This window comes from Mercenaria mercenaria, unplaced genomic scaffold, assembly GCF_021730395.1.
Source record: "Mercenaria mercenaria strain notata unplaced genomic scaffold, MADL_Memer_1 contig_890, whole genome shotgun sequence".
Taxonomy (NCBI): Eukaryota; Metazoa; Mollusca; class Bivalvia; order Venerida; family Veneridae; genus Mercenaria; species Mercenaria mercenaria.
The window spans coordinates 1-68,371 of record NW_026463802.1 but is presented as its reverse complement, the minus strand read 5'-3'; the positions used below and the strand labels follow the sequence as shown (position 1 = coordinate 68,371).

Below are 68,371 nucleotides of genomic sequence, written 5' to 3'. Positions count from 1 at the left end.
ATTCAAAAGGCCATCTTCAAGGAAATTACAGAAAGCCTGGGGTTGAGAGTTCTCTTAGCCATGTGGAAGAACAATCATTATTGCGCTATACGAAGTATATGGCTGATAGAGGAACGCCACTTACTACAAGCGTGTTGAGGAAGTTTGTAGTAGCCATCATACAACGAAATGGAAAACCAACTAGAATAAACCTCGAGAAGGGACCCAGTATGAAATGGATAAGAATTTTTTTTGCACGCAATCCAGAGCTTAAAAAGAGGAAACCAGATCGGGCTGATAATGGTAGGCTTAAAGTTACCCGGGAGGAGGTGGATGAGTATTTTCAGCTTCTTGAAAAAACTATCAATGAACTCAAAGTGACACCTGACCAGATATTTAATGTTGACGAGACAGGTTTTGATGGACATGAACAGTCACGAGAAAAAGTGATAGTTGTTGGTAAACAGCACCCGTACCAGCAGCAGATGACAACTGGTATAGGACACATAACACTGAATCTTGCCATATCTGGCGCAGGACGTTATCTACCACCTATGGTTATATTTTCCAAGAATGTCCCTCGAGATCTTGAAACTCTCCCTGATTCATGGAATGTGACCTCTTCTAAGAAAGGATATATGGATAGTACCCTTTTTGTGGACTGGTTGAGTCAGTCGTTCATACCTAACTGTGGAAGGGATAGGCCAGTGTTGTTAATAATGGACAATCTTGGAGCCCACCTCACTCCTGATGCTATTGATCTGGCAAGAGAGAACCAAGTGGAGATGCTATGCCTTCCACCGCACTCAACACACCTACTCCAGCCATTGGATGTTCGCATTTTTCATTTACTGAAAACAAACCTTTCTAAAGTAGCATCAAGGCTTGGGCACCAGGTAAATCGTATTTCCCGGGGAAAAATGCCCGATTTGATCAAGTATGCTCTGTCTATGTTGTCAGAACATGATATTATAGAAGCATTTAGACTTACAGGCATCATACCATGCAATCCTAGTATTGTAACACTTTTGAAACAGACACTTTCCAAACGGACAGATATAGAAAATGAAGGTAACCCCAACCATCTGGTCAACATGGGCATCGTGCCAGCTGCCCTTGCAGACATTCTAGTGCCCCCGCCCCCTAGGAGGGGTAAGAAGAGATTCGATGGTGCGAGACTTATTACTGCACCTGACACGCTTCAACAGTCCACTTCCAACAATGCAACTGAAGTGCAACCATCTACATCAGCTTCTGTCACACCTGATGAAATCTCTGTACCAGTGGAAGAATACCCTGATGATGGCATCTGCGTGGTTTGCATGACAAATCAGAGACTTGAATGGATAGGTTGTGACAGATGTGACAATTGGTTTCACTATGCCTGCTTGAACAGGGAAAATCAGGTTTTGGTTGACTTGAGTGTGGTTACTGGAGACACGTGGTCCTGTGGTTTTTGTGAGGAAGAATAGACATATCGATATGTAGGACACTGACACTGTGTTTAGAAGTTGGTTTTTTTTTTTGTTCAATTTTTTTTCATTTTGATGAGACTATAAGTATATATAAACTTATAGACAGTTCTGACAAATACAACCATTTACTTCATATAGACTAATTAAATAAATGCATTAAACTTTATTGCTGAAATATTTGTCTGATTTGGTGTCATGACACCTTAAAGACAGTACTGGTCAAAGGTCGAGAATTGGTTCTCTGCAGAATGTAAATATCGATCAAACCTACCTACATATACATACCTGTATTACGTCATGTAGTAGAAGTAAACATCCCAAAATAGAATACACAGCTTTGAAAAAGGTCAGTCTACCAATCAATGTCCATATCGTATATTTGATTAATTTTAAATCTATCTGTTTACCACGAAATAATGTAAAACTGGGTCGAGTGATGGTACAAGGAGGCTAGGGATAATACACGTTTTTTTGTGTATTAACGTCTGCAGGCGTTAATACACAAAACAAATGTGTATTGTCGCTATTCTTGCATAAAAAACATTACACGATGACTAAATGCATTGTTTTCATATGTGATGACTTGACGATTCCGGTACATTTTTTATTTACCATTCTTGTTGTTCTTGGAAACGGTAAACATGTTTTAAATATCCCTAACCGGGGCACACATAACAACAACACTACTAAAAGCGTGATTTGAAGGTTTTTGAGCATCTTATTTTTATTTTTAGTTATTACAAACGTTACATTACACATAATTTTGCATATAACTAAAAAATTTGATAAAAAGGAACAGAATTATTTTAAGAATAACAACTTTACATTCGAATTATTTTGAGTACGAACAAACAGAGTACGGATGAGTACGAAGCTAGTGACTAGCTTTCGAGGTTTATTATATGAATTCTGCGAACAATCAGGTAAAAACAAACCGACTGATACTAACAAAAATCATTAATATAATACCTAAAAACGGGCGATAGCACAAGTTACACGCGATACTTATTTATTCACAGTTATTTACAATAACTGAACAGACGCTTTGTAAAGGGAGTAAACTCTAAGAGAAGCTAGTGCGTACACTGATGGGGGCAGTACGTTTGGGGTTGGAAACTGATACAGCTAAACATACTATGGATTACATTGTATCTATAATGCTACAAGAAGAGATTATTATGGAAGAAACAAGATGCAGATGCCAAATATCAGTCTGCGCAGAAATACATACATACGTCCCTGGCAAAGCATTTCAAAAATAAAAATCATGTATTAACAGCACGTGAATTGCCTTGTTTGCACACGATTTTTCTCCCGTTTATACATGGGCGGATCCAGTGAAAAAAGTAGTTTTTATGCAAGAATGTATTTTGAAAGATCCTGCACAATCAGCAATGGTTACTACACATTGAATTTTACTCTCTTGATAAACTGAAAAAAGCAACACAAGATGAAAGTTTAGACTGTGAAACATACATGACAACATAAAAACACCTTGTATCAAATTTTGTGATGAGCTATTACACTATGTTTGTTTACAAGGAACACGAGAGGATTTCAGGTAGGGGGCAGAAATGTTCAATGAACACATTTAAAATAGAGAAAATACACCTATTGAGACTTATAAGTGATTTGAAAGTAATTGTAGAATAAATGTAAGTGTGTAAATAATTTCTCACCACTGTATATTCCAGCAGCAATAAATTTGAGATTCATATAAACCTTTCAAATATAACCGACATCACTCACCTCCGCCAAAATCACAGACAGAAGTAACCATAACGATTTATCAAGCATGTCTCTGTTCTCAACTTTACGTTTATCTTTTACAAACAGTTTGTCTCCATGATGTGCAAAATACAAAATATCTGCAGGAGAATTTCCAAATCATTATAGTACAGAAGTATAAAAAAAAACAAATCTGATACAAGCTATTGCAAAAAAAGTATCTTCTGAGATTTTTTAAGAATGCAAAACAATCACAAATTATAAAAGCACACCATAAACAAATTAGAGAAAGAAAATACACAGCTATAAAGTGAAGGACGTATGTGATTGCAAAAACAACTTAAATAATCTGTTCACAACATATTCTAAAATATCGTACAGACTAGATCTGAAATTGCTGCATCTAAAATTCTCTGTTTACAATGTATAATTGCAAGATAACGAACTGGAAAATATAAGTAACAACTAAATATGATGTAAATATATGTAAATGCATTTTGTAAATTGCTGGAAAAAAAGTATTGTAAAGGCAAAATTATGAAAAAGAAAAAATCAACAAAAAACACAACCAAATAAACTTTGAAATGGATAGAATTTATGAAAAAATTATAACAAAATATGGATTTCTCATTATAAAGCAAAGAAACAATAACATCAAATACTCTAAATGATTCACACTTATGGAGTATTTGCACTAGAAGTAACTAATGTAGAAATATATTAACGAATATTCATGATATTGTGTGTACAGTTCAATACAGTTAAATGTATCTGCGGGTTACCAGTATTACATTTGACAATATTTATTGCTTTTATGTCTAGCTGAGATGTATACATATAAATGCCATGGCTAAAGAAGGAACAGTAAAATCAATGAAAGGGAGACAACTATAACTGGCAGACTTATGCATGTTTCCTTTGGCATTTAGATAATATATGAGTGAATGAATACATATATGACAGAAAATGCTTCAAGGACAGTTGAAGTGTATAATATTTTTTTTTTTTTTTTTTTTTTTTTTTTTTTTTTTTTGAGGCCCCAAGTGGGTAACCCCGTTTATTTTCCCTGTCATAGGTATAACTAGGGTCGGAGAACCATCCCTAATTAACCTTACACACAACATATACATATTATAATATTGTACTTATTTTAAACATCAATATTTTTATATAACAATACTATCAATACTGTTACGAGTATGGTATAAAAGGTCATAAACGGGTACCCAAGGAACATTCTTTTTAGCAAAACCATATCAAAAAGGTGAAAAAAAGAAAAAGCGGTTATACATGTATGATATATAATGATGCTGAGCGAGCTTGCACAATGTAAGGATTAGTATTATGAAGTATAGTTGTAATAATATCTAATTACAAAGTTAACATTTATCTGATGAATAATCTTACAATTGACCAGTTTTTTTTTTAAATCTGTAATGTTCAAATTCTTATAAATTTCCCATGCTAATGAAAGACTCTTCTTAACTCCAGTAACTGTTAAACAGTTGGTATAATTCCTTTTCTTTTGCACAAATATAGATATCGTTTTATCTCCAGAAACAAAATATCATATTCAACATTTCTTGGTTTACAACTGAAGGATCCAAGTAAAAAACATTCTTGTTTCATACATTCCATATTTATATTAACATTTGCACATATGTTTTTTATTCCGCTAAGTAATTCTTGAACAATATGACAATTCCAAAATAAATGTAATAAAGTTTCTTCTTCCATTCTGCAAAATGTACATAAATTATCGTTTCTCATATTCATTTTATACAACAAAGAGTTTGTACCTAGAGTTCTATGTACTATTCTAGTTTGAAACCACTGAATATATGAATCTCTTGTATATTTGAAAGATAAAATATATATATTAAAAATTATTTTTCATTTAAAATAATTTGATTTATTTTTAGAGAAATCAAATGTCACGTCCGTTGCTATGGAACCGATACGCCCTCGCTCTTATCGTTATAAATTGGTACCCGAGTTTATACAAGCCTGTAGCTAGTTAAATTTGATATCGGTAAACAGTCTGTTAAACTTGCATAAAAAGCTGAGAATTCTCCTGCAGCTCTCTATCTGTTTTTGTACGTTGGCTGAGCGAGTACATGTAAAGTTGACAATTTTGAGTTGACAATTTTATAAAGAATTTAATTCTCTACGCTTGCCGAGAGGCTGTAATAAGAGAAGCGGGCTGGTCTGACAACAACCGACAATGAAGAGAACAGGCGTAATACGAGAGGTCCGTCGTAAATGAAAAGCCGACGAGTGTAAACTTGAAAGCAGGCCTGCTGGCGAACTTGTGGCACCTGAAGGTCGAACAGTCAACACTGGTGACATTGACGATAGAGGAAACAGACTACTACAGGATTATTCTGGTGGGTCAATTGTTATTGACTTTGAACAAATTCTTTCAAATTCTGATGTAGTTCTTTCTAATAACTGTAGAAGTAGCAATATTCCATGTAATAATTCTCAAAGTGGGTGTGGTGGCATAATGGTATAAAAATCCTCTTTTTGCAAGTAAATTCCTTCAAACATCGCGTTCACAAAGATGAGTTTTTCAGTTCGGATAATTAACTCGGCCAAATCACCAGCTAATATAAACACTTTGAAACGATATGCACGTGATAACGGTAAAGTAGATGGGTGGTTTTAACCAAGAGTTTCCTATTCTCGATTGCTTCAAATTCAAAAAATCTTTGCTCGGTTGCACTGAATTCTTGTATAATACAGAAAGAAATAAGGAAGATGAAGCTGGAAGACTTGCGGGCCCATTTGTATCGCCTATTATTATCGTCCCGTAGAGACTGAATCATTACATTGACCTAGTTTTATGGTAAGGTTAGTTCAAAATCTAGGATGAACGGGTTTACTATCGGACGGCAAAAGTACATACTGGTTGGTGCACGGTCCGGGACAACTGGGTATGAAAGAGGTAGTCATCATAGGAAAATTTAGCAGTGAATATTAAAAATGTAGTAGTGAAGATGTATAAGTAAATAAACAGTAAAGAAACTAGTAATTAGTTATTTAAACGGCTCACGCGAAATTTGGGCGTCACGTACATAAAAAACATGCGTGTAAAGTTCATTATGTAATATTATGGCCTCAAACTTACAGCGCCGCTAGAGAATAAATATAGCTGGAATTCTATAGCATTTTTGATAAATTATTGACAGAAAGTTCAACAAAATTACATAAAAACAGCTGATTTTATACAGGATTACATGTGAAATTTTATATGGCACGATCATAAATAACTACTTAGTTTTTATAGTAAATACAGGTAAAACACTTTATGCACATAATTCAAACTTTTGGCCGGAAAACACAAAAAAACAGTATAGAAAAATATTTAATGATGAATAAGTGGCAGCAATTTAAAAACATAGAGTAAACGGTTACATGTCAAGCATTCTACTTTATCGACATGGCATATTCAACGAGGCGTGTAGCTTATATCAAACAGGTGTGTGCGTGACCTATATATCGGCCGTGTACGTACAGAATAAATATGTCGTTTTAAAATAAACATTAGATTTACTGTTATCATCCTAAAAGTAGCGTATTGACAGTTCATTGCCACAATAGTTGCCACTTAGATGTTTTGTAAGTCATGAAGAGAACCGCGGGTCTTTGTGGATAATTTTGCTAATAAACAACTACAACATTAGAAGACAGCATTTGAACAGAAAATAACATCTTATATTATTAGAAAACAAAACAAAAATAATTAAAATAAATATATTAATAAATGAATTAATAAGTAAATAAATGAATAAAAATAAATTAAAGAAAGAAAGATTCTGTCTGCTAAAAGACATCATAAGGTAAATACAATCTTTGCTGCAGGGCTGGGCTATCGCATTTGGCAACTGTGTTTAAAAGATTATATTTCTAAGAACATGGCTTCCAATCGATAAGAATTTTGGGGGATAAATTTCTGAAAATTTATTGTGGCGGGAAAATTCTATCGACTGGAAGGTGACCGGGCGTTAGATTCGTTAATCGGTATCAGTTTAAACGTTTTTTGACTTAACACTATTGTAAGCCCGATTGATCTAGCTCGCGCGTTGTCATAACAGACGCAAACGTGAACCGCAATTGGTATCTAACCTTAGTTTGTTTAAGTTGTTGCATTGCGTTGCAGTTACATATTTTCTGTTAAGGTATGATTTTTGATTATTCGGACTGACTGGCATGTCACGCTTGGTCTCCTTCCCGTCGAGTGAATTTTTCATCAACTTGGTCGGAGCCCTCGCGCTTACCCTATCAAGTTTAATTAGAGCGGCCGTTACAACCCATCTTATTATAATACTATCCCATCTTGTTATAATATTATATAAATGGAATTTAACCTTCAAACCAATTTGACAGGAGCTTCTGTGCCTACCCTGTCTCGTTGAAAATGTTACTGCGTATTTAAGATTGAATTAGGTCTTAATTACTTAACGGATAACTTTATTTTTGTCATTTTTAATTTTTATTGTTGAGTATGTTCATAATTGTTGGCAAGGCAGTTAAGTTCATTAACCTTCATCAGCTGGGCAGGAGCCTCAGGCGTACCCGGTCCCGTTGAGGAGGTTACTTATTTTTGACATAAAAAGTTATTAATTATTTAACTTATGATCACTTTATTTTGTTACATTTGTTGTTATGATAGAATTGTTTGCAAGGTAATTATTAAACATATAGAGGAGGCAATGTGTGTTTATTTTTATTTCGAGTAATTTCAAATAATAAAAATTATTTTTCATTTAAAATAATTTGATTTATTTTTAGAGAAATCAAATGTCACGTCCGTTGCTATGGAACCGATACGCCCTCGCTCTTATCGTTATAAATTGGTACCCGAGTTTATACAAGCCTGTAGCTAGTTAAATTTGATATCGGTAAACAGTCTGTTAAACTTGCATAAAAAGCTGAGAATTCTCGTGCAGCTCTCTATCTGTTTTTGTACGTTGGCTGAGCGAGTACATGTAAAGTTGACAATTTTGCCCACCGCCACACCCATAATGAGATTACAAAGGCGCCGCTTGCAATGTTCTGTTTTATAAAATGCGTTTCCGTCCAGTTTCAATATGACAATGATAATGACGAAGTTTATTTGATGTAGCGGCCACCGGCCCAAAATTAAAATATGCATGTATATACAATCAGCAGTATACATTTATGGAATACGGGACGTAAAGTCAAATCTTATTCATAATATAAACCTATTAACTTGTATACTTTAGTTTCATGTATAAAGTACATATTATTATATTTAAAGCAAACGTTTACGTTCTATGAAATCATAGTATGCGTACATGGCAACATTTTTATTGTAGTTATTGCTACTGCTTATAAGGATAATAAATGAGTAGACATAAATTGATACAATATTTCTGGAATTTGCTTTGCTCTTAATTTCTGTAAACAAGGACATAGCAAAAGGAAGTGCATTTAATTTTCTTTACCAGTTCCACATAATTTACATATATGTTCATTTTGTCAACATTATTATATTATCCTCTCTCTATCTCGAGCTGTTGAGACAGATTTTCTGCTCTAGTCATATATTTCAGATCGTTACTTGACGAGGATGAGTGTACAAATAAATCAAAAGGTTTCCAAAGACGATCTCACACATATTTGCTCGGAGTATTGGACTGCTGAAGACAATGATTAGATGTGGAACACGGATAATATGCCATTCAGCAAGTGTGGAGATAAACAGTAACATAAGATGTGTTGTCAATTTTAATGTGTGTTATCTAATTATGTGCATTTAAATGCCAAGTGTTTTGTATACTCTGGATCCTCAATCAGATAACGTTCATTACAAATATATTGTTTTAAAGCTTGTTATGGAACTTGCTTTTAAAGGGATAAAATTATTTATTTCATGCTTTTATGGTAGCCTACGACACAATAATTTAATTGTCGCTCTACGTTATCATGATATATTACTGGAGAATTCAAGTTGGCTGGGGGGAGACTGCGTGATATCTATATTAAATGCATTTAGTAAGCGTTTATAATTATATCTAATCTAGAGCATCTTTGTTAGACATTCAGCTATCATTTCTCGTCGGTCGTTTCCAATTCGTACCCGAGGGGACATGACAGCTTCAATAATGTAGTTAGCTTGTTGCATCGCAATTGCCACATACGTTCTTGCAAACCGTTGCTTGTACGAGTTTAATCGCTGTTGTGTAGTTTGCTTTGCCTAAGACTACAATACATAATAGCATAATGTTTTAGGTGTTATGACACGAAGTTGCTTTGGGTTACTAAGTCCAGGTCTTATAGTACAGTAGAACCTAGATTGCCTGGCGTTGCATGAAAGGCATTTCAGTATATAGTAAACACTTTGCAGTAAATATTTAGTTATCTACGATTGCAGTAAAATACCACAGTTTTGATACCGTTTTCTAATAAAGTTTTGACTCGAAGTTGCTTTGGATCACTCAGTCCGGTTTTTATAGTACGGTAGGACATTGACTGCTTTGTGTTGTATAAAAGGCATCAGTAAATAGTATAAAGATTTTTTCAGTGAAAATTTATTTATGTAGTATTTATATGATTGCAGTAGAATACCACAGTTTTGATGCCATTCTCTAATTAAGTGTTATAACTCGAAGTTGCTTTGGGTCACTAGGTCCGGCACTCGTAGTACAGTAGGATCTAAATTGCTTTGCATTGCAAAAAAGGCATCTGTAAATAGTATAAAGATTTTGCAGTAAGTATTTAGTTAAGATTGCAGTAGAAGACCAAAGGTTTGATGCCATTCTCTGATAATTTGTTTTGACTCGAAGTTGCTTCGGGTCACTAGGTATATCTTTTATTGCTAGGTAGGACCTAGATTACTTTACATTGTATAAATGCATCAGTAATTAGTACATAGTTTTCTGCACTAAATATTTAGTTAAGACAACAGTGACATTTCACAGGCTGATGCCATATTTTAATAAAGTGTTATGACTCGAAGTTGCTTTGGGTCACTAGGTCCGGCTCTTATAGTACGGTAGGACCTAGATTGCGTTGCATTGCGTATAAGGCATCAGTAAATAGTGCAAAGTTTGCTGCAGTAAATATTTAGTTAAGATTGCAGTGGAATATCACAGGTTTGATGCCAATCTATAATAAAGTGTTATGACTCGAAGTTGCTTTGGGTCACTAGGTCCGGCTCTTATAGTACGGTAGGACCTAGATTGCGTTGCATTGCGTATAAGGCATCAGTAAATAGTGCAAAGTTTGCTGCAGTAAATATTTAGTTAAGATCGCAGTGGAATGTCACGAGTTTGATGCCAATCTATAATAAAGTGTTATGTCTCGAAGTTGCTTTGGGTCACTAGGTCCGGCTCTTATAGTACGGTAGGCCCTAGATTGCGTTGCATTGCGTAAAAGGCATCAGTAAATAGTACAAAGTTTTCTATAGGAAGTATTTAGTTAAGAGTGCAGTGGAATATTATAGATTTGATGCCATTCTGTAATGGAATGTTATGACTCGAAGTTGCTTTGGGTCACTAGGTCCGGCTCTTATAGTACGGTAGGACCTAGATTGCATTGCATTGCGTAAAAGGCATCAGTAAACAGTACAAAGTTTTCTGTATGAAGTATTTAGTTAAGTGTGCAGTGGAATATTATAGATTTGACGCCAATCTTTAATAAAATGTTATGACTCGAAGTTGCTTTGGGTCACTAGGTCCGGGTCTTATAGTACGGTAGACCCAGATTGCGTTGCATTGCGTAAAAGGCATCAGTATGTAGTACAAAGTTTTCTGTAGGAAGTATTTAGTTTAGATTGCAGTGGAATATTACAGGTCTGATACCATTCTTTAATAAACTGTTGTGACTCGAAGTTGCCTTGGGTCAACAGGTCCAGTTTTTTATTGTACGGCAAGACCCAAATTGCGTTGAGTTGCATAAAGGGCATCAGTAAATAGTACAAAGTTTTCGGCAGTAAATAATTAGTTTAGATTGCAATAGAATACTACAGGTTTGATGCCATTCTTTAATAAAGTCGTATGACTCGAAGTTGCTTTGGATCACTTTGTCCGGCTCTTATAGTACCGTAGGACCTAGATTGCTTTGCGTTGCGTAAAAAGGCATCGTTAAATAAAATAAAGATTTTTACAGTAAATATTTAGTAATGTAGTGTAAGATTGCAGTAGAAGACCACAGTTTTGATGCCGTTCCCTAGTTGATTATTATGACCGATTCTTATAGTGTGGTAGGACCTATATTGCTCGGGGTTGTGTAACAGGCATTAATAAACAGTAAACCACTGTAGTAAATAACTGGATTTAGGTAATGTAAGGTTGCTTATCTTTCTTTTTGATGATTTGTTTTTCGACGTCAACAACGTGAGTAAAAAGACTATGAGCTTGAATGGAGCCTCGCTTGTTTATAGTCCCAAACTTCTCTCAAGTAACGTGAACCGCAATTGGTATTTAACCTTAGTTTGTTTAAGTTGTTGCATTGCGTTGCAGTTACATATTTTCTGTTAAGGTATGATTTTTGATTATTCGGACTGACTGGCATGTCACGCTTGGTCTCCTTCCCGTCGAGTGAATTTTTCATCAACTTGGTCGGAGCCCTCGCGCTTACCCTATCAAGTTTAATTAGAGCGGCCGTTACAACCCATCTTATTATAATACTATCCCATCTTGTTATAATATTATATAAATGGAATTTAACCTTCAAACCAATTTGACAGGAGCTTCTGTGCCTACCCTGTCTCGTTGAAAATGTTACTGCGTATTTAAGATTGAATTAGGTCTTAATTACTTAACGGATAACTTTATTTTTGTCATTTTTAATTTTTATTGTTGAGTATGTTCATAATTGTTGGCAAGGCAGTTAAGTTCATTAACCTTCATCAGCTGGGCAGGAGCCTCAGGCGTACCCGGTCCCGTTGAGGAGGTTACTTATTTTTGACATAAAAAGTTATTAATTATTTAACTTATGATCACTTTATTTTGTTACATTTGTTGTTATGATAGAATTGTTTGCAAGGTAATTATTAAACATATAGAGGAGGCAATGTGTGTTTATTTTTATTTCGAGTAATTTCAAATAATCCCAATCTAAAAGACTAATATTAAACAAAGAGTTCCATTTTAGTTGACTTGTTGGTTTTTCATTATTTTTTATAAATATACTATAAATAGTTTTATTGTTTTTCAGAATTACAGGCATTAAATAGCTACTGATACAAGGATGTACCACATTGTAATCAATAACAAAGTTGTTATTTTTACTTAATATAAAACTTTTTACACTTCTTTTTAATACCTCATAATGTAAAAAGTTTATTTTACTTCCTGCAATTGTTTCCAAATACTGCAAACTAAGAAAAGACACAGAATCTGACATAATATCACTAACAAATCAAATCCCTCTATCATAGAGTGGTTTTATAAATACAGTCGAATACCGTTACCTCGATATTCAAGGGACTGTAAAAATTGCATTGACGTATCAGAAGTTTGACGTAACGATATCGACTATCTGGGACTACTTTGTACTTGTGTCGGAAATCTATATTGTCATAATATTCAATGCATTTTCAAAGGGTTTGAAAGGGGAAAGAAATAATATAAAACGTAAATACGATTTTAATTTTATTGACAAATAAAACACCCTTTTTAAATAGTACATACATACATACAACTTTTTATTTTTCAAAAAATACGGGTAGATATTCGCATTTTTATTCCTTCCCTAAACAAGTCTGAATGTAGCGGTAATGTTCCTAGATGAGTAGTCATTTTGACTGTGCTTCGATAACAAAAATTTGCCAGATAAATACGCATATTATTACTCAACCCTAAATGGCAGATTTTTACACCGTCAGACAGAAAAAATATTTCATCCAAATTAGTTGTTATATTGGAAAACAGCTTGCCTGCTGTTTTATAAGACTAATTATTGGGAATTAAATGCAAACTTCCTGACATTTAAATTGGATTTAAAGATAAAATAACACAAAATAACTTGATTATGATTAATACATCGCCGGACAACAATAGGTGGATTTTCGCACCTTACACATAACATGGATATTTTTTGACAAGCTGCGATATCGACGAAACCAGGTGTAAAAACAGTACAGGTAAGTTGACGGGACTGAAAAATCTCATCGAGCTGAACAAAATATCGAGCTAATCATATCGATGTAATGATAATTAATTACATTGAAATATATAGGGGAAAATCGGGACCGACTAAAACACATCGTGCTAACCGGAGTATCGAGCTAACCGATATCGAGGTAACGATATTCAACTGTATACCATTTCCACCAGAGAGAATTTCATGATTATAGAATAGTGGCATATTTAACAATTGTTCAGCTGTATCAATTGGTGTACACTCTATTAATTTAATAAAACATTTTAAAACATCAATCCAAAATTTATTTGTGAGTTTTCTTATAGTATATTCTGCATACAGTTTACCAGTATTAAATAATTTATCTATATCAAACAAGGTTCTAACTAATCGAAAGCAATTACTCTCACTTCCATTAACACATTTCTTGAACCATGATACTTTCAAGCTGTATGTATATAAAAATTATTTTTAAATATGTCTATCATTTTCAGGCCTCCTTCTTTATATTCTTTAATGATAACTGTTTTCTTGATTTTTACTCTACCTTCCCATACAAAATCATAAAAAATATTATTAATTTCCTGTAAGACTTGATCACTTGGGTTTGGTAACGATATCAGACAATGTGTCAACAAGGGAAGTAACAATGATTTAACAACTATAATTTTACCAATTGGAGTTAGTTTTCTTCTCTTCCAATATGATATACTTTCTACAGTTTTACTGATTTTATCTTGAAAATTAAGATCAACTATTTTGTTTAAATCAACATCAAATATAATACCCAGTAGTTTAAACCTAGTTGTACCCCACAAAAGTTTCCATTTTGTTTTTATTGACCTTGTGCTATATTTAAGAGAGCCTATCCAAATAACATTAGTCTTATCAAAATTAACTTTTAATCCTGAGTGAAGAGAAAAATCATGCAATAAGTCAAGTGCTGAGTTCAAAGATTTATCCGAACCATCTAATAATAATGAGGTGTCATCTGCAAATTGAGAAATCTTATATTCTGTTCCGTCAATAACTATATATATCTTTAATATTTGAACAATTTCTAATTTTTATAGCCAGTATTTCAGCACAGAGAATAAAAATATAAGATGAGATTGGGTCACCCTGTCGGCAACCACGGCCGCAAAAATCCATTTAACTGTACTGATAATTGTGTATTATTTAAGAACATTGTGATCCATTTTCTAATCATTGGACCAAAATTAAAAAAGGAAAAAGTCTTCTGTATGAAATTGAATGACAAAGTATCGAAGGCTTTTTCGAAGTCGATTAACATAACTAGACCTGGGATATTATTATCTTCAGTGTACTTCATTACATCATACAAAAGTCTGGTATTTTCCCCAATATAACGTCCTATAACAAAGCCAGTTTGATTTCTAGCAACTAGATTATCTAACGCAGATTTTATTCTGTTAGCAATACTACCTGAAGCCAGTTTATAAACAATGTTTAACAATGTAATCGGTCTCCAATTTTTCAGGAACTGTTTCGGTTTATTTTCTTTCGGAATACATGTTATTATACCTTGCTTTTGCGTAACTGAAAAACTGCTGGTGTGAAAAGCATAATTTAAAGCTCTCACTACAAATACACCTAACTTCTTCCAAAAAACTTTAAAGAAATTTGTTGTAAAACCATCGGAGCCTGGACTTTTATCATTTTTCATGTTTTTCAAAGTGTTAGAGACTTCTTCATATGACAATAAACCTTCTAATGCTGAGGACTGTTTTGGTGATAGCTTAGGAACATTAAATTTATCTAAATCTTCATCCATATTATAGTTGTCTAACGTATTAACTTGAGAATACAGTGTTTTATAAAAGTTACTAGTTTCTTTCAAAATTTTCTCCTGGTTATATATATATGAACCATCTTCTGTTTCAATAAAGGGAATTACTTTACTTGTATAGTTATACTTTTCTAAATTACAAAAAAAGTTAGAAGCTTTTTCACCATCTTCAATCCAAACAGAACGTGATCTAATCATGTATCCTCTTATTTTTTCATTTCTTAGTGTATTTAATCTATCTTGTAAATTTAAATATGTTTCTTTGTTTTCAGTTGTTAAATTGTTTTCCAATTTCTTTATTTCCTCTAACAATATTAATTTTGTTCTTGTTTATTTTTATTTTTAGTTCTAAAACTGGCATATGATATTGTTTTACCACGTATTTCCATTAAAAGTGTCTCTAGAAATAATTGGTCATTAATGGTAAAATGTAAGTTCTTATCATCTATGTCTGACAATTTTTCAAAATTATATATCGGTACACAGTATTGTTTCTTTATTTCTTCTATTTTATTATTTATACACTCTAAGTATTCTATATCATGCAACAATGAATTGTTGAACTTCCACAGACCTTTACCATGTTTGACATCCTCAAAGCATAAAGAAGTATTTACAATAGAATGATCTGATCTGTAACTAATATAAATATCTGAACTTCTAACAAAATTCAACATATTTTCAGTAATTAGAAAAAAATCTAATCTGGCTTGTTGTAAAGGATTAATACACCTCCATGTAAATCTTCTACTCTCTCCATGTAATATTCTAAAAGGATCTACCAAATTTCTGTTTTCAATATGTGTTAACAATAATTTTCTAGCCTTTACATTATGATTTCTAGATTTGTAATTGCAATAGTCTAGCTCATGATTTAAAACTAAATTATAGTCTCCACATACTACATAAGAATCATTTCCAATTTTATCTATAACATGAAAAACATAGTTATAAAAGTCTGGACTATCTATATTTGGCCCATATAGTGTAACTAAAGTAAATCTATTATTTTCAAATGAAATATCTAAAGCCAACAAATTACCATTGCTATCTTTTTCTATACTGTTTACTTTGATATTTAAATTTTTTCTAACTAATATACAAACACCCCTAGCGTTTGATTTGCCATGACTATAAAAACATTCCCCTTCCCAAACTGCATATATATTTTTCTCCATTTCTTTAGTAAAATGCGTGTCTTGTAAACAACAGATATCTGCATTCTGACCCTTTAATAAGTTTAAAATATCACATCTTTTTTTAATGTCATTTAATCCACGGCAATTGTAAGATAGAACATTTAAATTATTCATTATTACCCATTAAATACTCAACAATCTCTAAGCAGCAAGTAATGAAGTAATAGACATACATGTACAAGTTCAACTCTGAATTTTTGTGAAATAGTTTATCTAAGTTATAAACAATATACCTGTATAACCTCAAAAGAAACAAGATAAAGCACATCATGTAACTAACTAAACAAACAAATAAAATTTAACATTGAAATACAATCAAAAGACAAGACTTTACTACAGAATACATCATTTTAAACCCTTAATTTAATATGCTCTTAAGTTGGACAAATACATTGTTTAAATTTAATGAAACTTCACACAAGTGATCAGTACCAACCCTAGTTGTGCATGCTGCATGTTACATTCTTTTAGATAAATATTCTGCATAGTTATGGGACTTTGTTTTTTGTTACTATACTGTATACATACAGTCTATATACATACAGTCCACATAATTATGCAATCTTGTGTGTGTCAAATTGCAATGTACTGTGTCTGTGCATGCTGGGGGTACATTCATCACATTTAGTGATAGCTCTAGTTTCATTAAGCTTGCCAACAGTCAATAGATGTGGAATCTTGTTGCATTATTTCTTTCTTCAACCTTCAGTGACGACATACATTATCTCATTAAGCTTGCCAACAGTCTTTAGATGTGGAATCTTGTTGCATTATTTCTTTCTTTCAAGGTGAGCTATTGTGACTGGTCATTGTCCGGCGTCCGCCGACATGCATCGTGCGTCGTCAGTTGTCCATCGTCCGTCAACATTTGCCTTGTGAACACTCTAGAGACCACATTTTTGACCCAATCTTTATGAAACTTGGTAAGAATGTTTGTCTTGATGATCTCTAGATCAATTTCAAAACTGGGTCATGTGGGATCAACAACTAGGTCAGTAGGTCAAATCATAGGAAAAGCTTGTGAACACTCTAGAGGCCACATTTGTGACCCAATCTTTATGAAACTTAGTCAGAATGTTAGTCTTGATGATTTCTAGGTCAAGTTTGAAACTAGGTCATGTGGGGTCAAAAACTAGGTCAGTATGTCAGATCAATGGAAAAGCTTGTGAACACTCTAGAGATCACATTTTTGACCCAATCTTTATGAAACTTGGTCAGAACTTTAGTCTTGATGATCTCTACATCAGTTTCAAAACTTGGTCATGTGGGGTCAAAAACTAGGTCAGTAGGTCAGATCAAATGTGAACACTCTAGAGACCACATTTTTGACCTAATCTTTATGAAACTGGGTCAGAATGTTAGTCTTGATGATTTCTAGGTCAAGTTCAAAACTGGGTCATGTGGGGCAAAAACTAGGTCAGTAGGTCAGATCAAAGGAAAAGCTTGTGAACACTCTTTAAGACAACATTTTTGACCCAATCTTTATGAAATTTGGTCAGAATGTTTGTCTTGATGATCTCTAGGTCAGGTTCGAAATTTGGTCATGTTGGGTATAAAACTAGGTCAGTAGGTCAGGTCAATGGAAAAGCTTGTGAACACTCTTAGGGACCATATTTTTGACCCAATCTTTATAAAACTTGGTCAGAACGTTAGTCTTGATGATCTCTAGCTCAAATTTGAAACTGGGTCATATGGGGTCAAAAACTAGGTCACCTGGTCAAATCAAAGGAAAAGCTTGTGAACACTTCAGAGGCCACATTTGTGACTCATTCTTTATGAAACTGGGTCAGAATATTTGTCTTCATCATTTCTAGGTCAAGTATGAATCTGGGTCATGTGGGGTCAAAAACTAGGTCACTAGGCCAGATCAAAGGAAATACTTTTCAACACTCTAGAGACCATAATTTAAGTTTGAAACTAATGGGAATTAGTCAGAATGTTTGTTTTGATAATCTATAGGTCAAGTTCGAATCGGGGTCATATGTGGTCAAAAACTAGGTCACCGGTCAAATCAAAGGAAAAGCTTGTGAACACTCTAGTTGTAACCAAATCTTTATGAAATTTAGTCAGAATGTTTGCCTTGATGATCTTTAGGTCAAGTTCAACTCTTGGTCATGCAGGGTCAAAAACTAGGTCAGTAGGCCAGATCAACTCTGGTGAGCGATGTATAGGGCCATCATTGCCCTATTGTTTTCTATAACCTTCAGTGACAACATATATTATTTCAGTAACCTTGCTATAAGTCTCCAGATATGGAATCGTGCTGCTTTTTTTTAGCTCACCTGAGCACGAAGTGCTCAAGGGGAGCTTTAGTGTCCGTCGGCATCAACAATTTGACTGTTAACACTCTAGAGATCACAATTTTAGCCCAATGTTAATGAAACTTGGTCAGAATGTTACCCTCAATAAAATCTCGGAGGAGTTTGCTTTTGGATCATCTGGGGTCAAAAACTAGGTCACCAGGTCAAATCAAAGGAAAAGCTTGTTAACACTCTGGAGGTCACAATTTTGGCCCAATCTTAATGAAACTTGATCAGAATGTTACCCTCAATAAAATCTAGGGCAGATTCTATATTGGGTCATCTGGGGTCAAAAACTAGGTCACCAGGTCAAATCAAAGGAAAAGCTTGCTAACACTCTAGAGGTCACATATTTGGCCCAATCTTAATGAAACTTGGTCAGAATGTTACCCTCAACAAAATCTTGGACGAGTTCGATATTGGGTCATCTGGGGTCAAAAACTAGGCCGCCAGATCAAATCAAAGGAAAGGCTTGTTAACACTCTAGAGGTCACAATTTGGGCCCAATCTTAATAAAACTTGGTCAGAATGTTACCTTCAATAAAGTCTTGGATGAGTTTGATATTGGGTCACCTGGGGTCAAAAACTAGGTCACCCGGTCAAATCAAAAGAAAAACTTGTTAACACTGTAGAAGCCACATTTATGACCCTGTCTTCATGAAATTTGGTTAGAATGTTAATCTTGATGATCTATAGGTCAAGTTCAAATCTTGGTCATATGGGGTCAAAAACTAGGTCACTAGGTGATTTCAAAGGAAAAGCTTGTTAACACTGTAGAGGCCACATTTATGACTATATCTTCATGAAACTTAGTCATAATTTAATCTTGATGATCTTTAGGTCAAGTTCGAATCTGGGTCATGTGGGGTCAAAAACTAGGTCACAGGGTCAAATCAAAGGAATAGCTATTTAACACTTTAGAGGCCACATTTATGACCATATCTTAATGAAACTTGGTCAGAATGTTAATCTTGATGATCTTTAGGTCAGTAGGTCAGGTGAGCGATACAGGGCCTTCATGGCCCTCTTGTCTTTCTATAACCTTCAGTGACAACATAGATTATCTCATTAAGCTTGCTAAAAGTCTGCAAATGTGGAATCTTGCTGCGTTATTTCTTTCTCTAACCTTCAGTGACATCATATAGCAGTGTAAAGCTTTGTTAGGTTGGTTCTCCTGTTCCATACACTGGCCTATTAGATTCAGGGCTGTTTCCCTGTGACCAAGGTTTTCCTCTGTTTCAGTTGTTCTTGCAAGATTAGCAAGTGCTTCATGCTGATCATCAAATCTCTGAAGCTGTCTGTAGGTCTTGTATTGTAGGAAATACAGGAAAGGTAGAGAGTCTACAACTGCCCAGTCCATCCAGTAGTCCTTAACTTCATCTCTGTGCAGCAAGTCATCTTGAGTTGATCGGTACATTTCATACTGCAGTTCCCGAGGAACACAATGAATCTCATCCTGAGTGAATCTGACACAAAATGCGAAGACACTTCTTAAAGCTTCTTCATTCTGATGATATGCCACTTCTAGAAACATTCTTGGTGCTGTGTTCCTGCTAAACTCATAGCACTGACAAAGAGGCAGTCCTATATTGAAGCCATAATGTCCCTCTGTATCTCTTAAAATGAATTCAGTTTCTACCATATTCCCCACACTGTATAAAACAGATGCAAGTTTCAGTTTGCCAGAAGCAACGTCAGAATTTAAACCTGCAGATAACCAGTCTAGTGCTTCTGGAGGTATAGTGTTGTTTTCTTGAATATTTATGGAGGCTATTGTGGTTCCCAATGTTGAGCAGATCAATGGTGTTAGGAGACTGCTGGCTCTCTGTTCTAACTTACTTCCTTCTCTATAACATCTCTTATATTGTGCTAATACATTGAGCATGCTCTGTACAGATGTTACAGGACTATTTTCACTTGTTTCTGATAACATTATTCTACTACACTCGGTGATTGACTTAGCTGTGCCACAAAATAATGTTTCTGAAATCCTGAGACAATTTTCCTTTTTAGACGGAATATTTTCTGCTATCTGATATAACATGCTCAGTTTGATCTGTAGTCTTTGACCAAGGTCATCAATCTGAACCCCAAGCAATGCTTGTCCATCACTTTGTATTAAACGAAACAGTCTTTCTAGCAACAGAGATTTGACTTCAGCTGAAAACTGTCCTGCCATCAGGTTGTTTTCAGGTGTCATGAAATGTGGGCAGTTTTCTTGTTCTAGACAGTTGTATAGTACATATAAACAATATGAAAAACATGTAAATAAATTATTTTCCTGCCATGCATTTGAATGTGTGTTTTCAATACAATGTAACAGAACTGTTTTACACATAAAGCTTGTAATGTGACCTTCACCAGCATGATGAAGATATGTTTTAAGAATCATTTTTATCAACACATAACAGCGTATTTGTGTAATGTTTAAACTAAACATTAAACATCTCTCTCCTTGTGAAGTAGAAATTCTCCATTCAAACTCTGGATTCTGGCTGACTTTACTTCCAACAGGAACCACATAACATCCACTATATACTGCAAATCTCTTCATGTCTGCAGTTGGCCATCTTCCTATCCCTTGTCTTTCTAACCAGGCACTTGCTTCATAGGGCCATGAATTACAGTGGAAGGCATGAACATTGTCAGTGTCTGATTGTCCAGGTCCTCCCTGTTTAGTCCATGATGGACCATTTTGTATACAATCTTCAGGTATTCTGTCTCTAAATAAAGTATTCTTTAACAACACCCTCCCGCTTGCATCTCTAACATAATCCTCATGTAGAACATGTGTAGCAGGAAGAGGTACATCATCTCTGATCCGTTGTAGAAGACAGTAACCTGGTGATGTAGTATTATCCTGGATCATCAGTAGGTTAATGAAGTCAGGTTCCCATTCTGTATAGTCTTGTATCACATTATAGTCATGATCACAGATTAGACAGTCAGTATCTGACTTAAGTCCTGCTGTTGTTGTGCCCTCAGAAGTGCTGCCAAACATGTGACTGGACATATTGTATATAGGCCTGTGTGAAATTGTCCTCATAGTTTCCTGCAGTAGGATTGACCATCTCTTCTTGAGTATCATTTCCTCATTAACTCCATTATCATCAAGGACCTCAGACATTCTCAGGGACAGGTTCTCTTGGTAGGCAGAAATATGACACATTCTGTAATTTTTAAACACACTTATACAGTATTCCAGCCTAAGTCTTGTGCAGTGTATAGAAATAACTCCTTTCTTTTATATCTTTATTTACAAAATTTCGTTATACAAGTTGAAATGTTCTACAGAAATTGAATTTTGTTATTTACATGGAAGAGGCACTGTAAAATCAAAATTAATGGTAAAAAACCTGATTAGTGTCTAATGTATGATTTAATTAGAACTGAAATTTGTTTAACAACATACTTTTACTTACATGAATTGGTCAAATTATTACAGTCAGCTCAAGGTAAATATTTTAACCTTTACTTTCTTTTTCAATAAATATGGAAATTTTGTAGGTACTTCCCCCTGTGGTTTTTAAGGTCATCAGGGGAAGTAATCTAATATGTATATAGGTTTAGTTTATGCTAACATTCTGTCCCTTTACATTTATTTTCACCCTCTTGCACTGGCACCAGACTAGAGAGAAAATGCCTCTGTACATGTTACACACTACCCCTAGGTATTCTATAAGAACCATGGTTGTGAACGGGAAAATATACTAACCCATTTCAATCGCGCATTTCATACTTAAAACACGCAGTTCGGTAAATGTGTACTGTGGATATTGAACAAGTGGAATTTTGTCTTCCATTGTGTACCAGACACTTTTTATGCCCCCGAAGGGAGGCATATTAGTTTTCAACTGTCCGTCCGTTCGTTAGTTCGTTCGTTCGTCACAACGTTAACTTTTTGCATGAAGGCACTTTACTCGCAAACCACTGCACCCAGGACCTTCAAACTTCACATGCTGATAGTACTTATTGAGTACACAACCCCTACTGACTTCAGGGTCACCAGGTCAAAGGTCAAGGTCACCAGGTCAAAGGTCAAGGCACTGCGGGGGCATTTGTCACCATTAGTGACAGCTCTTGTTTTTTAAATCTTCAAAACCACTGGGCAGATTTACACCAAACTTCACAGGAATGATCCTTTGGTGGCCTCCTTTCAAAATTGCCAAAAGAATTGAAATCCATGCAGAACCAAAAAAAAAATCTTTAAAAATCTTCTTGTCAGAAATTGTTAGCTGGATTTCAAAAATATTTTGTAGAAATGGTCTTTAGGTGACCCTCTACCAAAATTGCCTAAGCCGTTCTGTTTCGGTAAAAAAACATAGCCGCCAGGGGGAGGGGCTTATTTTCCCTTTATGACTATATTGTTACTTTCAAAAATCTTCTTCTTCAAAACCATTGGGCAGATTTACACTAAACATCTTAGAACTGATCCTTGGCGTCTATCAAAATTGCCCCAAAATTTGCATCAAGAAATTTTCACTCATTCATTAGTGATATAGTTTTGTGCTCCCAAAGACGCAAAATGTTTCCGCTACATACATTTCTTGATAAGAATCAGATAACCTTTAAATTTGAACTATATTCATGGAAATGCCATGTTTCAGATGGAAAAACTTGATGAGACAGATATTCCCCAACTGAAGTCTATCCTGAAGGAAACACAAGATGAAATACATAGACAAAAAGAGGATCTCAGTAATGTAAGACATTACATATTCTCATTTGTCCTTATTCAAACTGTCTTTCATTGTCATTGCCAATAAATTAGTAATTGTTAAATGATGAAATATGTAAAATGTAAAAATGTCATCTCCACTATACATGATGTACTTGCACCAGAGTGAGGTCTTATATTTAATTGATGTTCTAAATAAGGGCAGCATCTTTACACCATATAAAAAATTAAATGATCATTTTATATAATCATTTACTAGGTGAATGTTGTAGGGCAGATGCAATGATTGTGTCAAACTTATCTTGAGTTTGGACTGATGAATTGAAAATTTGACTGGATGAAACTTGGTCTATAGGTAGCTTATAGAAAGACCAGGGTTTGGTTTGCATAACAGGTCAGTGTGGTCAGGGTTGCTGGCACTTAAAAAACAAAAATAAAAACTGCTTGCTCAGTAACTTGAGTGAATCAAATGAAACATATACTATAAAAATATTAAACAGTTTCCACCTAATAACTCAACTTTGGATTAAGAGAATCAAGAGAAACTTAGGCTATATGATGCTTATATTAGCATCAGGGACATTGGGGTAAAGGTCAGGTAATTTACTTAAAATAGAAAGTGTAGGCTCAAGGACTTTAGTTGGTACTACACAAATCAGTAGAAACTTAGACTGTTTGAAGCTTACATCAGGAAAAAAGCTGAAATGACTGTCAAGATTAATTTTACTTGCTCTTCAACTTGAATTTTACAATAATCTAATTTATATAATTCAGATAGAGAAAGAATTGAAGGTGAAGGAAAATGACGAGAACCTGGCCAAACAGATACTCTCAGATATTGTCATGATGGACCTATACTCTGGTGATGTCGACAAACTTGACCAGAAAATTGCCATGCAAGCTGCTGAACTCTCTGGAGGAGGTATGTGGTTTCTTTCTTAAACTGACTTATAAATTAATGGAACACTTTTGCAAAAGAAGTGCATTCTGATACTATCATGTTTAGGGTTGTAACAATAGATACTATAGCTGGATTGTGGTTGTCAAGTGTCCTCATAATAAGCATTGTTGTTTTTGATAGTTTGATAAGAAACATATTTTTAGCTTGACTATTCGAAGAATAAGTAGAGTTATCCTACTTACCACGGCGTCGGTGTCGGCGTCACACCCTGGTTAAGTTTTTCGTACCAGTCCACATTTTGACAAAGTCTTTTGAGATAAAGCTTTGAAACTTTCAACACTTGTTTACCATCACCATGACAGTTATAGGCAAGAGTACATAACTCTGTCAAGCATTTTGACTGAATTATGGCCCCTTTTGACTTATAAATCTTGGTTAAATTTTTCGTACCAGTTCATATTTTGACGAAGTCTTTTGAGATAAAGCTTTGAAACTTTCAACACTTGTTTACCATCACCATGTCCAGTTGAAGGCAAGAGTACATAACTCCATCAAGCATTTTGGTTGAATCATTGCACCTTTTTGACTTAGAAATCTTGGTTAAGTTTTTCATACCAGTTTACATTTTGACAAAGTCTTTTGAGATAAAGCTTTGAAACTTTCAACACTTGTTTACCATCACCATGTCCAGTTGAGGCAAGAGTACATAACTCCATCAAGCATTTTGGCTGAATTATGGCCCCTTCTGACTTAGAAATCTTGGTTACGTTTTTCGTACCAGTTTATATTTTGTGTAAAGTGTTTGACATATGGCTTTGAAACTTTTATATCTTGTTCAGTATTATAGTCTCTATCAAGAGGCAAGAGTACATAACTCTGTCATCTATTTTGGCTGAATTATGGCCATTTTGAACTTGGAAATTGGTTCTGTTTTAGTATATGTCCATGTTTTGTCAAGACTATTTGACATATCGCTTTTAAACTTTAAACACCTGTTTATCATTATGATTTCCATCTGTAGGCAGGAGTACATAACTCTGACAACTATTTTGGCTGAATTATGGCCCTTTTTGGACTTTAAATTTTTGTCAAAACTATTTGAACTGTGTCTTTGAAACTTTTAACACTAGTATATCAACATGATTTCCATCTGTGGGCAAGTGTACATAACTCTGTCAACTATTTTGACTGAATTATGACAATTTTTGGACTTGGAAATTAGTTAAATTTTTCATACAAGTCCATATTTTGCCTAACATATAACTTAACATATTTGCCATCATGGTCACACATTGCCATTTAGTGCGAGACTAATCGAAATCCACAAATACAGGAACATTTTTTGTTTAATCCATTTTTTTCTTTTGTCTGAAAATATATGGAAATATTTTGACCCCATTCTTCAATCAATTCTTCGAATAGTCTAGCGCGCTGTCATCCGACAGCTCTTGTTATCTTTATAGAACCCAGTTTCAACCAATATCCTCTTGTCTTTTTAGCTCACCTGAGTACAAAGTGCTCATGGTGAGCTTTTAGGATCATTGGATGTCCATCCATCATCCATCTGTACATCGTCCATCTTCCTGTCATCAACAATTTCTTTAAACTTAAGAACATCTCCTAAACTACCATGCCAGTTTTAACCAAACTTCACTGGAATGTTCCTTTCAGATTCCTTCAAATCTAGGTCATCCATGCAGAATTCTGGTTGCCACAGAAACCAAAAGTAAAACGTTAAACATTTTCTCCTCAGAAACCACTGGCCCGATTTTGAAATGCTATATATATAATAGTATTGTTTACAGCAGTGACAGAAGTATTACAATAGTCATTTTGGCAATATCAGTAATGAAAGTATGCCTCAAAAGTCACATTTACCCCGTACCATGCTCAATTTCTATAATGAACTGATCCATCTTACAATTTGGACAGTACCATTATCTGTCAAAAGGGGTGCTTACCAAAAGGATACTGACTAAATGGTGAACAGTGTAGATCATGATCAGACTGCACAGACACTGGTCACAAAGGCAGAATCAATCGTGACCAGCATGGTAAGGGTTAATTATGATGGACTGAACTTTAAAAATCTCCATAGGGGATGAGTGTGTTTTTTTATTCTTTGATGTGGGAACAATTGTTCAAAGGAGAAAATAATATTACGAATTTTCAATGTACATAATGTACATCACATTAGTAAAATAATGATTTTTTTCTTAAGTTTTCTTTTGGCCTTGAGTGAAATTGGTATTAGTGACCTGTAATGTCTGTTTCCAGATTCTCAAAGAACACTACAGATGGTCATTGATGAGAAAGAAGATCTGCAGGTCAAAGTGTAGGTGTCATTATTGCTGTCTTAGAATTTATAAATTATGGTACCCCACTAGCTCTTTCCCATTGACAGCCCGCCCGCTTAGCTTAATAGGGAGAGCGCAGATCTACGGATCGCGGGGCATATGTTCTCCGTGACGATTTAATAAAAGACATTGTGTCTCAAATCATTCGTCCTCCACCGCAGTTACTTGCGGAGAACAGGTTTGTACTGGTACAGAATCCAGGAACACTGGTTAGGTTATTATTATTATTATACCAGATTTATATAGGTTAACTGCCTGCCGTTACATAACTGAAATACTATTGAAAAACAGCGTTAAACCCAAAAAAACAAACAAACTTTCCCATTGAAAACCTTTCATTGTTGCACAGATCATTAAATAGTCAGATAATGAAGTTTAGAAGTAGGTAATGATAAACTAAACTTTTCATGATTTTTTTTGAAAGGTCAGGTCATGAATGCAATCTCGTGGAAGGGCCATCCTTGATATCATAGCCCCAGTGTTTTTTTTTGTTTTTATGCCCCCACTTTGGGGGGGGGGCATATAGATTTGCTCTTGTCCGTCCGTCCGTCCGTCCGTCCGTCCTTCCGAAAATGTTGTGTCGCGCGTAGCTCTGAAAGTATTTGACGTAGAGTCACAAAACTTTACAGGAATGTTGGTCAGCATGTGTAGTTGTGCACCTGGGGTTTCGCGTCCGGATTCATTCAGTCATGTAGAAGTTATGGCCCCTGACTTTGTAAAAATTGGTCATTTTAATGTTGTGTCGTGCCTAGCTCCAAAAGTATATGACCTAGAGTCACAAAACTTTACAGGCATGTTGGTCAGCATGTGTAGTTGTGCACCTGGGGTTTCGCGTCCGGATTCATCCAGACATGTAGGAGTTATGGCCCCTGACTTAGTAAAAAATTGGTTATTTTAATGTTGTGTCGCGCATAGCTCCAAAAGTATTTGACCTAGAATCACCAAAGTTTACAGGAATGTTGGTCAGCATGTGTAGTTGTGCACCTGGGGTTTCACGTCCGGATTCATGCAGTCATGTAGAAGTTATGGCCCCTGACTTTGTAAAAATTGGTCATTTTAATGTTATGTCGTGCCTAGCTCCAAAAGTATATGACCTAGAGTCACAAAACTTTACAGGCATGTTGGTCAGCATGTGTAGTTGTGCACCTGGGGTTTCGCGTCCGGATTCATCCAGACATGTAGGAGTTATGGCTCCTGACTTAGTAAAAAATTGGTTATTTTAATGTTGTGTCGCGCATAGCCCCAAAAGTATTTGACCTAGAATCACCAAAGTTTACAGGAATGTTGGTCAGCATGTGTAGTTGTGCACCTGGGGTTTCGCATCTGGATTCATTCAGTATTGTAGGAGTTCTGGCCCCTGACTAATGTCATGTAGTGGGGGCATCTGTGTCCCATGGACACATTTCTAGTTTTAAACCTTTTTTCTTTCTATACAAAATATATAGTGGATGTAAATATTTGCATTTGTCCAACATTCCAAAAAGTGTGTTTGACTGTGTTTGCTTGGCATTATTTTTTAGCTCACCTGTCACATAGTGACAAGGTGAGCTTTTGTGATCACGCAGCGTCCGTCGTCCGTGCGTAAACTTTGCCTTGTGACATCTCTAGAGGTCACATTTTTTGTGGGATCTTTATGAAAGTTGGTCAGAATGTTCATCTTGATGATATCTAGGTCAAGATCGAAACTGGGTCATGTGCCTTCTAAAAATAGAAAAACCTTGTTACCTCTCTAGAGGCCATATATTTCACAAGATCTTCATGAAAATTGGTCAGAATGTTCACCTTGATGATATCTAGGTCAAGTTCGAAACTGGGTGACGTGCCATCAAAAACTAGGTCAGAAGGTCTAAAAGTAGAAAAACTTTGTGACCTCTCTAGAGGCCATATATTTCAAAAGATCTTCATGAAAATTGGTCAGAACATTCACCTTGATGATATCTAGGTCAGGTTCGAAACTGGGTCAACTGCGGTCAAAAACTAGGTCAGTAGGTCAAATAATAGAAAAACCTTGTGACCTCTCTAAAGGCCATATTTTTTATGGGATCTGTATGAAAGTTGGTCTGAATGTTCATCTTGATGATATCTAGGTCAAGTTCGAAACTGGGTCACGTGCTTTCAAAAACTAGGTCAGTAGGTCTAAAAATAGAAAAACCTTGTGACCTCTCTAGAGGCCATATATTTCATGAGATCTTCATGAAAATTGGTCAGAATGTTCACCTTGATGATATCTAGGTCAAGTTCGAAAGTGGGTCACGTGCCTTCAAAAACTAGGTCAGTAGGTCAAATAATAGAAAAACCTTGGGACCTCTCTAGAAGCTATATTGTTCATGGGATCTGTATGAAAGTTGGTCTGAATGTTCATCTTGATGATATCTAGGTCAAGTTCGAAAGTGGGTCAAGTGCCGTCAAAAACTAGGTCAGTAGGTCAAATAATAGAAAAACCTTGTGACCTCTCCAAAGGCCGTATTTTTTATGGGATCTGTATGAAAGTTGGTCTGAATGTTCATCTTGATGATATCTAGGTCAAGTTCGAAACAAGGTCATGTGCGGTCAAAAACTAGGTCAGTAGGTCTAAAAATAGAAAAACCTTGTGACATCTCTAGAGACCATATTTATGAATGGATCTTCATGAAAATTGGTCAGAATGTTCATCTTGATGATATCTAAGTCAAGTTCGAAAGTGGGTCATGTGCCTTCAAAAAGTAGGTCAGTAGGTCAAATAATGAAAAAACGTTGTGACCTCTCTAGAGGCCATATTTTTCATGGGATCTGTATGAAAGTTGGTCTGAATGTTTATCAACTGGGTCATGTGGGAAGAGGTGAGCGATTCAGGACCATCATGGTCCTCTTGTTTTTTTACTTGATCTGAAAAGAAAGAAAAGTTAAGTATATGGGAAAGGGTCCTATTGATCTTTACCATACATCAGTAGAACAACTGACTATTGCCAGTATGTTCCTACATGGAGGAAGCCAACATTGAAAAAAACACTGCAGCAGAACCTTCAAGTTGACACAAGGCCAAGATTTTCTGGATTGTCATGTTTGGCTTTATTATTGATTACGAGAAAAACGCCAAGGCTTGGTAGATATGCCACAGATGTCTCTAGCTAAATGACTAATAAACTTTTCAGTAGAATTGCTTTTTTACAATTATATTTATGAATCACAATTTGCCTTGACAGAGGTGCAGCTACCAGCAGTCTGGATCACAAGCTCCAGACATTTGTAGACCACTTGGAGCAGGTACATGTTCTAAGGACCGTTGTCAACAGCTTGAAGGAGGAGAAGTTGGGCATCAAGAGTGACCTTCAACAGAGGAGCAAACTTGAAGAGGACAAGGCAAACTTGGAATCTGAAAATAAGGTGCATGAAAAAGATATAAAGGTAGGCTTAAGTATTTAATGACAAAATGTGGTTTAAGTACAGTTTAAAGATTTTTTTGTCAGGCAATACAAAATTGTACATACGGCACATTCACAGTATTTTTTGCTAAAATTCCATAAAATATATGCTAGAAAGGTGAACTTCAATATCATTACATACTGCAACATGATACAAGAAGTGTAACACAGGTGAGCAATCTAGGGCCATCATGGCCCTCTTGTTTGGGAGTATAACCCCAAATCTATTAGAGGTGACTTTCGTTAAAACTCAACACAACAATAGAAGCAATTGAGTGGAAGTGCATTGTACAAGAACCAGAATTCAGCCTTACTTTCTTTTTAATCACCAGAACCAAATGTTCAGGGGTGTTGTATAGCATTAGCTTTTTACCTTTAAACAACTTCTTGTGTACCACTTGATGGATCATCACCAAACTTGAAAGGTTCTCTCTCAGTTTTGTTCAAAGTGTTCTGCTTGACTTGTTTTGGGAACCAATGGAGCCTAAAATAGAAAAACTTTTAAACAACTTCTTCTCATGAACCTCTTGATGTATCATCACAAAACTTGGTCTAAAGCATCCTTGTGAGGTCCCCTGAGTCTCTCAAATTTCTTCAAATGGTTTAGTTTGACTGGGTTAAAGGGGTGCCAGAGATAAAAATAGAAAAAAAATTTAAATAATTTCTTCACATAAACCGCTTGATGGATCATTGCAAAACTTGGACTGTCTCATCTTTGTAAGGTCCTGTCTCAAATTCATTTAGTGGTTCTGCTTGACTGATCACAGTAAAAAATAGAAAACCCTTTGAATAACTTCTAATGAACTGCTTAATATGTGTTCTTCAAAGTTGATTAGAAGTAAGATCTAAACGTCGTGATCATCCTCGGGGGTCAGTGAATTAGGCCCATTTGGTCCTCTTGTTTAATTATCTCCCATTTTTGATTGTTCATTCTTTTTTCTTTTCTTTCTTTTTTTTTGGGGGGAGGGGGGAGAGTGGGGGATTGGGGTTATTTACTACTTACGTAATGATTAACATTTCTTTTTCAGGATACAGCAAAAAAGTTGAAGCCCCTGCAGGTAACCTATTAAATGTCAAATTTCACAAATCCAAAATAGCAACACCTTACCTCGAACTTTTTTGTACCCCCTAAACAGCGAAGTTGTAAGGGGGGTGGGGGGTACTCTGGTTACAGGTTGTCTGTTCGTCTGTCTGTAGACACAGTCTTGTACGCACCAACTCTCCTCATCCCCTTGACACAGTTTAATGAAACTTCACACAAGTGATCAGTAACAGTAGACAGTAGTTGTGCATGTTAGGTTCTTCCAGAAAAATTTTTGGCAGAGTTACGGGACTTTGTTTTTTGTTATTATACTATATACATAGAGTCTGCATATGCAGTCTTGTGCGTGCTAACTCTCCTGAACCCATGCACACAATTTAATGAAACTTCACACAAGTGATCGGTAGTAACCCTAGTTGTGCATGGTGCATGTTAGGTTCTTTCAGAAAAAAAATCTGCACAGTTATGGGACTTTGTTTTTTGTTTATATACTGTATACATAGAGTCTGCATATGCAATCTTGTGTGCGCCTAATCTCCCGAACCATTTTACACAATTCAATGAAACTTCACACAAGTGATCAGTGCCAACCTTACTTGTGTATGGTGCATTTTAGGTACTTTCAGAAAAATATACTGCAGAGTTATGGGACTTTGTTTTTTGTTACTATACTATATACATAGAGTCTATGTACATTCAGTCCACATAGTTATGTAATATTGTGTGCATCAAATTGCAATGTACTGTGTCAGTACATGTAGTGGGGTGGGGAGGGGAGTACATTAGCTCTAGTTTATTTCTGTGATTATTATTTAACTGCAGGTAAACTGTGCAGAGCAACTTCAGATGAAAGTAGTTTAAACATGGCCACAGATAGAAACTTTGGTTGTTACTTTTTCTTTTTCTGTAAAATGTTTACTGATTCTTTGATAGGATTGAAGTTTTCCAATAGTGTCTCTGGAACGTTTGGCAGAATACAGTCAAACAAGCTTATTAAGACCAAAAGTGAGAGCCAGACTATCTGTCTTTCCTTGTGGTCTTATTCAATACAAAATTGAGCTAACAATTTCTCTAATTGCAATAGGGTTTGAAAGCGAACAGTATGGATCCTGACCAGACTGCGCGGATGAGCAGGCTGGTCTGGATCCATGCTGGTCGCAAACGCACTATGTTGGTTTTCTCATGGTGCGGCTCAAATGTTAAAATCTGAAATAAACAAGTAGTCTTTAAAGTCAGGTGGTCTCTAACACAGGTTTGACTGTATTAACTTGACCAAGAAGGTAACTAATGAAGAAAGTCCTCTGTGTTCAGACTGAAAAACGCACCATAAAGATAGTTAAAAAAAACAACACATGATGTCTTTATTTTAGAGCAAGATGGACAAATTAAGATCAAATAAGGAAAAGTTATTAAAGGAGAAAGAGAAAATGTTGGAAACTGCTAAAGCTAAGGCAAGTATTCTTTCATTTAATTAGTATGTTCTTGCTTGACACATTTTAAAAATTAGGACTTTGGTTGCGTTAAAATAAGATAACACAGTGAGATTCATGCGCAGCAATAAAAGACATTTGACTTGAAGTTATCAGATTTAGGTTCTGGTGCTGAACTTGATGCTTACTCAGAAGTATACTAATAATATCTGTAAAAGAATCCTTTGGAAGCATAGAATGCAACCAAGAAGAATAATAGCAGACTCAGTTTGATTAAGTCTGTTCAAAATTTGTAACATGTTTTATAATTGACATAGAATGCTGTGTACTAAAATGATTAAGAATTAGCAAAATCAAATGTTTCTGTTGATAATCTTTTTTCAAGTGGATATAGGGTTTTTGTTTGTTTGGGGTTTTTTTGTGAATATGGAATATATCTCACTCAGAAGTGAAATAATTTATATATTTTCACAAACATGTAGCAAAAATGAAAATGTGAAAATTGTGTCACTTCATATTTATGAAAAAGAAACAAAATTTATTTTTGATTTTTTTTTTTATTCTTTTTTTACATCAAAGTATACATCTTACAACAAATTTTAATCTCAATTTAGGAAGCAGACCCGTAAATGAAAATGACATCATATGTCATTTTGACATTACAAAGACAAACATGACATAATGTTACGATTCATTATTTGCAGCATAACATGAAATTGTAGTTAAGTAACATTTTTTGAATTGAGAAACATACCATAAAGAACAAAGTGTGACTACAGTTTTTATCCTGATTGTGCAAAAAATTTGAAGTTGATACACAATGTACATGTAGATTGTCAAAGCTATATCACTCACAGTGTGACTGTTATGGATAATATATATCAGATATGTATTTTTTATGCCCCCCCCCCCCCACCCTCTTGTGGGTGGCATATAGTAATTTCAGCATGCAGCATCAATCCATTTGTTTATTAGTTTGTTCAACTGTTTGACCCAGTTTCGTGTCCAGACTGTAACTTTGCCATTCATCAAGGGATTTTAATATTACCGGTACTTTGCAAAAATGTTCCCCATAATGAGATGATGTGTCTTGCGCAAGACCTGGATCCCTAGTTTAAAGATCAAGGTCACACTTGGAGGTCAAAGATTAACAGGACTTTTTTTTTCCTGTCTGGTCTGTTACTCAACCATCACTCAAGGGATTTGCACAAATGTTCCCCATAATCAGATGATGTGTTGTGCGCAACACCCAGTTCAAAGGTCAAGGTCACACTTTGAGGTCAAAGGTCAGAAGTATTCTGGTCCATAGCACTGGATCCCATGATTAATGTATGTGTTATGCATAACACCTAGACCCCTAGCCCAAACTGCAAGGTCACACTCTGAGGTAATTGTTTTTCCTGTCAGGTCCATAACTATGTCATTGTTGAAGAGATCCTAATGTACTGGCCACATGTAACCAATAAAGAGACAATGTGTGATGCACAAGACCCAGACCCCTAGCTCAAGTGTCAAGGTCACAGTTGGAGGTCAAACATCAGTAGGTTTTTTTCCCGTGTCTGGTCCATAACGTTGTCATCCTTGGTATCCAATCCATAATATATAGATTATAAAAAATGTGACCAAATTTTTACCAAGATATTACATTTCAGTTACCACTTCCATTCAAATGAAACAGTATGGCGAGGCATGCACATTTTCAAAAGTAGTCTCTTGTTTGTTTTTGCTACGATTGATGACAGGGAATAATTTTTTTGGACACAAAGTTTTCCCATATTGAGACAACTTGTCATGCACACCACCTAGACCCCTAGCTCAAATATCAAGGTCACACTCAGAGGTCAAAGGTCAATAGAATTCCTAAGACTAATATGTTTTTGCCTGAATGCAATTCATGTGTTCATTTAAGGAGGTAGGTTACCTTCATATTTGTATGTGCGCATGTCCAACCGGAAGCTAACGTGACGATTTACGACGACGTTTACGACAAACTAAATGTGTTTGTATATTCATTCTTCTGAAAACAAATCATGAACCTGTCTTCGATCTGATGCTTTATGGTTTAATAATTTAGAAATAATGAATAAATTGCCGCAGAAACGCTTCAAAACAATGTTGCCTTAAAATGACGTCACTGACGTCATGACGTTACGTGTCAGTTACCGCGGAAAATTAATAGTTTTCATCTTGAAAGTACGTAATTCTGTGCATTTTTTTTTATTTTAACTATTTTCAAATAACCATTATTTGCTGAAATATTTTTATGAGTCTTTTGCTCTGAATAAAAATCAGTATTTTGCTTCTTTTATGTAGTTATGTTGAAATGTTATGCGGAATGTAAGAAAATGGATGATGGTAACCAATGTTATTTGGAATATAGTTGGGTGAAAGGTTACTTGTTACGACCATTTTCAAATAAAAAATCTAGCAGTTTGATTTGTAATACCTATTTTTCAGGTTCCGTTGATAATTTGTTATGTATATACTAAAACTAAGATCTAAAATTGTTCAAATTTCGGTAGAAAAATGTGGTTTCTTGAATTGAATTGATGTTACCATGGAAACGAAGCCCGTGACCTATGTATCTAAATGTAAAATTCAAAAGCGTTTACACTGGTCTATTTAAGAAACACAGCTTCGGCTTTTTATTTTCATTTCAACAATATCCATCAGAATAATAGCAGCATGCTGAACGATTTTTCCATGAAAAATGCCAGACGAGGGGTACTGCTGTAAGTATTCTAAGCTGTGAAATTTGTTTGAATAAATGCAAATAACACGAAAATAAAACTTCCGTTACAAATAATATGTTTTATAGCCACATTAACTAGAAAGATAATCTTATTCAATATTTTTTTTATAAGAAACTACGACAAAAAGCAAGATATGAGCTATTTTAAACATCTCTGTTGCCATGGTTACTTTAAACTTTAAGAAAAATAGGGTACCATGTAAAGTGCTTGGTATTTTGCTAATAATATTACCCAAATATTCCATGTTGGTCATTAACAGAATGGCACTGAAGCCGTCGAAAACCCCTATTTTTATACATAGTTGTTTAAAAATGAGAGAAAATGCGTTACCATGGAAACACGAGCCCCGCGACATATACATTTTAAGCTTTTATTAGAAAGATAACGTACATACTAGTAAAATTATCAATTATGCAGACTTCTACGGATATCAATGAAACTAAAATACACTGAAAAATGTTAAATATCCGTATTTTCCTTCTTCTTTCAATATGAAAAACCTTTGGAGGGTCTTGTTCTTCAAACCTGGATAAAAATTGAACTTGAAGGGACAGAGACAAACGAAATTGAGATTGTAGCAGTTAAAACTTCATATTACACGAAATACAAAAATGTGCTGCGGTTCAACTAATTTGAATTTACCCTTGTAACAAGGTAACCTACCTCCTTAAGATTGTTTAATATCTTTTCAGGAAGAAATAGTGAGAGGCAATGAAATTCGGGTGAAAAATTTTAATCATGATATTAAAAGGTTTGTTAAAATTTTGTTATACTTCCAGAAATGTAAGTGTCATCATTTCCAGTCTTAACATATCTTATAGTAGCAGTATGAGCTGTTTATCTCTATATCAAGCAACTTAGGTTAGTTTGGGGCATCCGTGGCCAAGTGGTCGAGTTTGCTGATTTTGAATCCTTTTCCAATTACTTCTTTTGGGTAAAGAGTTCTTTCATGTGGCAAAGTCATCCAGTGGGCTGATGGAATATCGATGATTCTACCTGGGTGCCTTAGATAACATCTGGGGATACCATCAAAAGCTGGAATGTTGCCATACAACCTAAAACTTCAGTGTGACTTAAAGCCCTACAAAAACAAAACTTTGGTAAGTTGATATCTGCTGAAGAACTGTAATTCTGTTGAAAAAGAACTAGCTCATGTTATGTTGAAAGAAAAACATAAGAAAAAAATATGAAATCAACATAATTAATTGAGTTTTTAGCTCACCTGTGGCTGCTCAATGTCCGTCATCTGTCGTGTGTCTTGCATCGTGTGTCCGTCAACATTTTCTAAAAAAATCTTCTTCTTGAAAACCACTTGGCAGAATTACCCCAAACTTCACAAGAATGATCCTTGGGTGGCTCTTTCAAAATTATTCAAAGAATTGAATTCCATGCAGAACTCCAACCAACAGGAAAAACTTTAAAAATCTTGTCCAAAACTGCAAGGCGTAGAGCCTTGATATTTGGCATGTGACATCATCTAATGGTCCTCTATGAAGATTGTTCAAATTGTGCCCCTGGGGTGAAAAGAGGCCCCATCTTCTTGTCTGAAACCACAAGACCTAGGCCTTTGATATTTGGTATGAAGCATTGCCTTATGGTCAGCTAACAAGATTGTTCAAATTATTACCATTGGGTGAAAAGAGGTCCTGCCCTGGGGAGTCTCAAGTTTTACATAGACTTATATAGGAAAAAACTTAAAAGATCTTCTTGCCTGAACCTGCAAGGCATTGGCTTTTGATATTTGGTATGAAGCATTGCCTTATGGTCCGCTACCAAGATTGTTCAAATTATTACCCTTTGGTGAAAAGAGGTTCTGCCCTGGGGAGTCTCAAGTTTTACAAAGACTTATATAGGAAAAAACTTCTTGTCTGAAAGTTCAAGGCCTAGGCCTTCGATATTTGGTATGTAGCATTACCTAGTGGATCTCTAACAAGAGTATTCAGATTATGCCCCTTGGGTGAAAAGAGGCCCCGCCCTGGGGGTCACTTGTTATATGAGTTATGTAGGAAAAAATACTTAAAAAAATTATCAGATCATAGTCCTAGACTGTTTAATTATAATTACCTGATGACCCCAAGTGATTAGGGGTCACCTGACTGTGACCTTGACTTACTGACCTACTTTCTTGTTTTTTAAGATACAGCCTTGAAATTTGGAAGACATGTACAGTTTTGCACACCGATCTTAAAACTGACTGAATGTGACCTACTGACCTACTTTCTTAATATTTTAGCATCAGTTTGACATTTGAAACATGTAGCTCATATTACTCTGGTGAGTGATCAAGGGCCATCGTGACCCTCCTGTTGATAAGAACCATTTATCTTTCACATTAAAACTGTTAAAATCTGTATTGCAGTTACAATCAGTCTGATATATATCTGTTATAATCAAATTTGTATATCTCTGTTACAGTTACCATCAGTTTTGTATATACCTCTGTTACAGTAATAGTCAGTCTGGTATAGCTCTGTTACATTTACCATCAGTTTTGTATATATCTCTGTTACAGTAACAGTCAGTCTGGTATATCTCTGTTACAGTTACAAGCAGTCTTGTATATCTCTGTTACAGTTGCAATCAGTCTGGTATATCTCTGTTACAGTTACAATCAGTCTTGTTTATCTCTGTTGCAGTTACAGTCAGGTATATCTCTGTTACAGTTACAATCAGTATTGTTTATCTCTGTTACAGTTACAGTCAGTCTTGTATATCTCTGTTACAGTTACAATCAGTCTTGTATATCTCTGTTACAGTTACAATCAGTCTTGTATATCTCTGTTACAGTTACAATCAGTCTTGTATATCTCTGTTACAGTTACAATCAGTCTGGTATATCTCTGTTACAGTTACAATCAGTCTTGTATATCTCTGTTACAGTTACAATCAGTCTGGTATATCTCTGTTACAGTTACAATCAGTCTGGTATATCACTGTTACAGTCAGTCTTGTATATCTCTGTTACAGTTACAATCAGTCTTGTATATCTCTGTTACAGTTACAATCAGTCTTGTATATATCTCTGTTACAGTTACAATCAGTCTTGTATATATCTGTTACAGTTACAATCAGTCTTGTATATCTCTGTTACAGTTACAGTCAGTCTTGTATATATCTCTGTTACAGTTACAATCAGTCTGGTAAATCTGATGTATTTTGAATCTCTGTTACATTTACAATCAGCTTTTAATGCTATGTTGTGGTTACAATCAGTCTGGTATATTTCTGTTACAGTTACAATCAGTCTGATTTATATATATGACAGTTGCACTCATTCTGGTATATCTCTTTTACATTTACAATCATTCAAGTATTCTGTTTCATTTACAATCTCTGTTGCAGTTACAAAGAGGCTGATATATCTCTGTCAATCAATCTGCTTTATTTCAGTTACAATTACAGTAAGTCTGATATATCACTGTTACATTAACAATCAGTCTGGTGTATTTCTGTTACATTGACAGTAATGCTTTAATATCTGTGTTACAGTTATACTTGGTCTGGTATATCTCTGTTACATTTATGATCACTCTGTTACAGTTACAATTAGTCTGATTTATATCTTATACAGTTACACTCATTCTGATATATCTCTGTTACATTTACAGTGAGTCTGGTATATCTATGTTACAGTTGCAGTCAGTCTGCTATACCTTTTTGTTACACTCACTCGATATATCTCTGTGTTACACTCAGGCCGGTATATCTTTGTTACATTTAAAGTGAGTCTGCTATATCTTTTTGTTACAGATATATCTCTGTGTTACAGTCAGTCCGGAATATTTCTGTTACAGTTACAACTGGTCTGGTATATCTGTGTTACAGTTGCAGTCAGTTTGCTATATCTTTTTGTTACAGATATATCTCTGTGTTACAGTCAGTCTGGAATATTTCTGTTACAGATACGATCAGTCTGGTAAAGCAGGCCAACTGAAGAGAAGTCGTGATAACAAAGATCAGATTGAAAGGGAAATGATCTCCATAGACAAAGAATTAAAGGAGGCCATGACTAACATAGATAAATTAAGGAAAGATATCTCTACACAAAAGGTATTCTTTTAGCAATGCAGTTGCTTGTTTAGTTATCAAACATTTTATTACATTTTTAGCTTTACTATTCGAAGAATAGTCTAGCTATTCTACTCACCCTGGCGTCGGCGTCACACCTTGGTTAAAGTTTTGCATGCAAGTACATATGGCTATCATTTAAAGGCATATAGCTTTGAAACTTATTTTTTTCCTTTTTTAGGTCAATTACCAACCTCACTTGGTCAAGTCCCATAACTCTGACATGTCTTTTGGGCAAATTATGCCCCCTTTTGGACTTAGAAAATCCTGGTTAAAGTTTTGTGTGCAAGTACATACAGCTATTACTAAAAGGCATATAGATTTGAAACTTATTTTTTAGCTCACCTGTCACATAGTGACAGGGTGAGCTTTTGTGATCTTTCGTGATTTGTCTGTCGTCCGTCCACAATTTCCTTGTGAACATGATAGAGACCACATTTTAAAACACTGGCCAGATGCCATCACAGGTTCCAGAGTTATGGCCCCTTAAAAGGCCAAAATTTGCCATTTTTGGCTTGTTAACACGATAGAGACCACATTTTGTATTTGATTTTTATCAAACTTGCACACGACTTGTATGTGCATTATATCTCTGTTCCTTTCAAAAACTGGCCAGATCCAATCATGGGTTGCAGAGTTATGGCCCCTTAAAGGGTCTAAATTTGCTATTTTTGGCTTATGTGTTTATCTTCGGTACATGAATGTCTGCGCTATTGTGGTTTACGTTGCAGTGTAACTGCGATTTAGGAACGTAGCATTCCCTTTGTATATTCATCCTTGTTCTACTTTCCCCTTCAACATCCTCCCCCATCCCCCACCCCACTTTTTTACCCCTTACCACTTTCTCCCCCTCTATATTTGGCATAAATTATATGTACTTCTTAGGTTTTTGAAGCAACCCGTCTGTAATATTTTTTCATTACGGCTTCTTTTTGTTGTGGGACTAAATTGCAAACACGTGGCTCTGAGGCTGTGTTTTTGGTACTCTGTGCTTCTGGGAAATCAACCCTTACCTATTATCTTTTGTGAACACGATAGAGACAACATTTTGCAATCGACTATAATCAAACCTGCACACAACTTTTATTGGTATAATATCTCGGTTCCTTTCGAAAACTGGCCAGATCCCATCATGGGTTCCAGAGTTATGGCCCCTTAAAGGGCCAAAATTTGCCATTTTGGCTTTAACAGCCATATAGAGACTTCATTTACCATTTGATTTGATACAAACTTCCAAAATATCTTCAACAACAATAAATCTTGGATTCCATGATGAATCTTTCAGATCCAGTCATAGGTTCTGGAGTTTCGGCCCCTGATTGATCCCTGAAAGAGCCAAAATTTGGTAACTTTTACCTTGTGAACACGATAGAAGTGACATTTTATATTTGATTTTAACCACACTTATACACAACTTAAGTCACTTTCGAAAACTGGCTAGATTCCTTTATGGGTTCTAGAGTTACTGCCCTTGAAAGCGGCAAAATTTTATATTTTGGCCCTTTCAGCCATATAGAGGTTTCATTTATGCTTTGATTTGATATGAACTTGCAAAGAATGATTATCTTAATGATCTCTAAGCCCAGATTGAAACTGGGTCATGTCGGGTCAAAAACTAGGTCATCAGGTCAAATCTAAGATAAAGCTTGTTAACAACCTAGAGGCCACATTTATGACCCTATCTTCATGAAACTTGGTCAGAATGTTTATCTTGATGATTTCTAGGCCAGATTTGAAACTGTGTCATATGGGGTAAGAAACTACGTCATAAGGTCAAATCAAAGGAAAAGGTTGTAAACACTCTTCAGGCCACGTTTATGACCTTATCTTCATGAAACTTGGTCAGAATGTTTATCTTGATGATTCCTAGGCCAAGTTTGAAACTGGGTCATATTGGGTAAAAAACTAGGTCACCCAGTCAAATCAAAGGAAAAGCTTGTTAACACTCTTGTTCATTTAATGTGCATGAAACTTGGTCAGAATGTTTGTCAGCATGAAATATCGTATGAGGTCAAAAACTAGGTCACCAGGTCAAATCAAGAAATAAGCTTGTTTACACCCTAGGGGGCACATCTTTATTCTATCTTCATAAAATTTGGTCAGAATGTTTTTTATCATGATGTCTTGGACGATTTTAAATCTGGGTCACGTGGGGTCAAAAACTAGGTCACTAGGTCAAATAATAGGAAAAGCTTGTATACACTCTAGAGGCCACTTTTTTGCTCCAGTCTTCCCGAAACTTTGCCAGAATGTTTGTTTTCATGAGTTTTTGTTTGAATCTGGGTCATGTAGGGTAAAAAACTAGGTAACTACATAAATCAAAGAAAATGCTTGTTTACACTGAAGGGGCCACGTTTTTTGGTCCAATCTTAATGAAAATTGGTCAGAATATTTGTCTCCATGAAATCACTAGGTAAAACATGTTTACACTGTTATGGTGTGTTACTCAGGTGAGCGACCTAGGGCCATCTTGGCCCTCTTGTTTATTATGCCCCCGAAGGGAGGCATATTAGTTTTCAACTGTCCGTCCGTTAGTTCGTTCGTTCGTTAGTCACAACGTTAACTTTTTGCATGAAGGCACTTTACTCACGAACCGCTGCACCCAGGACCTTCAAACTTCACATGCTGATAGTACTTATTGAGTACACCACCCCTACTGACTTTGGGGTCACCAGGTCAAAGGTCAAGGTCACAGGGGCCAACGTTAACTTTTTTGCATGAAGGCACTTTACTCACGAACCACTGCATCCAGGACCTTCAAACTTCACCTGCTGATAGTACTTATTGAGTACACCACCCCTACTGACTTTGGGGTCACCAGGTCAAAGGTCAAGGTCACAGGGGCCAATGTTAACTTTTTGCATGAAGGCACTTTACTTGCGAACCACTGCACCCAGGACCTTCAAACTTCACTTGCTGATAGTACTTATTGAGTACACCACCCCTACTGACTTTGGGGTCACCAGGTCAAAGGTCAAGGTCACAGGGGCCAATGTTAACTTTTTGCATGAAGGCACTTTACTCGTGAACCACTGCACCCAGGACCTTCAAACTTCACATGCTGATAGTACTTATTGAGTACACCCCCCCCCCCCCCCTACTGACTTTGGGGTCACCAGGTCAAAGGTCAAGGTGCTGCGGGGGCATTTGTCACCATTAGTGACAGCTCTTGTTTTTCTAGTTAAATTACTAACCTCACTGGGTCAAGTCCCATAACTCTGACATGTATTTTGGGCAAATTATGCCCCCTTTTGGACTTAGAAAATTCTGGTTAAAGTTTTGCGTGCAAGTTACTATCTGCAGAACAAATGCAGATATTAAATTAAAACTTCACATGTGCCTTTGGGGTTTATATAAAACTAGTTGATTGCATCAAGTCCCATAACTCTGACATGCATTTTGGTCAAATTATGTCCCCTTTTGAACTTAAAACTTCTGTTAAAGTTTTGCGTGCAAGTTACTATCTCCAAAACTAATGCAGATACTGGATTGAAACTCTGTAGATATTTTAACATTTAGGGTAATATTTTCCTGCTTCTGGGACAATAATTCGAATAGTCGAGCATTGGCTGTCCTACGAACAGCTCTTGTTTAGAGTAAAATTTAAGGCAAGAATTTTGAAAACTGAATCCCAAGATACAGGGTTGTAAATCTACTAGGATCATGTCTTTGCCACATATGGCATACCATTGACTTTTCTGAGGAAGTTTAAATAGAACAGAGAAACGCCACCCATTTAGAGCATCTGAACTCACTTGAACAATCCATGTGGTGCAGGGTCGTCTATGTTTAGAATGCTCAAAAATCTGGATAACTCGAGCATTTTGCTCATCCTCTTGTGTCCTAGAGTGATAGGTGTTTAACTGCCGATAACTTTGATGAGAAAGTACAAGATTCATTGTCCCTAACTAAATGTACACTACAGGCATAGGTCTAGAGATATTGGTCACATGAAGTAATGATTTTGGATGAGCCTTGTGTCACGGATTTCAGGATGACTTCCGAGTTATTTGTCATCATCAAAAACAAATTAAAAGTAGGTTGGCATTTCATAGAATTGATATGTCCATTCACTGTTTAACTTATTTTTGATAGTATAGTGTTCATTAATAAATACTTACTCCTTCAGGTTCGAGAACTTAATCTTCAGAATAATCTGAACTTGAGAAATAAACAGAAAGAAATAGAGGAGATCAGTAGAAAGATTGCTGACCTGGAGAGTAAACTCGGGAATGTAGATGTGGCTTACATATGTAGGGAGCAAAGTCGTCTGGAACGAGAGATGGAAAGCTTAAGAAAAGAGGTAACTTATTGACTGTTGAAAACTCCTATTATGAAGGGACCTCTTTGACATGTGGTTATGGACCCTGACTGTAATCACTTGCCCCTCGATCACCTCTTTGAGTTCAGGTCTTGCTCTGGTTGTCATGTAAGGAAGTCATCCATTTGGATTGGGGAAAGTCAGTGTTTCTGCCTAGATGCCCAGCAGTGCCTGAATTCAGTGCTCCTAAACCTGATCAGGACCCAAACTTTTGGACAAGATGTGGTGACAAATATGTCTTTTACATTGATTGTCTTACAAATTCTTTACTTATGTTTATTATGAGGCTTTTAAGCACTTGAAAGCAACATGGAATCCCATATTGACAAATAGAATAATGTTGAAATATCTTGCTGTATGTTACAGCGTCACACTGCTGAAGGTCGGCAAACAGAGTTGGAGAACCAGATTAGAGGAACTAAAAGGGAGTTACAGACAGACATGTATAAAGGGGCGGACGAGAAGTACCGCAACAAGATGATAGATAAAAGGGTGAGAAAATTTCATATTGCTTTATCTCTTTTTAGCTCACCTGAACTTTGTTCAGGGTGAGCTACATGTATTACACTTAGTATAGGCTGATGGTCTATTGTATATTATCCATCTGCATTGTCAATTTTAACTAAAACATCATCTCCTCTAAAAGTACTGGTCAAAATTACACCAAACTTGATCTATAGCATTCTGGCAAGGTCCTGTCTTAGATTTTTTCAAATGGGGACAGTTGGCCCCTTTTGTGGGCCGCTAAAGTTAAGAATAGAAAAACCTTAAGACTACTTCCACTCATGAACGGTTTAATGGATATACAAATCTTGATCTGTAGCGTAGGTCCTTTCCAGATACATTCAAAAGGGTGTACTTTGTCCCATTTCGGTGCTATTAGAACCAAAAATAGAAAAACCTTAAAGTGACTTCATTTTATGAACCACTTGATGGATCTTAGTCAAATTTTGTCTGTATCATTATAATAAGGTGCTCTCTCAAGTAAGGGTCCACCAGAGCTAAAAATAGAAAACCTCATTCTTACACAGTCCTCTATCAAATTTCTTCAAATGGGGGCACTTGGTCCTTTCAGGGGCTGCTGGAGCTAAAAATATATAGGTACATGTATTAGAATAAAACAAGTCACTTTCATTTCGGCTACTCTAACCTTTCTCAGGTTCAAAATAAACATGATAAAGGAGATGATGTGAGTGTCAAATGATGTCATTGACAATGATATTGATTTCAAACCTCAACAAAGAGTTTGCTGAAAAATTCATAAACAGGATCATAGTATGATACATAAATGCTAGCGAAAAAATCAGTATTAAGTGCAGTGGTTAAGTAATAGCACCAGTAAAAATTGATTATGAAATGTAACACAACAAATATATAACAGATGTATATGAAAGACATTAATACATAATTTTCAAATTCATTCGTTATGGAGACACAGTACCCAAGTGATACATCCAGGAAGCCTCAGAGCTAAAAATGGAAATACCTTTAAACAACTCATGAATCACTTGATGGATCCTCATCAGACTTAGTCTTTAGCATCATTATAAGGTCCTCTCTTTATGTTGTTTAAATGGGGACATTTTGCTCCTTTTAGGGGCCACTCGAGCTAAAAATAGAAATAATTTTAAGTGATTGTTCTCACAAACTCCACCAAACTTAATCTGTAACATCTTTGTAAGGTCGGTCATCTACAGACTCCTTGAACATTTGTATGTAAAAAAAAACTCTAACATAATTGAAATGCAGCTTAGAAATGGAGTTAAGTCCAAACTGAATGAAAAACAAATAGTTTATTAGATTACTGTGACTTTGTTTCAGACCACAGAACTGGCAAACGGAGATCTTGAGAAGTATTACAAGGCACTAGATAAGTAAGTTTTCTTTGTGAAGTACATCAGTAATTTATCTTTTAGCACCAGATAAGTAAGTTATCTTTGGACACTGGATAAGTAGGTTATTTTTAGGCACTGGGTTAGTAAGTTATTTTTGGACACTAGATAAGTAAGTTATCTTTGGACACTGGATAAGTAGGTTATTTTTAGGCACTGGGTTATTAAGTTATTTTTTGACACTAGATAAGTAGGTTATCTTTGGACACTGGATAAGTAGGTTATTTTTAGGCACTGGGTTAGTAAGTTATTTTTGGACACTAGATAAGTAGGTTATCTTTGGACACTGGATAAGTAGGTTATTTTTAGGCACTGGGTTAATAAGTTATTTTTGGACACTAGATAAGTAGGTTATCTTTGGACACTGGATAAGGAAGTTATCTTTGGACACTGGATAAGGAAGTTATCTTTAGGCACTGGATGAGTAAGTTATTTTTGAACACTAGATAAGTAGGCTGGAATTGGAAGTTATCTTTGGATACTGGATAATGAAGTTCTCTTTAGGCACTGTACGAGTAAGTTATTTTTTGGACACTAAATAAGCAAGTTACTTTTGGATACCAGATAAGGAAGTTATCTTTGGGCATTGGATAACTAAGTTTTTTTGGGGCACTCCACAAGTAATCTTTTGGCACTGAAAAAGTAAGTTATCTTTTGGCACTGGAAAAGTAACTTATCTTTAGGCACTTGACAAGTAAGTTGTCTATGGGCACTAGATAAGTAAGTTATCTTTAAGCACTAGAATACTTAGTAGTAAGGTACCTTTAAGCACCAGATAAGTAAGTTATCTTTAAATACTAGATATTATTAGAGTAAATTATCTTTAAACACTAAATTTGCAAGTTATCTTAAGGCACAAGATAAATAAGTCATCTTTAAACACTAGATAAGCAAGTTATCTTTAGGCACCGGACAAGTTAGTTATCTTTTCACCATCCCCTTGCTTTGCAAGATGTTCTGAAAAAAAAAAAAGTTATTTGCAGACATTGAATAATGGCATATACATGTATTGTAGAAGGTTAGGGAGAGCTTTATATACCTACCTGCTTTGGCACATATTAATGGACTGTGGGGGTCATGAGTTCAGTCTTGGGCCTAGTGTAGTACTCCATGGAAGTTTGATAGAAGACATTGTATCGGAAATTATTTGTCCTCCACATCTGATGCATGTGGAGAAATTAGCAGTTGCAGAGAACAGATTAATACTAGTACAGAATCCAGGAATGCTAGGTTAACTGCCAGCTGTTATTGAACTAAAATATTGTTAGAATTGTGCTAAATGGGAACCAAATAAACAGTTTGTTTTTTCATCACTTTATGTGATACTAAATTTAAGCAGCTCTTGAAAGAAGTTGGCAAAAACAAGATGTAAATGATGTCTGTTTTGATCTAGGGCCATTATGAATTACCACAAAATGAAGATGGCAGAAATCAACAAGATTATTAGAGACCTGTGGAGGCAGACCTATAGAGGACAAGGTATGAGCATTTTATGATGAATTTATATTAATCATTAAGGTTATTAGTCCCCTACTGGTTGAAAACCAGTTTCGGGGACTATAGGAATGCGCTTTTCTGTCCGCCTGTCCACAATTTCATGTCCAGTCCATAACTCTGTCATTCATTCGGGGATTTTAATATTACTTGGCACAAATGTTCCCCATGATGAGATGATGTGTCATGCGCAAGACCCTGACCCCTTGTTCAAAGGTCAAGGTCACAATTGGAAGTCAACAGGGCTTTTTTCCTGTCCGGTCCATAACTCTGCCATCCATGAAGGGATTTTAATATTACTTGGCACAAATGTACCTCATAATAAGATGATTTGTTGTGCACAACTTTCAGACCCCTAGCTCAAAGGTCAAGGTCACTGTTGGCAGTCAGGTATTTACATGGCATGAACAGGGTCTGTTGCGTGTCCGGTTCATAACTCTGCCATTCATCAAGGGATTTTAATATTACTTGGAACAAATGTTTCCCCTGATAAGACGACATATCATGCACAAAATGTGCAAATCCAGAACCCTAGCTTAAAGGTCAAGGTCACACTTGGAAATCAAAGGTCAATAGGATTTTTTCCTGTCTGGTCTATAACTTTGTCATGTAAAACAGGATTTAAATATCTGTTGCCACAAATATTCCCCTGGATGAGACAATGTGTCATGCGCAAAACCCTGGCCCTAAGCTGAAAGGTCAAGGTCACACTTGGAAGTCAAAGGCCAAAAGGGCTTTCTTCATGTCCTGTCTGTAACTCAACAATCCTTAAAGGGATTTTAATATTACTTGGCACAAATGTTCACCACCATGAGACATAGTATCATGCGCAAGAACCAGGTCACTTGTTCTAAGGTCAAGGTCACACTTAGAGTCCTGAGCATTTCTTCTTCATGCATGGAGGGATTTTGATGTAACTTGGCACAAATGTTCACCACCATGAGACGGATTGTCATGCACAAGAACCAGGTCTCTAGGTCTAAGGTCAAGGTCACACTTAGAAGTCAAAGGTCAAATTCAAGAATGGCTTTCCGGAGTATTTCTTCTTCATACATGGAGGGATTTTGATGTAACTTGGCACAAATGTTCACCACCATGAGTCACCCTTGTGTTTAGAATTACTTCCCTTTGTTGTTACTACTATAAATAGGTTAAAATGTCCAATCCAATTTTTAGAGCCCACCCGCTTAGCTCAGTAGGTAGAGCGTTGGTCTAAGGATCGCGGGGTCATGAGTTCGATCCTCGGGCAGGGCGTATGTTCTCCGTGACTATTTGATAAACAACATTGTGTCTGAAATCATTAGTCCTCCACCTCTGATTCATGTGGGGAAGTTGGCAGTTACTTGAGAACAGGTTTGTACTGGAACAGAATCCAGGAACACTGGTTAGGTTAAATTGCCCGCCGTTACATGACTGAAATATTGTTGAAAAACGGCGTTAAACCAAAAACAAACAAAATCCAATTTTTAGGTGTATTTTGACCTATCTCTAGTTGGTAAAGGAGTTTTTTGTTGACTTATATTATCATGGTGAGCTTTTGTGACCGCTCAATGTCCGTCGTCCGTCATGCATCCGTCATGCATCCGTCAACATTTTCTAAAAAAAATCTTCTTCTTGAAAACCATTGGGCAGAATTACACCAAACTTCACAGAAATGATCCTTGGGTGGTCCCCTTTCAAAATTGTTCAAAGAATTTAATTCACTGTAGACTTCTGGTTGCCATGGCAACAGAAAGGAAAAACTTTAAAAATCTTCTTGTCCAAAACCGCAAGGCATAAATCCTTGATATTTAGCATGTAACATTATCTTATGTTCCTCTATCAACATTGTTCAAATTGTGCCCCTGGGGTGAAAAGAGGCCCCGCCCTGGGGGGTCACAAGTTTTACATAGACTTATATAGTAAAAAACTTCAAAAATCTTCTTGTCTAAAACCACATGACCTAGGCCTTTGATATTTTGTATGTAGCATTGCCTTGTGGTCCTCTACCAAAATTATTCAAATTATTCCCCTGGGGTGAAAAGAGGCCCTGCGGTTGGGGTCTCATGTTTTACATAGACTTATAAAGGAAAAAAAAATTAAAAATCTTCTTGCTTGAAACTGCAAGGCCTAGGCTTTTGATATTAACTATGTTGCCTTTCCTAGTGTTTCTCTACCAGAATTGTTCAAATTATGTCCCTAGGGTGAAAAGAGGCCCCACCCTGGGGGTACCAAGTTTTACATAGACTTATATAGGGGAAAAAAAGATCTTCTTGTCTGAAAGTTCAAGGCCTAGGCATTTGATATTTGGTGTGTAACATTGCCTGGTGGATCTCTAACAAGTATTTCAAATTATGCCCCTGGGGTGAAAAGAGGCCCCACCCCAGGTCACATGTTATACTTATGAGTTAGATAAGAAAAAATACTTTAAAAATTATCAGGTCATATTTCCTAGACTGTTTAATTATAATTACCTGATGACGCAAGTGATTAGGGATCACTCGACTGTGACCTTGACCTACTGACCTACTTTCTTGTTTTTTTAAGATACAGCCTTGAAATTTGGATGACATGTACAGTTTTGCACACCAATCTTAAATCTGTCTTTCAGTGACCATGAATGTGACCTACTGAGCTACTTTCTAATATTTTAGCATCAGTTTGTCATTTGCAATATGTGGCTCATATTACTCAGGTGAGCGCTTCAGGGTCATCATGACCCTCTTGTTTAGGATTAACTTCCCTTCTTAATACTACAAATAACTTATATTATAACTTTTTTCACTAGGCCAAAAAAATTCCATATGAAAATACAGGTGCTAGTGTAAAGAAATTTGCTATAACGGACGTATATTGTAACATTCTGGCAATCTTGTTTATATTTATAGATGTTATGAAACAATCAACAACTGTAGGTTTTTGTATATACAAATTTCAGTGCAAGTGTTTTGTTAAAACATTTTGTATATATAGTACAATATTGTTTATACATCATTGACAGATATCAGTTCATTATGTTACACTGCAGTAGAAAAAATCAGGTGCCTTCCAGTAGGGGACCTTGTACTGCATGGCAATACTTCATTCACTTGTTCTTTCTGAGTTGTATATTAGACATTATGCTAAATAAAGTACTGATGTGAGATAGTCAGTTCACACTGGATGTCTCACACCAGTAATGGTTTAATTTATGTAACTACATCTTTATAGTTTGATCGCATTATTTACGCCTTTTTATACGCCGTCTCTGAAAGAGCGGGACGTATTATGTGAACACCCATGGTGGGCGGGCGGGTGTCGGTCGGCGTCCAAATTATGTCCGCTCTCTAAGTTGAACAGTTTTCGTCCAATCTTCACCAAACTTGCTTACAATGTTTGTGGGCATAATATCTCGGCCAAGTTTGATAACCACCCAAATCGCCCCAGGTACTCTTGGATTATGGCCCTTGAATTACTCAAAAAAAAAGTGTGAATTTAGCCTTGTCCGCTGTCTAAGTGGAACAGTTTTCATCCGCTTTTCACCAAACTTGCTGACAATTTTGTGGGCATAATATCTCGGCCAAGTTTGATAAACACCCAAATGGCCCCAGGCACTCTCGGATTATGGCCCTTAAATTACTAGAAAAACTGTGAATTTAGCCTTGTCCGCACTCTAAGTCTAACAGTGTTCATGCTTAAGTTCACATGACCTGTCATACTTTGCTTCTATAGCCAAGTGGTTCAAAAACATTTATTTAGGTTGTAGAATTTTTTCTTATAAGGAAACCATTCATCTGGTGAGCCATCCATGTTTGAGCGAGTTGTTTTTCTGTACTTTATGCTGACCTTCTGCAAGTTCTTCCATTGTTGCAGACATTGAGACTATAGAGATTCAATCTGATGAGAATGATTCGGCAGCCATTACGACACGGAAGACATATAACTATCGTGTGGTGATGAGAAAACCAGGAGATGTTGTAATAGACATGAGAGGAAGATGTAGCTCTGGACAGAAGGTAATATTTATACCTGCGTTGATAAAAATAAATACAGTGATATTGATAGTGCGAAGGGGACTTGGGTAGTATTTGCGATGATTTTATTTTTCGCTAATATTTATGAACAGAACAACATACAGGTACTAATTTGAACCACTCATGAACATTATGCTACATTATCTCTTAAAGTATAACTTACTAGGAATTTTGAAGTCTAAACATTGGGAATATGTCAGTTTTCTATTAAATCTTAAAATTGTTGTGAGAATAAAACAAACTACATTAGCTTTTTAGTCACAATCGTAGTATACAGCATGGAACTTCAACAGGATATCAATATATTATATGGTTATCTTTATACCCCCACAAAACGAACTTTGGGGGGTGGGGTATATGGAAGTGAGCTGTCTGTCTGTTGATTTTCATGGTTTCCGGACAATAACCCATGAAAAGCTTGACAGATTTAAATAATTTTTGGTACACAGGTGTAACATTATAAAATACAGGTCAAGTTTGACTTTGAGGTCAGTAGGTCAAAGGTCACAATGACACGGAACTGTTAAACGGTTTCCGGATGATAACTTGAGAACGCTTGGGCCAAGTATCATAAATTTTGGTACACTATTGTAACATCATAAAATACAGGTCAAGTTTGACTTTGAGGTCAGTAGGTCAAAGGTCAAGGTCACAATGACCTGGAACAGTTAAACGGTTTCTGGATGATAACTTGAGAGTGCTTAGGCCTAGGATCATAAATTTTAGTACATAGGTGTAACATCATAAAATACAGGACAAGGTCATCTTTGAGGTTAGTAGGTCAAGGGTCAAGGTCACAATGACCTGGAACAGTTGAACAGTTTCTGGATGATAACTTGAGAATGCTTGGGCCTAGGATCATGAAAGTTGATAAGGAGGTTGATCATGACATGCAGAAGACCCATATTTATTTAGAGGATCATAAATTTTAGTACATAGGTGTAACATCATAAAATACAGGACAAGGTCATCTTTGAGGTTAGTAGGTCAAAGGTCAAGGTCACAGTTAAACCATTTCCGGACGATAACTTGAGAACGCTTGGGCCTAGGATCATAAATTTTGGCACACAGGTGTTACATCATAAATTACAGGTCAAGTTGGACTTTTAGGTCAGTAGGTCAAGGCTCAAGGTCACAATGACCTGGAACAGTTAAACGGTTTACAGATGATAACTTTAGAACGCTTGGGCCTAGGATCATGAAAGTTGATAGGGAGGTTGGCCTCTATTGATTTTGAGGTCAGTAGGTCAAAGGTCAGTGTCACAATGACCTGGAACAGTTAAACCAATTCCAGACAATAACTTGAGAACGCTTAGGCCTAGGATCATGAAAGTTAATAGGAAGGTTGGTCAAGACCAGCAGATGACACCTACTGATTTTGAGGTCAGTAGGTCATAGATCAAGGTCACAGTGACCCGGAACAGTTAAAACGTTTCGAATGCTTGGGCCTAGGATCATGAAACTTAATAGGGAGGTTGATCACCAGCAGATGACTCATTGATTTTGAGGTTCAACTTTGACATTGGCTTACTTCTGTGACAAGGCTGTATTGTGGGGGTATAATTCGTCACTCCTGCGACAGCTCTAGTTTTCTTTCATTTTGGCTAGTTTTAAACTGAGGAGTGTATGAATTCATTTATAAATTTCTATTCAGGTGCTTGCTTCACTGATCATACGTCTTGCCCTGGCTGAGACATTCTGTTTGAACTGTGGTATCTTAGCCCTTGACGAACCGACAACTAATCTGGATAGGGAAAATCTTGAGAGTTTAGCTGGTGCACTGGTTGAGTATGTATATTTCAGTCTGTTTATCTGTAACAGCTGAAAATTAGGTCTGTCTAAATTTTGTTTTACTGTAATAATACAGTTGAACCTGAATATAAATACTGCACTTTGGATACCGGTATTAGGAAATTGGTATTGATATACAGGTGGTTTTTATTTTATTAGAAGGCTAAAATTAATGATGTACCTCTGGTTTACCACATGCAGGTGATCAACCCCTAAAATGGATAACAGTAAATCCTTGGTATAAAATATGATGATAACATTGGAAGCAACTTAATTTTGATAGGGGCTCAGCTGCCCCCCACATCCCTGTTTCCAGATACATGTATTTACAGTACATTTGATTGCAAAAATAATTATAACATTGGCATTAACAAATGGATTAGGTTATAGGTTAAGTTATTCAAACATCATTGAATGGAAGCAGATGTTCATGCTATGGTATCTTCTTTTTTATTGTTTAGTAAAAAGGAAGGATGGCAACAAATAGGGTTTTTGGTATTTGAATTTTCGGTCGACCTTCCAAACAAATATTTGAATATTCAGTCAGCAACTGATCAACAAAACAACTCAAAATCTCATGTATCAGTTATGCCCTTATCAGCGACTCACATCAATTTGACTTTCCAATACACCATTAATTGACAAATTAAGACTTGACTTATCATTCTTGTCACTTCTTCATCTTTTGTAATATATCATATTCATAACCTGCCTTCTTTTAGATTAAATCTATTGGTTTTATTTCTTAACAGCATGTAGCTTCCACATAAGTAAGGATCTCTCCAAACAACTTAAACATAGCCGACTTGTTACCAATGATCAAGTGAAATACTTACAATCAGCAGAAGGCAGAAGTAGCAGTTTGACAGTAGTTAAACATAATAATATGAACAATATATTCAATCAAATGAGGTATTTTTAGCTCACCAGAGCCAAAGGCTCAGGGTGAGCTATTAGGATCACTCACCGTCCTTCGTCCGTCCGTAAACTTTTACTTTAAACGACATCTCCTCATAAACCGCTAGGCCAATTTCATCCAAACTTCACAAGAATGTTCCTTGGGTGAAGCTCTACAAAAATTGTTCAAAGAATTGAATTCCATGCAGAACTCTGGTTGTCATGGCAACCGAAAGGAAAAACTTTAAAAATCTTCTTCTCAAAAACCAGAAGCTCAGAGCTTAGATTTTTGGTGTGAAGCATTGCCTAGTGGACCTCTACCAATTTTGTTCAAATCAAGACCCCTGGCTTAAAATTGACCCCGCCACAGGGGTTACTTGATTTTACATAGGAAAATCTTTAAAAATCTTCTTCTCAAAAACCAGAAGCCCTAGAGCTTAGATATTTGACATGTAGCATTGCCTATTGGACCTCTACTAAAATTGTTCAAAACATGACCCCGGGGTCAAAATTGACCCCGCCCCAGGGGTCACTTGATTTTGCATAGATTTCTATAGGAAAATCTTCAAAAATTTTTTAAAAATAAACCAGAAGGCCTAGAGCTTAGATATTTAACATGTAGCATTGCCTAATGGACCTCTACAAAATTTGTTCAAATCATGACCCCCAGGGTCAAAATTGACCCCGCCCCTGGGGTCACTTGATTTTATATAGGAAAATCTTCAAAAAAATTCTAAAAATAAACCAGAAGGCCTAGAGCTTAGATATTTGACATGTAGCATTGCCTAGTGGACCTCTACAAAATTTATTCAAATCATGACCTCCGGGGTCAAATTGACCCCACCCCAGGGGTTACTTGATTGTACATAGAAAAATCTTCAAAATTTTCTAAAAATAAACCAGAAGGCCCTAAGAGCTTAGATATTTGACATGTAGCATTGCCTAGTGGACCTCTACAAAATTTGTTCAAATCATGACCCCCGGGGTCAAAATTGACCCCACCCCAGGGGTCACTTGATTTTACATAGGAAAATCTTCAAAAAAATTCTAAAAATAAACCAGAAGGCCTAGATCTTAGATATTTGACATATAGCATTGCCTAGTAGACTTCTACAAAATTTGTTCAAATCATGACCCCCGGTGTCAAATTGACCCCGCCCCATGGGGTTACTTGATTGTACATAGAAAAATCTTCAAAATTTTCTAAAGATAAACCAGAAGGCCTAGAGCTTAGATATTTGACATGTAGCATTGCCTAGTGGACCTCTACAAAATTTGTTCAAATCATGACCCCCCCCCCCCCCCCCAGGGTCAAATTGACCCAGTCCCAGGGGTTACTTGATTGTACATAGGGAAATCTTCATAAATTTGCTTAAAAAAAAACAGAAGGCCTAGATCTTAGATATTTGATTTGTAATATTGCCTAGTAGACTTCTACAAACTTTGTTCAAATCATGACCCCCGGGGTAAAATTGGCCCCGCCCCAGGGGTCACTTGGTTTAACATAGAAAAATCTTCAAAAATTTTCTAAAAATAAACCAGAAGGCCTAGAGCTTAGATATTTCACATGTAGCATTGCCTAGTGGACCTCTGCAAAATTTGTTCAAATCATGACCCTCGGGGTCAAATTGACCCCGCCAAATGGGGTTACTTGATTGTACATAGAAAATCTTCAAAATTTTCTAAAGATAAACCAGAAGGCCTAGAGCTCTACAAAATTTGTTCAAATCATGACCCCCGGGGTCAAAATTGACCCCGCCCCAGGGGTTACTTGATTTTACATAGGAAAATCTTCAAAAAAAATCTAAAAATAAACCAGAAGGCCTAGAGCTTAGATATTTGACATGTAGCATTGCCTAGTGGACCTCTACAAAATTTCTTCTAATCATGACCCCCGGGGTCAATTTTGACCACACCCCAGGGGTCACTTGATTTTACATAGGAAAATCTTCAAAAATTTTCTAAAAATAAACCAGAAGGCCTAGAGCTTAGATATTTGACATATAGCATTGCCTAGTAGACTTCTACAAAGTTTGTTCAAATCATGACCCCCCAGGGTAAAATTGGCCCTGTCCCAGGGGTTACTTGATTGTACATTGGAAAATCTTCCAAAAAAATTCTAAAAATCATCAGTTTGACATTTGAAACATGTAGCTCATATTTCTCTGGTGAGCGATCCAGGGTCATCATGACCCTCTTGTTTGACTGTGGGAGAGGTTAATGAGTATAAAGAAATCTTTGGGTTAAGTACACCAGTTGTCTAACTATTGAGTACCTTATTAAAATGTTAATGATACAAAATGCATTTACTCACTTCATGTTACATGAATTATGTTTTACACAAGTTATGGCAAAACAAATAATGTTCATTAGATTTGATTGTTTTCTACATTTTTCCTTATTTTTCTTTACCCAAATACATTTTTGATTGTCTTCGATTGAAATCCGAGTTATTAGATCAAGTTCTGTTTGATGTTTTTTCATTACAGGAAGTTTGCACCTACTAGTATATATATAAACAAGATGATTTGTAATTGATTTGTATCAATTTGTAACCAAGGCAAGCTATTAGCGATATCAAATACAGGTTACACTGTCATCACCTTATGCTAATATACAAAATGACACATTTAAAAACATTGGAAAACATTTTTGCACATTATTATGAATATGGGTTTGACAAAATGAATTTATGAAGGTTGGGGGTCTTTCTTTTAACTTTTCAGCTCACCTGAACCAAGGGTTCAGGATGAGCTATCTGTATAGGTAGATGGTCAGGCATCAGTCATCCTGCGTCCATCTACAATTTGCTTAAACATTATCTTCTCTGAAACTTTACCAAACTAGGTCCGTAGCATCCTGGCAAGGTCCCCTCTCAAAATTGTTCAGATGAGGACACTTGGCCAGCTAGAAATAGAAAAACAAATTCTCATGAACTGGTCAATGGATCTTCATCAAACTTGGTCTGTAGCATAATTGTAAGGTCCTGTCTCAACTTTGTTCCAATGGGGGCACTTGGCCTTTTTAGGGGCAGCTAGAGCTAAAAACAGAAAAAAAACTTTTAACAACTTCTTCTCATGAACTACTTACTGGATCCTCGTCAAAACTGATTTGTAGCATGTTTGTAAGGTTCTCTCAGTTTTATCCAAAAAGGGGCATTTTTCCATCTGTTTTAAGAGCTTCTAAGGTTTAAAAAAAGATACCTGTAAACATTTCTCATAAACAGCTTGATGGATCTTCATCAGATTTGGTCTGTTGCATCATTGTAAGGTCCTCTCTCAGTTTTGTTCATATAGAGGCACTTGGTCCCTTTAAGGGACCATAAGAGCTAAAAACAAAAGAACCTTTAAACAACTTCTTCTCATAAACAATTTGATTGATTTCCATCAAACTTGGTATGTAGAATCATTTTAAGGTCCTTCCTCTCTCCCTCAAATTTGTTCAAACGGGGGCACTTGACCTGTTTTATGTTTTTGTATGCTAAACACAGACATTACCTTTCATGATTTAGTGTGTCATAAGTGTATTCAAGGTCAAATAGTTGAAACCAAGTGAGCAACTTAGGGCCACTATTACCCTCTTTTATTTATTTGTCATAATTTTTTTTTTTACTATTCAAATAGTTGAACAATATTCAGATATTCCTGTGATGAAGGTTTATTCAAATATTTATTGCCATCCCTAGTAAAAAAAAGGCATTAATATATAGATTTTTTTCAATGCCCCCTTTTACTATAAAAAGAAAGAAAAGGCTTGAAAAACTTAATTAATGTTGCTTTGATAGGCACACCTAATGCAGATACCCTGTTTTCCAGGATCATTAAAGGTCGTATGCACCAAAGAAATTTCCAGCTTGTGATTATCACCCACGACGAAGACTTTGTGGAGTTGCTTGGTAGATCAGAATATGTGGACAAGTTCATCAGAGTGGGGAAAAATCAATTGTTAGTGATACATTACTTTTACATTACTTTCTGGTTGTTAGTGATACATTACTTTTACATTACTTTCTGCTGGAGAAATTTGAATTTTAAGTAGTTTGCTGATTAAAGTATTCCTGTTGTTGAGTGAAAATATTGGTTAATATTTATAGCTGGAAATCTAGTCTTCTTCCTTGATGCGGTATGAAGTATTTACTGCATTGACAAAGTTTTGTTTAATTATAAAAAGCTTAATACCGTATAAGTACTTTTTTCTGCGGGAACTTTATTTCTGCGGAAGACAACAAGACCGCAGATTTAAAATCCGCAGAAAATTTTGTCCTGACATGCCGTGTTACGATGATACAAACCGCCACTGTAATCCGGTTAAGTATAAGACAATGTCCGATAACGTTATCGGCTTTGTCCCACATGTAGCCGAAGGCCGACGAAGCAAGTTTAAAAAATTTAGTAGTAACAATAATATTATAGAACTGTTTTGTTATTGTTTTGCTGTTGAATAAACATAATAAAACCATCAAATTTGTTGTGATTTTCATTCACTATTGAGCAGTCAGCTGCCAGTTTCAATTTTATTAGCTCATCGGATTTTTTGAAAAAAAATGATGAGTTATTGTCATCACTTGAGCGGTTGTCGGCGTAGGCTTCTGCGTCGGCGTTGCCTGGTTAAGTTTTATGTTTAGGTCAGCTTTTCTCCTAAACTATCAAAGCTATTGCTTTGAAACTTGGAATACTTGTTCACCATCATAAGCTGACCCAGTATAGCAAGAAACATAACTCCATCTTGCTGTTTGCAAGATTTATGGCCCCTTTTGTACTTAGAAAATATCAGATTTCTTGGTTAAGTTTTATGTTTAGGTCAACTTTTCTCCTAAACTATCAAAGCTATTGCTTTGAAACTTGGAATACTTGTTCACCATCATAAGCTGACCCAGTATAGCAAGAAACATAACTCCATCTTGCTTTTTGCAAGATTTATGGCCCCTTTTGTACTTAGAAAATATCAGATTTCTTGGTTAAGTTTTATGTTTAGGTCAACTTTTCTCCTAAACTTTCAAAGCTATTGCTTTGAAACTTGGAATACTTGTTCACCATCATAAGCAGACCCTGTACATCAAGAAACATAACTCCATCTTGCTTTTTGCAAGATTTATGGCCCCTTTTGGACTTAGAAAATGTCAGATTTCTTGGTTAAGTTTTATGTTTAGGTCAACTTTTTCTCTTAAACTATCAAAGCTATTGCTTTGAAACTTGCAACACTTGTTCACCATCATAAGCTGACCCTGTACAGCAAGCATCATAACTCCATCCTGCTTTTTGCAATAATTATTGCCCCTTTTGGACTTAGAAAATCATTTTCTTGGTTGAGTATTATGTTTAAGGAAACTTTTCTCATAAACTATCAAAGCTATTGCTTTAAAACTTGCAACAGTTTTTCACCATCATAAGTGGACACTGTACATCAAGAAACATAACTCTATCCTGCTTTTTGCAAGAATGATGGCCCTTTTTAGACTTAGAAATCATGGGTAGGACAATATTTCTATTATACAAAAAAATCAGATGAGCGTCAGCACCCGCAAGGCGGTGCTCTTGTTAAATTATGTGATAAACACAATCCATTGTATCCTTTGTGTCTATTGTTAACTGATCCGTCTGGTGATGGTCACATTTGCCATTATTTGTATGGGGCTTGAAAAAGGCGTGATTAACAAAAATATCATACCGTTACAATGCACAGATGAGAATGTTTGCAAAAGCATTTTCTTGTCTGTTTGGCATGACTGTATTTATAAAATGACTGTTTTTTCATGCGTTTTTATTTAACACTCAACATTATGTGATGATGACGATGTCACATTAGTATTCGTCAACTTTTAATGAGTTTTATTTTCAATCCGGAAGCCAGCATAACTGTCAAAATAACAACAAAAAACGTACCTGTCTATTTGAAATTAGTGAAACAAACGGTGAATACCAGCAGAAATAAATCCAATCAACGTGAGAAGGAAGGCACCGCAGAAATAAAGTACGCAGAAATTAATACCACCTTTATTTTTGAAAAAATCGCAGAATTTTAAGCCCTCAGAAATAAGTACTTATACGGTACATGTTTAAAAAATTTGTTAGTTTGACACCCCAAGTGCAGATCAGTTTCATTTATGTTGATCTATAGTGATGTAAAGGGACCAGGTTTTTAGGTCAGAAAACCAGTGTCTCAAAAATGCCGTCTTGCAGATGATAATTTCTAAGATTGAGCAAAGAAAGATGCTTGAGGTTATAGACTGGTCCACACTGTAAACCCAAAGCTCAAGGTTAAAGGACTGAGTTTGGAGACCAGTCTAAAAATCTATCTATGATTGGCTGCTTCTGGACACAATCTTGAATTTGACCAATGGGAAGGTCGCATTTTGAGACTGGTCTCCAAACTCAGTTTTATAACCTCGGATCCTGGTGTCTGTGATCCAGTTGTAAACCAACAGACTGGTCACAAGTTCCTGCTGCTATTCTTTAATTTCAGTTACTGACATTCTTTCAGATGTGACTTTAAACAGAAGTTTCTTGTACCATAAAGTATCATATTTGTACGTTGGTCAATGGTATCAGCCCATACATTTATGTTGTAAATGTATTATTATAAATATAATTAAATTGTATTTAGCCACCACTGGGTTCTGTAATTTTTGCCGTTAGATATATTAAAATTTCTTGTCAGAAGGACTTTTACATAAGAAAGAATAACTTTTTCTGTAATATATATTTTTCCTTTTCATAGTGGATGTTCCAGGCTTAAAAGTACAGAGGTTGCTGAACTTAGCAGATGAATTCAGTATTAGATGAACAATATAAATACAGCTTATTAGTGGACCAAACATTTTATTTCACGATGATATGAACTGAAGTGTATTGCATTTAAAAAGTGATTTGATAGACAGGAACATTGAGTTTGCACTGCGTATATATAGCCTGAAATGTCATAAGAAGTTGTGTTCATTATTATTGATACTATACATTTATATTGTATGTTCAAGGTAAATTGTCGGACTTTGAACAAATGTAATGTAAATAAATGAATCGCGCCATGAGAAAACCAGCATAGTGCGTATGCAACCAGCATGGATCCAGGTCAGGATCCATGCTGTTCACTAAAGGTATCTCTAATTCCAATAGGCTTTGAAAGCGAACAGCATGGATCCTGACCAGACTGCGTGGAAGACGCAGGCTGGTCTGGATCCATGCTGGTCGCAAACGCACTATGTTGGTTTTCTCATGGCGCGGCTCAAATGTGTGTACATTTAAGGTAGTGGACCCCTATTTTCCTTCGATTATGTATTTTCTGTTTACAGTTTCCTATATTCTTTGCTCATTTTGAAGAGTAAGTTTTCATGGATACCAAAATTGAATACGATGATAATTCGTCTGATAGAAATTGCCTGTTATCATTATTGTTCAAGCATCTTAAGGTGCTTAATCAGACATTACCACTTAAAGTTGTAAGTTCTGTGAAGCTTGTTTATCTAGTATGGTTACACAAATAGAACATAATCTGTGTATAATGGTAAAATTAGCATCTATTTACTCTATTTTAAGGGACCTCTGAGTTTCTGACTTCGAATAAACTGTCCCTCTTCCCTTTTGGTTTGAAACCCCACAGAAGATTCTAAACTTCTTTCTTTTGAGGAACCCACACAGGGATGGCTAAAGGGTCAATGGTTCTACCCAGGTGTCTGCTCATGCCTGAAATATTTGCTTTGAACTAGAAAGTTGCCATATGACCTGCTATTTTGATGATATGTCTTAATTACATTTTAATGAAAATTTGAAAAAATGCTTCATTCTGACAAACTGTAAGAAAATTTGAGTTCAGGGGTCTTCTTTTATTATCATAGGCATATTTCTTGAAAAAAATAACAGCTTATAGACCTGTGCATTGCATTTGATCATATAACATGAGAACCTTTTAGTTTTATAAATCTGAGTGATTTAGGCTAACATTATGAAAACTTGATCCAGATTTTTCAGTCAGTCTTTCAAAAACGCATGCACACTTCTTTGCAGTTTCCCCCCAGCATACATGTATGCTAAAGTAATATAGAGTTAAATCGAATTCTACTGCAAAAAAAAGAAAAAAGTTTTTTGTTGATCATGCACAGCAGCCTAAAATGCTTGAGTTTTACTTATGATTTAATAAATTTTGTAATGTTGGTGCATTTGTGTTCATGGTTATTTATATTATGCATTATACATGTAGATTCTTTTATTGTTAGTGATATTTTATTGAACTTACTTTATTCCTTTTGCTTATTGCATCATTGGAATAGCATTTGGTGATTTGGAGAAGTCTTGGCCTATTTGATGGTGCTCATTTTCAGAATTTTATTTTATTTTATTTAGTTTTATTTTCATTTTATTTGTTGAAGAATATTTTCCCTTACGAGATAGATAATACATGATAATGTAGATTAAATATGTTTATGTCTCATTAGTATCACAATTTATTAACCAGAAACCTTTCATTGTGGTCAAATTTGTACCTGGTGTAGTTAAACCTGTGCTTAACAACTACCTGTGAACAAAGACCACCCGAGTCTAAAGACCGCTCCACTCATTTTCAATTTCAACATTTACAATTTATTTATAACCTAGTCTACCAATAAAAGCTAAGTTTTGGCTCACCCAGGGGTGGCCTGTATGGGCAGGTTTGACAGAATATAATGCTGGTCATGATTTATGCTTGTTTATGATTTGTTCTTCAAACTATTTGCAATTATAAGTAAATTAATAACTTTGCAAATATTACCCAATCTGTCATTGGAAGCTACATATAATTACTAGACCATTATCCAGAATTTTACTAAAATAGGGGAAGGGTAAGGTGAAGAAATTTATTTTTACTTATCATATTCTATTTCTCAGATTTGATTGTAGGCCTTTCCTGTATAAAAACATGACAAACTAAAATTAAGAAACAAAATATACATAGATTGTCAGATATAAAAACAGATTATAAAACCATAAAAGTATTTACTGAAATAAAACTCTTTTTTAATTCTAGAAAAGACTGTTCTATTTTTTTTTAGAAAATAAAAAGAGATTCAGACGGCATTGAAACAAGGGAGCAGGCAGTAGTAATAACCAAGCATTTCAGTATGCCAACAGTGACTGTTCATTTAGCTTCCATGAAATAAGCAAGAACATACAAGATACATGTTGTCTTGAAAATATGCATCCATAGTCAAGAGAATGTAACTGGTACATCAAAATTAAATGTGTAGATAATATTCCCACCTTAGGTGTAGTATAATTTCTTTATCAGGGTTTGAAGCTTATTTAGATTGGGTTTTATCCTATTAAATCATGACTAATCCATAAACTGCAGCATTCCATTACATAAAGACATCTTTGTACTTTTGGAAAGATATTTTGTTACTTGTTTTGATGTTTACCAAAACAAATTTGTTAAAGATTCAATGTTTTGTTTGGATTGAGTAATTTCCTGGTCTGTTTTTACCCAAGATTTTTTTTTCAGTCTTTTAAAATAATCTTTGTTCCCTTAAGTATTGAATTTTAACAGAAAGGTTTGGTGAACTGATTTTCTAGCAGGATTGTATCATGCATACTGAATTGTCTCGTTTTAGTTTACCTGAACCAGAGGTTCAAAGATGAGCTGTGGAGCTGTGTGTGGCATCAGTCATTGATCTCTCCTTTGGAACTTTCTTAGCGGAATTTCACCAGAGCTATAAAAACATCTAAAACATTATGTTAGAATAAGAATAATTTTTCAAGGAACTTGACTTTTGTGTTTGTCTGAGGATAGTGAAAACTTCTGTTGTTTTAGGCCTCCCAACCCTCCAAAAAGTACTGGGTGAGGGGGGCCTTTAAATTTGCCTTTGACTGTCCATCCACATGTCTGTACATATGTCTGTCTGAATTTGAGTAGTTCATATCTCATAAAGCATCCACTAAAGTTGTCCACTCTCTAACTTTAGCAGTTCTTATTCAGTGTGCATCAAACACGGCCACAATGTCTGGGCACAATATCTCGGCCATGTTCGAGAATCAGCTGGACTGTCCCAGAGTCTCTACGGTTGTGACCCTTGCATTACTAAAATTTGCCAAAATTGACAGTATCTGCTCCTTAGCTTGTGTAGTTCTTATCCAATGTTCATCAAACTGGGTCACAATGTTTTTGGCATAGTAGTTGGCTATGTTCGATAACCAGCAAAATTGTCACAGAGTGTTTGAAGGTATGGCTCTTGAATTACTAAAATTGCTAAACTCTCCACTCTTGGTCACAACTTTATTACAATGATCTCTGACAGGCTATATAACCAGCCCTATACAGGTGTGGGAGTATTTGTCAACATACCAGTTTAACTTATTTTTCTTTCACAAAAAAAAAAACGTAGTTGGGGAAACAACTCATCAAAACTTTCTGTACAAAACAGTTAGTCTTTAATAACTTCATGTTCACCAAACTTAGAATATTTATGGGCATATTATCTTGGCCAAGCTTGATAACCATGTTTCTAAAGACATGGCCCTTGAATTAGTTAAAATGGAGGAAAATTGCAGTAGTCTGCTCAATAAGTGAAATAAGTCATTTGCTGTAGCGGCGTATATTTAGAAAGTTAGCCCCGCTTGTTTGTTTTCTCTTAGATTTTTTATGCCCCCGAAGGGAGGTATATTAGTTTTCAACTGTATGTCCGTTCGTTCGTCACGTTAACTTTTTGCATAAAGGCACTTTACTCGCAAACCACTGCACCCAGGACCTTATAACTTCACATGCTGATAGTACTTATTGAGTACACAACCTCTACTGACTTTGGGGTCACCAGGTCAAAGGTCAAGGTCACAGGGGCCAATGTTGACTTTTTTGCATGAAGGCACTTTACTCGCAAACCACTGCACCCAGGACCTTCAAACTTCACATGCTAATAGTACTTATTGAGTACACGACCCCTACTGACTTTGGGGTCAAAGGTCAAGGTCAAAGAGGCAAATGTTAACTTTTTGCATGAAGGCACTTTACTCGTGAACCATTGCACCCAGGACCTTCAAACTTCACGTGCTGATAGTATTTATTGAGTACACGACCCCTACTGACTTTGGGGACCCCAGGTCAATGGTCAAGGTTACAGGGGCCAATGTTAACTTTTTGCATGAAGGCACTTTACTCGCGAAACACTGCACCCAGGACCTTCAAACTTCACATGCTGATAGTACTTATTGTGTACACGACTCCTACTGACTTTGGGGTCACCAGGTCAAATGTCAAGGTCACAGAGTCCAATGTTAACTTTTTGCATGAAGGCACTTTACTCGCGAACCACTGCACCCAGGACCTTCAAACTTCACAAACTGATAGTACTTATTGAGTACACGATACCTACTGACTTTGAGATCACCAGGTCAAAGGTCAAGGTCACAGAGGCCAATGTTAACTTTTTGCATGAAGACACTTTACTCGCGAACCACTGCACCCAGGACCTTCAAACTTCACATGCTAATAGAACTTATTGAGTACACGACCCCTATTGACTTTGGGGTCACCAGGTCAAAGGTGAAGGTCACCAGGTCAAAGGTCAAGGCTGTGCGGGGGCATTTGTCACCATTAGTGACAACTCTTGTTTATCTTTTAATTCTTGATGATGTAATCATGTTTTGCAGCATCCTTATCGACCACCCATGAGCCCAAAGACTATCAGTCCCATCCCATTACTTAATATTTTAGCTTACTTAATTTGCATTGTGAACAAGTAATATTTGACTGTACAGTGTGACAGTAAGTAGGGGAACCAGTATCCCATACTATCATAACTCCGGTTTATGTAAAGCGCAATATAGAGAGTATGCAGGTCCATCTATTTGGTTGTAATTGCAAAAAAAAATCCTATGATTGAACATGAAACAAAACGGAAAAACTAGTGCTTGTTTGTTTGATTTGGGCTTAACGTCGTTTTTCAACTATTTCAGTTATGTAACGGCGGGCAGTTAACCTAACCAGTGCTGCTGGATTCTGTTCCAGTACAAACCTGTTCTCCGCAAGTAACTGCCAACTTCCCCAAATGAAAAGAGGTGGAGGACGAATGATTTCAGATACAATGTCTTTTATGAAGTCGTCACGGAGAACATGCCACCCGTCCGGGGAACGAACTCCTGACCCCGCAATCCATAGATCTACGCTGTCCCTAATGTGCTAAGCGGGCGGGCTGGGGGAACCTAGTGTAATGTAGAGAATAAGCAGGTCTATTTTATTCTGATGCTGGATCTAAAACTTTGTCTACCAAAAGTTATTCACATTTGCTTAATTCGCTTACAGTTGTCACAATGTGAGTCTTAAGATAATTATAGTTATCTTTAAACCCTTGTCCGGAGTTATATAAGATTATGTATTTACCAAACGTAAGGTGCGTTTATTGCTAGTCAATTGTTTTTGTTAGTTATCATGAGACATCTTTGAAATCGGCAAGACAAAAACAATACAATATAAACTAGGTTTAAACAAAGGAAACTAAAAAAACTCCAAACAGTCAAGAACGTTCCAGCTAGCTCCCGTGAGTCATATTTTGGGCTGTATATGTTTTACATAGAGTTGACGTAGCGAAAAGTTTCAACAAAATATTTTCCTAAAGTATCAATGAATTTCATCGTAGCAATACCTTGTGGTCCCTCAACAGATGAGCAACTCGGTCAGTTCTGGTCTCTTTTTTGTAATCGTACATCTTTACGCCTTCAGCAGTACAAGAATAGTGCAAGACTATGAACCGCGACCGATCTCAGGGACAGACGAATGTTTTCTTAACTTGTTCTGAAGTATTTCGACCTCGCCTCTAAATCATATGGGGAAACTGTCAGATACATGTGGAAAACACCAACATAGGAACAATGTGTTCACTTTCTCTAGGTTTATAATAACTTGAAAGAGTCCGAGACGTGTGTTAACTGAAGAAAACAAGTCTAAGGTCACCCCTCTTCCACCTCTGATCCATGTTGAGAAGCTTATTGCTTGCGGAGGACAGGTAAATCAACTGGCCGCCGCATAAAACTGAGATAATGTTAAACAAAAAAAAAAACTTTGTCCTTTTCCAAATATTTTATTCCCGAACAAAATGGGGCAACTCGTCTTTTGTTGATGTATATTTTGTTAACACGACTACTATTGTCATAATGCCACTGCTACTATTTGTGAAAGGGATTAAGCTCTCAACGGGAGAGGAAATATTAAGGACCAGTCATAACAATGTGACAAACTAACCCTGATAAATAATCCCTCCGAACAGCTTCTGGTTGTATCTATATTCTGTCCGTAACATTTCGTCATTCTTTCATTCCTTCATTCGAAACATTATTGGCAGAAAGTTTTTAAAGAGAATTAATTTTAAAAGCTTAAACGTTTCGTAGAAGCATCCAGGAATATATGTGTTGTAATTTACCATCTTTGTTCTGTTTCTTGACTTTTACTGTGGTTTCATTAAATTCTTTCATATAAATCTACACAAACTTGCGTATCGCAGCCCAGTTATGAATCTGCGAGTCGAAAATATTTAAAGCTTAATCCTTATAATGCTGGACACGATTGATTCTGCCTTTGCAACCAGTGTAGATCATGATCAGCCTGCACATCCATTCAGTCTGATCATGATCTGCACTGTTCGCTATTCAGTCAGTATATTTTAGGTAAGCACCCCTTTTAACAGTTAATGGTACTGTCCAAATTGAAAGATGGACTAGTTCATTACAGGAATTTAGCCGGATAAGGGTTAATGCCAAAACATATATGTTTATCAAATACCTTTGTAGCGGTAGACACATTTATATACAATACTATAACAGAAAAGTATGGTATAAACAATTTTCTTGTTTAATATGATATTATTCCATGGTATCAATTTGACATACATAATCAAAATGTTAAGCAAATAAGTTAACTAATTTCATTTCTTTAAAATTGTATGTTAACTTTGCTAAATTAACAAAATTACATTTCTCTGCGTAGACTTCCTTATTGATTTGAATTTGTTGATATTAGGCCAACTACAATAATACCTAGGTAGACATGCTTTTCTCAAGTCATTGTAAATGAGCACACTAATAAAAAATGGTATTCTGTTTCAACTTGATTCATATTACATTTAGTACAAAAACGATGGTTTCTTTCAATATTTCTAAATCTGCTTCTTTAATAGCAAATTTTTGTGAGGAACACCTAAACCTTAATAATGCAGTACGATATTTCACATTATTAACACAAACTAGATATTTTTACTAACACAAATGACAAAACAGACGGTTTGGCGTATTCTTGTTAGGAATGCGTCAAAAGAACACGCAGACCAATAGCACATACAGTAACAATGTATTTGATTTAATCAAAATACAAGTAAAGTGTGAAATACTTGAATGCTTTATATCAGATAATGCATACCTTTTCATTTAAAGGGTTATTTCACCCTAAAGCCACATGGTCCTTTGTGTTGATTGCTTTTCATTGGCGGACGCCGACTATAATAACACTACCAGATAAAGATTTGATTTAAAATAAGTAAAAATTGTACATCCCAAAAAACAACTGTTTAAACTTTTTTCGAATTTAAATTCAAACTTAAACTTGACTTCATAACATACGCGCCAAGTTAACATAGCTTCTGATACAGGTCGTTGATTTTATTATATCTGTCAAACAACTTCGCAAATTCATAAACGATCCAAATGTAGCAACCGAGTTTCGAAAAACGCTGCTTTTGTGTTACTCATATATGGGTTCCTATGTCAGTGGAAGAGATAGAAGACGCTTAGTACAAGATC

The 68,371-nt window shown here is 35.8% G+C and overlaps 3 protein-coding genes across 4 annotated transcripts; 2 read left to right on the top strand and 1 right to left on the bottom strand.

Moving 5' to 3' along the window:
- The first annotated feature begins 98 nt into the window (after window positions 1–98).
- Window positions 99–1,451, top strand: LOC128554944 (uncharacterized). Its single transcript, XM_053536281.1, has one exon. The coding sequence runs from the start codon at window positions 99–101 to the stop codon at window positions 1,449–1,451; it is 1,353 nt and encodes a 450-aa protein (XP_053392256.1).
- An 18,211-nt stretch (window positions 1,452–19,662) lies between these two features.
- On the bottom strand, window positions 19,663–22,123 carry LOC128554942 (uncharacterized). The gene is made up of 2 exons (XM_053536277.1): window positions 22,027–22,123; window positions 19,663–21,774 (listed from the first exon to the last, which is right to left on the bottom strand). Exon 2 carries the CDS (start codon window positions 21,771–21,773, stop codon window positions 19,665–19,667), a length of 2,109 nt encoding a protein of 702 aa, XP_053392252.1. The 5' UTR covers window position 21,774; window positions 22,027–22,123; the 3' UTR covers window positions 19,663–19,664.
- Window positions 22,085–62,776, top strand: LOC128554943 (DNA repair protein RAD50-like). Of its 2 annotated transcripts, XM_053536279.1 has the most exons (16): window positions 22,248–23,307; window positions 24,057–24,204; window positions 26,461–26,518; window positions 29,723–29,924; window positions 30,970–30,999; window positions 32,354–32,434; window positions 35,859–35,917; window positions 39,069–39,216; window positions 43,364–43,537; window positions 43,922–44,047; window positions 45,377–45,429; window positions 46,841–46,926; window positions 50,773–50,915; window positions 52,588–52,721; window positions 57,437–57,565; window positions 60,339–62,776. In XM_053536279.1, exons 1-16 carry the CDS (start codon window positions 23,203–23,205, stop codon window positions 60,385–60,387), a joined length of 1,725 nt encoding a protein of 574 aa, XP_053392254.1. In that variant the 5' UTR covers window positions 22,248–23,202; the 3' UTR covers window positions 60,388–62,776. The 2 variants fall into 2 exon arrangements, with proteins under 2 accessions (XP_053392255.1, XP_053392254.1); XM_053536280.1 differs by lacking the exons at window positions 52,588–52,721; window positions 60,339–62,776 and having other exon boundaries at window positions 22,085–23,307; window positions 57,437–57,562.
- Window positions 62,777–68,371: the final 5,595 nt, after the last annotated feature.

Coding starts and splice junctions, on each gene's coding strand:
- LOC128554943 (XM_053536279.1), top strand. CDS start 23,203: ATGTTTCAGATGGAAAAACTTGATGAGACAGATATTCCCCAACTGAAG. Junction 50,916..52,587: donor GATGTAGCTCTGGACAGAAG/GTAATATTTATA, acceptor ATTTCTATTCAG/GTGCTTGCTTCACTGATCAT. Junction 52,722..57,436: donor TTAGCTGGTGCACTGGTTGA/GTATGTATATTT, acceptor CCTGTTTTCCAG/GATCATTAAAGGTCGTATGC.
- LOC128554944 (XM_053536281.1), top strand. CDS start 99: ATGGCTGATAGAGGAACGCCACTTACTACAAGCGTGTTGAGGAAGTTT.
- LOC128554942 (XM_053536277.1), bottom strand. CDS start 21,773: ATGTGTCATATTTCTGCCTACCAAGAGAACCTGTCCCTGAGAATGTCT.